The 72,089-nt window shown below is 46.4% G+C and overlaps 1 long non-coding RNA gene across 2 annotated transcripts; it reads left to right on the top strand.

Annotated features, from left to right (window-relative positions):
* The first annotated feature begins 28,988 nt into the window (after positions 1-28,988).
* On the top strand, positions 28,989-63,759 carry LOC103691947 (uncharacterized). Of its 2 annotated transcripts, XR_010065014.1 has the most exons (4): positions 28,989-44,223; positions 44,416-45,726; positions 45,831-45,948; positions 62,367-63,759. It is a non-coding gene; the product is annotated as an uncharacterized LOC103691947 (long non-coding RNA). The 2 variants fall into 2 exon arrangements; XR_010065013.1 differs by having other exon boundaries at positions 28,989-45,726.
* Positions 63,760-72,089: the final 8,330 nt, after the last annotated feature.

The raw sequence follows: 72,089 nt of genomic DNA, 5'->3' as shown, positions 1-72,089 counted from the left end.
TCATAGTCAGCCTGAGGGGTGGGCAGGGCTGAGACTTGTTCTGGTGAATGGACAGGGATGGGTACTTTGGGGGGGGGTTGCTGATTCATACTCTGCCTGAGGGGTGGGCTTTGGTTTTGGCTTTAACATTCCATCAGATACTGCAGCTGAGGCTGTGCTTGGCTCTCACTCAAGTTGCCTGGTTTCTTCTGATCCCTCACCCTCACTGCCTTGACTCTGCCAGTTACAGTTCTGCCATGGAGTTCTACCCAGAAGGGAGATGGAAGTAAGCTGCCCCCGAGTCAGCTCTGCCTGCCAGGAGTGAGCAGAACAAGTATTTCCCAACATGGGACAGGCCATGCCCGCTCCCCTGTCTTCCTTTGTTTCCTGAGAATCTGAAGAACCAGGTACCTGGGTTCCTTTCAATGGATGCAAGACAGGCAGGTCATAGACTCTGAAGCGTAAGCTGCTGTTACCCAGGGCCGAGGGTGGAGGGGACAAGTCATCTCTTGCTCAGAGACACCAGGGCAGCAGTCTAGAACAGAAACCTCCTTACTACTGAAATTTAACTTCTGTCATCAAACCTTATAAATTCTTCTATCAATTCCTCACCAAAGACATTCGATCCTGTGTAGGTGAGGATGTCAGAAACAGCTCCTTTTAGGGTGTGTGCGTGTGTGTGTGGGGGGTCATTTTCCTCTCCAAATCTCTTTGTACCAGGTGCTCATTGAGTTTGCTGCTGGATACTTCATGCTCTCCCCTCCCGAGGTTTCCTGCCCAGGCGAAGGTGTGAACTGTTGAGACAGCACAGCAACTGGGTGACAGCAGGGAAACGGCAGCTGTCACTCTGCTCTCTGATAGAGGCCATGTGAAAGAAGCTGGCATCCTGGCATCCTGTACCACTCAAGATTAACAAACAGTTCTCCCATTCTATGTGCTTTCGACTGAACTTCCCAATTAATGGGTCCTCGTGACAGAGCAAGCGTTCCTAGCAGAAACAGCCTCTAGGTGAGGCCATTTGGATGTAATCATCCGCATTTTAGCAGAGGCTGTTCTGGGCATGATACTGGAAGTCTTGGATCTAACATAGATGTGTTTCTGCTCATAGGGCACGAATGCACATGTATGCACTTGTATTTACCTATGCAGAGACAGAATTTACGTGCATCTATCTGCCATACCTATGTTGCCACGCTCACTTGTATGTACCACTCATCACACATGTACACTAGCATGTGTATCCTTGCTCGATGTGTTCACGTTTAAATACTCATGTGCATGCCTCTGTAGCATGTACGGTGTTTGTAATTATGCACACAGCTGCATGCCTCTATGTTCACATCGAAGCATGATTGATTGCACATGCACACGGGGCTCTTGTAAGATGTACAGGGCTCCTGAACGTCCTCCTGTAGTCACCCGTGTGCGTGAGTGAACATGGCCTTCATGGTCATCCACACACAGGCGCCATGTAACAAGGGAAACATGGCACCAGTAGGGTTAATGGAGGCCCCAGACTTCCATAAATATTTATAGGAAGCACTCAAGCTCTCAAAGTGGGAGCTGAAACCTCTCCTCTTGAGCCCCTGTAAATCACTGCTGGGCTGCTGCTGCTTGTTACCTGTCAGATCAGGGGCTGTGTTCTGCAAAGGCAACGTGTATATGGTTAGAGCTACAGCTATTCAGGGGCCAGGGGTGAAGGGGGAAGGCCATCTGGTCATCTCTTGCCTTGCTCAGAGTCACCAGGGGGAGGGTCTAGAACAGAAATCCATGCCTCTCTAGTGCTGAAATTTAATTTTTGTCACGGAACCTTATAATTCTTCTATAGGTTCCTCACCAAAGACATTCAACCCTGTGTAGAGGAGGGGGGTCAGAGACTGCCCTCTTGGGGTCAGTCTCTCTTTGCACAGGTTGGTCATCCCAGGGCCTTTCCAGGCATCCAGTGAACATGTCAGGGCCACTACTTACTACTGGGATCCTTCTTCAAGGGTCAAGGGTCAAGTGAAGCAGCTCAGTGATGTCGCTGCTGCCTCTGACTGTAGGGCTGCAGCTGTGAAAAGAGAGACACATCGTTGTGTGACTATGAGAGGCTCTGTCTGTGGAGGGATAGCATCTCCGGCAGGGCAAGGAGGAATGGTCCTGATTTGATGCAGAGGGAACTATTTTTCCCTCACCAGCTTTGCTTCCCAAAGGCCTGCTGGATCTCAGGGCCCCAAGCTGCTGTGTCCAATGCAAATTCTGTGCTCCGTTTGTGTCACCCGAAACTGATCATTGGCGTGCTGGACACTATTCTAAGATTAGATAGAACAATGAACAGAAAGCATCAAACGTCCCCAACTGTGAGTTTCCAACCCGATAGGAGAGTAGAGATGCCCTTCAGGTAGCACATGGAATGCCCACGGCCGACAGAAGACGCACCACGCAGGAGAGCAGCCTGACCCTTGAAGACATTCACACAACTGTGTAAGAGCGGGCCGGGAGCAGTCAAAAGGGCTTCCTGGAGTTGTTGATGCGTGAATGGATAGCTGAAGTCTGAATAGAAGTTATTCAAGTCAAAACGCGCTGGATTAGCGCCATCCCATGGATGTTTCTAAGGTAACAGAATTTTTCTGTTTTTTTTTTTTTTTCCATCTACAGGTGGAGACTGAGACTTTAGATGTGGCTCAAGTCACTGAGAATCTGAATATTTTTTGTGTAGTGCATGTGCATGTGTGCGTTCCTGTATACGGTGCTGCGTGTGAATGTGCATATGTGTGGGCGCATGTCCATATGTCCATACGGGGGGCCAGAGGTCAGCATCGGCGGCCTTCCACAGTTACTCCCCTTGAATGCAGAGTCTCTCAGTGAATTCGGAGCTCATTCATCAGGCTAGACAGGCTGGCCAGCAAACCCTGGGACTGCTTCTGTATGTCTCCTCCTTCCCCTGGCAGAGGCCGGCCTTCCGTGGCCACTAGGGACCAAACTCAGGTGCCGATACTTTTCTAACAAGTATCATGTGAGTCTTTCCCCAACCTGCCCATCTGTCTGTCTTTTATCCGTTCATGTTCTTTCTCTGTGTTACCTGGAATTCTAAAACACAACAAAACAAAACATGGCATTAAAATTTCTTAAACAATGTATTTGTGTATCATTCATTCTTCAGAGGGTATAAGGGTGGTGATGGTAGGAGAATTTTTTTTTTTTGACAAAGATCTGCCAGCCTTTTGCCTCCTGAGTGCTGGGATTAAAGGCATGGGCCACCACTGCCGTGCTATAGAAGGGTTTTTAGCCACATCTTGGGTGTCTTCTGACCCCTCCCCTCCTTCCCCAGTCTCTGGGGAAAAGATCTCCCCCAATAAACTCTTCCCCTATTTCTTCCTGAGCTGAGAAGCAAGCCTCTCCTCTGACAATTCTCCTCAGAAAAGGAAAGAGTGTGTCTAGACTTAAGACTTGCAATGGGATTTCTCCTAAAAGAGGACACAGGCTGAAGCAGCAACCCTGCTGTGTTAAGCAGCTACTGGGCTGGGAGAGCAGCTCTGTGGTCCACATACTCTGTAAACACCAGAAAAGGCTTTGGGTAGAAAGAACCTCCCACAGCCTTGCCTTCTGTTTCATAGTCAAGGAGGATGCTCTAAGAAAGCTGAACCTGGGTGAAGGGGCGGGGCTTATGTGCAGAAGAACATTTCCTCTGACCAGTAGGACTGGAAATCAGCAAGGACAGGTGGATGTGGTGGTCTGCGGGGAGTCCAAGCACTGCAGCCTTCCATCCCAGATTTCTGTAAGAGTTTGTCTTTCCCTGTTCATAGGTAGATGTAATGCTGCATGCCTACTTCATAGCTGGATGAATAGAGCTAGCGGAATCTTGTCTGAGATTGTCTCTCTAGGACCATCCTTGACTTCTATTCCATCTCCTGTCCTCCTTAGTAAAAAAAGTAGAAACACTGGGTCAAAGCTGATACAATTATTGATTATGTGATAGCTTATCCTATGGGTTATGGGCAAATGTATCTCAAAGTTCCAGATATGTTATTAAAAGGATGATGTAGGCAGCAAAGATAACTAGAAAATGATCACAGGGAACCCATACTGTGAGACTCACTGTATTTCAGTCTTCATAAGAATAAGGGGCCGTGAACTCAAAGATCTGGATCTAACAAGTATCTTCTGTATGCCCAGTACTGTCAAGTGGTTTGTAACTCTTCAGTCACTCACGTAAGGCTCCAGTAACCTTAAGAGCTGGGAAGCTACTATTCCCATGTTCTCGAAGAGGAAGTAGAATCAGAGAGGTTAAGCAATTTGCCCGAAGATGAACAGCTAGTTGCAGTGATGATGTTTGAACCTTGTCAGACTGAGTCTGGAGTCTTTATCTTCAACTACAATTCCTTTTAAGGCCAAAGGATGTGGGTGACTTTGTAACTAGCTAGAAAATGTTTCTAGGTTATAATCAATGGGGCCTGACTTTGAGAGGAGCGCCCCCTGTGCACCCTTTTCTTAAACTGCATGTACTTTGGGGACACTGTTTTAAAATATTTAATATAAATTGCTAATGTTGGCATACTTACAATTAGTCATGCTCTGACACCATCTACTGCTCCCATTACTTTTAGAGTTTTGTACACTCTAGCCTTCAAGACTTCTGCAGCCTTGGATGTCCAGTCTTCACTCCTCACCTGGTACTCTGGTCAGAATGATCCTGGGCCCTGTCTGAGTTTCTTTGGCTTCCACACTTTCTCCTTAGCTGTTTTTGTTTGTCTGTTTGTTTTCTACAAAGTTCCCTAACATTTACATCTTCTGGTTTTTAAGGTCACCATTCCAACCAAGCAAGCAGTCTAGGAGGAGGACATCGTCCCTTTCTTCTAGTCCTGGGGCATAACAGGACCTTGGAGGAACTCATCTGGTGGAAACAGGTAAGGCAGGGCAGTTTTAACCCAGCCCCTCCTCTTGCTGGCTGTGGGGAGCTGGGCAGGTCGTGATGCTACCTCTTTGAACTTCAATAGCCTCTTAGGCAAATGGGAAGTATCTTGCCTACATCTGGTTTCTGGAGGGATCTTTTGCGCCACAGCCAGCTAGAAATGCCTTGTGTGGACTCCTGTAAGTTCAGGGGTAGGATGGATTGCTAGTGCAGTGTGTGGTGGCTGCTGTGGTCATGGCTGGCACAGCTATATGAATTCTTGCATCATCCAAGCCTTCATTGCTTTCTTACAATGGGCAGAGCTGGCCCTGCTAGAGGGGCAGGAGTACAGGAAATGCTGCGAGAAGCAGGTCTAACTGGTTTTCCTCTGGCTGGGATCTTGGGTTCAAATAGCTCTAAATGTAATTGTGAGCGAAGGCCTGGAAGGCAATGTGCATACCCCAGGAGTGCTGGAGAAGCGGTTACAGACAGAGAGAACATAGAAAGAGCCACGAGTTCCAGTCCTGAGTGTGAATATGCTCACCCACATGGCTGGGCACTGTCCAGAGATATTCGGCCCAGGAACCATGGCTGAGATCTTGCCAGCATTTTCTCAAGCGGGACAGTCACTTAGCCTGGGTGCCAACTTACCTCACCTTGGGAATCACTTTTTTTTTTTTTGAGAGAACATCAGAGTCCTTAGATTTTGGGGTGGGGGTGTCTCTAACTTGATGTAGTTTGGTTTTGGTGTTTCTGTGAGTTGTTGGGTAGATGGCATCTCAGTGCATATGTGTGCATGTGTGTCAGCTCATGGGGATTGGGTGCCTGTGTGTGCATGTGTATAGGAACTCATGGAGGCTGTGCACAGGCCGTTTGCGCAGAGCCACAGGGAAGAGTGCTCTTCAGTGATGAAGGTGGCAGGCTGGGAGGCACGTTGTGTGAAATTAGAGTCCATGAATCCTTCTCTCTTCTTGGAAGCCAAGAGGGATATGGCCGGGTATGCTAGCTAGCTTTATGCCAACTTGATACAAGCTAGCGTCACTGGAGAAGAGAGAGCCTCAATTGAGAAAACACTTCCATAAGATCAGGCTATAGTCAAGCCTTTAGGACAGATTTTCTTAGTGACAGATGTGGGAGGGCCCAGACCATTGTGGGTGGGGCCACCCCTGGGCAGGTGGTCCTGGATTCTATAAGAAAGCAGGCCGAGCAAGCCATGGGGAGCAAGCCAGCAGGCAGCACTCCTCCATGGCCACTGCATCAGCTCCTGCCTTCGGGCTCCTGCCTAGTTTGAGTTCCTGTCCTGACTTCCTCAGTGGACTCTGACTCTGGATATATACGCCAAATAAATACTTTTCTCTTTAGGTTGCTTTTGGTTGTTTCATCACAGAAATGGAAAACCCTAACCAGGATAGAAATTGGTGCCAGAATAGTGAGGCGTTGCTGTTACAGACATGACCGACCATATGTTTTGGGGAGGATTGTGGAAAGGCTTTGAAACTTTGGGTGAGAGAAACCATTGAGCGTTCCAAGCTTGGTGAGCATTTCTGTGGGAGCTTGGGAGATAAGAATGCTGAGAGCAGTGCAGGTGATGGAGGCTTGGCTTCTGAAGTTCCAGAGAGAAGCTCGAGAGCCCTTTAAAGACTCCATCATGGTCAGTTGATATTTCGAGTTAAGCATCTGTGGTTCTGGTCAGCTGGGGCTGAAGGATCAGCTATGATTGACGAGATACTGGAACCACTGAAGGGAAATATTTGTTTTGCTGGGCCAATGGATGCTGGTGGCTGGAGCTGAGAAATTAGTGGGGATTAAGAAGAGACCAACACCACTGAGGTAAAAATTGTCTGGGACGTGTTTCCTCAGAGTCATCACTGGCAAGGTGTGTTCCAGAGCCATCAGGGTTACACCTTGTGCTGCCAGTGGAACTTGGTAGTGTAAGAATCACCGAGGTGATGCTGGTTTTGAAGGCATGGAGAATAGCTGAGGCTTGGCACTGTGTGGCACGGTTGGAGTCCCTGAAGAGAGACCAGGAGAGGCTATTGGTGAAAGTGTAGCCCATCAGCAGCAAGAGACCCCAGTATTTTGAAGATGCTAGTACCACTAGATGATTGCTAAGGACAATGGCAGGCGTGGAATGGAGCCAGCCTCAACTTAGGAGACAAGCCGTGTGTGCTGTAGAGGTCAGAGCTGGATAAATGACGCAAACACTTTGGAGGAGCCCAGAAGATTGTACATGAGCCCCAGGTATTGGACATGGAGTCATTTACGCTGTTGAGTTTGATTTCACTTTATTCCAATTGTTACTGTGCTCTGGTTCTTTATTCTTGAGGTAAGAAAGTATTTAACTTAATTTAGACTTTTACAGGAACCCGTAGTTGAGAGATTTGAACTTCTAAAAAAGAGATTTGGGACCTTTAAAACAGACCGTGAAGTTTAAAGAGCTTTTTTTTTTTTTTTAATATGTCTGTATTTGTTAAGACTGTGGGACTTTATTGATGTTTTTAATGTGAGATCATGGGAATGAATAATAAAGGAAAGGTTATGGCTTAATATTGATGTTTCTGAATATCAAGCTGACAAGGGGGTCAGTTGTGCTGGCTAATCGTATCAACTTGACACAAGTTAGAGTCACTGGAGAAGGCAAGCCTCAACTGATCAAATGCCCCCATCAGATCAGGCCATAGGCAAGCCCGTAGGGCATTTTCTTAATTGGAGATTGATGTAAGAGGGCCCATTGTGGGTAGGTAGAGCCTCCCCTGGGCAGGTGGTCCTGGGTTCTATAAGAAAGCAGGCTGAGCAAGCCATGAGAAACAAGGCAGTAAATCATACTCCTTCATGCCCTCTGCATCAGCTCCCGACTTCAAGTTCCTACCCAGGTTGAGTTCCTGCCTTAGTCTTCCTCGGTAGACTGTGACTCTGGATGTGTAAACCAAATACACTGCTTTCTTCCCATGTTATTTCTGGTTGTAGTGTTTCATCACAGCAATAGAAACCCTAATTAGGACAGCGAGTATATGGTTTATTCTCTAGCAGCCCAGAGTGGAGTATCTGTGAGAATCCAGTGTGAGTTAGTGAGAATGTGTGAATCTGCAAGCTCAGAGAAGGCAGCGGCTTTTCTCCTGGTTATCATCTAAGACGCAGAGAATGGGAGGAGAGGTGCTCAGGAGAGTGACGATCCTGAGTGAGCCTGGATGGTGCTCGCAGAGCAGAGAGTGGGCCGGGCAAGAGTCCTGCAGGTGCAGAAAGGAACATAAGACTAAAAGGAGGAGGCCATGCATGGTTCTCAGGGGCCTTGAACTCAGAGTAGAGTTTGGCACAACCCAGGACTGGTGGGATCTGCTGTCACACTTCTGCTGTGTGACCCAACACATCACGGGGCTGCTTGGAACAAGTTGACCAGCCGTCAATTTCCTGAGAGGTTTGGGTTTGGATTCTACAGACAAGGCAAGGTTATGGCGGAACGGAGAGCCAGGGAAACTTCACTTAGACTTCGTGAGAAGGAAGGAGACATGTGGACGATGCCGAAGAGATTTAGGGTGGCTGGATGAAGCCAGACATAATGGGGTGAATTAGATCATCCCACGAGTGACCAAGAAATCGAAAAACAAAAAACAAAAGAAATCCCCTGACTTAAAAAAAAACAAAACCAACCAACCAACCAACCAACCAACCAAACAAACAAACAAACGAACAGAAGGAGGAAATAAAAGCAAAAGTAAGGCTGAACTGGAAGTAATATGATGTCATGAAGTCTGTGTTGAGGTGAGCCAGGAATTGACTTCCAGCCCCCTGATAGCCAATGGGAAGAGGGGCAAAAAGATTAACTCTTAAGTCAAGAAACTCCACCCGTTGTCAGGAGAAACTTAAGATTTCTGGTTTGGGGACAGGAAATAACTTTTTGTGTGTGTGGGAAAGATTTCGGTTCAATTTTAAGTCAGAGAGGGCTGAGGTCGGCAGTAGAGTTTATTCTGGGAGTCAGGAGACCAGATCCGACTTCACATGTGATTTTGGGAGGTTGTTTAACCTGTCTGAGTTTTCATTCACTCTACTGTACCTTCAAGGGCCTTGATCTTGATGGTGACTTGACAGAGTCCATGGAAGGACTGGGCGCACAGTAGCCGGTCAGTAATTGCCTCGCTTTTGTCTTCCCAAAGCTGCCTGCCTTTAATTATTATTATGTTTTTCTTTCTCCTTTGCCTCCTCCTGCTCCTGAGACCAGGGCACAACTGGGCTGCTGGCAGGATGCCCGATGAACTCAGCTGGGCCGGTGCTCCCTGCTGTGCCACCTGCCCTGCCCCCAAGACTCCTCTAAGCCATATTCAGGCCACAGCCTCCTCTGCTCCTAGCCCCAGAGTGTCTGAGAACTCTGTTCCCTGGCCAGATCTGGCTTTAGCATGTCCTCCCTTAGCACTCTCTGTGCCTTCCCACCCCCAAATCCTAGGAATAGATAAATAATTCTCTTAGCAATCTGTTGTTTTAACCTCCATCTCTCGTGGCTAGAACATGTGTTCCAAGGGCACAGAGTATTGTGCCCTGTCCCTGTGATGTTGGCCAAGTGGATCAGGAATGATGAAATCATGGGATGGATGGATGAATGAATGAATGAATGAATGAATGAGTGAACGAACTGAAAGAAGGTTTGTTTGGGGCCAGGGAGATGGTTCAGTGGGTAAAGTGCTGTCTGCACTAGTATGAGGGTCTTGAGTTCTGATCTCAAGCATCAGTGTAAAAGGGCAGGACCTGCTACAGCGGGAGACAGTGAATACTGTAAGCTTGTTAGCCAACCAGTGTAGCTGAAATGGCCAGTGACCCTTTCTCTCTCTCTCTCTCTCTCTCTCTCTCTCTCTCTCTCTCTCTCTCTCACACACACACACACACACACACACACACACACACACACACACACGCATACTCACGCACACAAATGTGGAGGTGACTGAAGAGTACATTTCAGTATCAGTCTCTGTCTTCCACGGACGTATTCATTCCATGCATTTTACCCTTTGCTGGCACGCAGGAGTGTATACACACTTGAGGATACTCATACATGTGTGCATTCATACACACACACACACACACACACACACACACATGCGAAGTGGACGTTCATCTCCGCCTTATAGTTGAGGAAAGCCACAGGTTATGTTGTTGTTTTTGAGACAGTCTCTGGTAGGCCATGCCCAGAGTGGGCTCCAGGAGTGAGACAGAAGACAGGTAGCTGTGGATCTTGAACTCAACATATATATACACATATATACATATATGTATATATATATATATATATATATAAAATCTACTTGATGTAAATAAGTATATATTATTTACATCATCTTCCCTTTCCTTCAAACTCCTCCTGCACTGCCTCCCTGAATTCATGGCCTCTTTTTCTTTTATCTTTTTTTTTTAACCTTTTTTTTTTTCTGAGTCAGTCCTCAGGCTTCAGCCATAATATAACTTCCTTAGGGTGTTGGCACCTAAGGTTTTAGCTGGGGTCAGGCACCCCAGCTCTCACCATCGTTAGCCTAACTTCTCCAAGGTCTACTCAGATTCAGTCTTCCCATATTCATCCATGGGCACCAGCGTATTGTTTTTCCCACGGTGCTCTTAACTGTAAATGTCACTAGTTGTATAATTTGTTGAGAACAGTGCAAAACGCAACTGAATAGCTTCTCACTACAAAATTAATGAGATCTGGGTGTGGCAATGCAAATTTGTAATCCTAGCTCTCAGGAGGCTTAGGAGGAACATGAGTTCAAGGCCACCTTGGGCTAAATAGTCAGATTGAGGCCAACTGATGTAGATAGTAAGGCGCCGTTACAAAAATATACATTGTATTACATTTGCGAAAGGAAAAAAAGCCCTTCTGTATTAAATTGAGACATTCGAGATAGTAGCAGCAGATATTAAATCTGGCCTTGCATTTTAAACCACAAGACATTGTGTGGCACCAGGGGTGCAGTAGACCTGGAACATTAGGGTTTCCTCTGGCCTCACACTTTACCTAATACCTGGTTCTTATTTGCATGTCGTTTAAATATCAAATGAATGAATGAAGGTAGACACACCAGTAGAAGTTCTACAGCTTTCCTGAGCTCTAGTTTTCCCATCTTCAAAGTGGGAAGATTCCCAGGCAGGCAGTGAGGACCCTCTGAACCTGAGGCCACCAGATAAACCATGGGGACATGGCTTGGAACTAGTTAGGTCCAAGCGGACAGAGGCCAGAGGCCAGCTTTGTGTAGTGCAGAATGAGGCTGGCCTGATAAGGTAGGTGGACTCTGCTCTCTGGAAACTGCCAGCATGCCTCTGATGACACACGTCTTCCTGGCCAGAGCCAGGGACCAGGGACAGCCTCCACCTCCTCTCCATTCTAAGCCCCGTCGAGCACCAACATGCATCTGGCACCATGATAGGAAGGAACTATGGCTGTTTTATCGCAAAAATGTCCAAGGCCAGAGTCAGTGAGTGAAAACGGCAGGCCCAAGGTTAATCAGTCAGTCAGGGGTGTAATGCTAAAACGATTTGTTTGAGGGGTTGCTACATCCCCACCCCTTTGCTTCTTAATATCTATTGGAGTTTCTACCCCACATTTGCCTGTTTTGCCTCCAAGAAAATGACACGGATAGTGTAATTTATTAATAAGCTGTCAGCACTATGCTGGGGAGGCTCTGAGCTAAATTGCACTACCTCTTCCCACACTGTTAAAACCTGCACGAATGTCCCCATCACTTGCCAAATTAGTGTGTCCAGGCAGCTTCTGCTATAGTTGTATGTCCTCGGGGTGAACTTCTTTTGGCCATGTACTCCTGGTCTATCTCACCTAAAGGCTTCCTCCTCCTTCCTCACTCTTTCTCATGGTCCCTACCTGAGACCTCCTACTCCATCTCAAGTCCTGCCTTCTTCTTTCCCCAGCCTGGTCACAAGCTCTCGCCTTTTACTAACAAAGTTAGGGATTATTGGGGAACATTCTTTATAGCACATCGCTTAATACAATGCCCACGTTCAGACTGAAACCTGATCTTGGGGAACAGAACTCAACATCTGAATACACAGTGCACACGACCAGCCCCGAAGGCGAAGGGCCAGCATGGGTGCTGGATAACTCATAACCTCTTTCAGCCTGCTGAGAATGGCGAACCCGTGAGGTGAGGGTGTTCACAGGCCTCTATGTGTGTACACCCGAACTCTGGCTTTCGACGCCACTGAGTATCTCTGAGGCCAGAACAACCTCTGTCCATCCATCAGGCCTTCTACATCCCCGAAGCTGTAGCCGGCCACGGTTGGTATGGCATTGAAACTATGAGACCAGCACTGCCTGTTTTTCTGAGGAACCATTCTTACACAAATACTCGGCCTGTCTTTGACTCTTCTTCTTTTTCTTTTCTTTTTTTTTTTCGGAGCTGGGGACCGAACCCAGGGCCTTGCACTTGCTAGGCAAACGCTCTACCACTGAGCTAAATCCCCAACCCCTGTCTTTGACTCTTAATGTCAGAAAAATAACGGCCTTTTAGACTTACGATGCACTGAAGCCTTTATGGGTTTACTTTATGAAATTAAGGAATTGGGCATTAGAAACAGAAAAATGAAAGAAATGAGGGCCCTTTGGTATTCTCTCCCTGCAAGACCATCACAATCACAGCTCGGTTCACACATCATGTACCCTCTCCCCCATACAGCACACATACACTGAAGAACACAGTGTGTCTCCTGACAGTCCCTCCTCCGAGTGCTTTCATTTTCCCTTTAAAGACTAGAGGTCAAAGGCCAACTGCCTACTTTGAGCCCTGGGATTTAGCTTTTAGCTTTGGCTTTTTTGAGTTTAGACTGAATAGTTTGATAAGGCCTAAAGTCGTCAAACTTCTCATTTTTTTTTTTTTTGCCTTGAAACATCTGTGTTTTGAAACTTGTGGTCAGACAGGGGCACACACCACACACCACACACACACACACACACACACACACACACACACACACACACAATATTAAGATGGGTAAAACTTACATCTGGTATTATGAAATTCATTTTATGATGCTTTTCCTTACTTGTGGTTTTGGACTTCTTGTCTGTTCATTCTCTGTCCTTTGCTTTATAATGGCTGCTGGCTGTTCTGGGACTTTTTCTCTCCCTCCCCCACACACCCCCGATAGTCCAGCCCTAGGAGATGTGCCATGCAGGAGTCTTCAGTGAAGTGTTCTACTTCAATTTCTTTGAAGTCTCACGGTAGCTGGTGGTGCAACTGTGGCGTCAGTCAGTGCTGGCTGTGGCCTTCAGGGCAACCTGGAGGAGGTGCCGAGCTGGGAGAAGAGCCCAGGGCTACATCTTCCATTCTGGAAGCACTCTTAACTGCTCACAGATACATACCCCTTCTAACACTCACACGCACACGCCCGCACACACCACAACTCCAGAGTCTTTAGTATCAATAGTCTTCCCTTGCCGTACACTCTACCTGTTGTGAATGTGAACCTGACCTCCGGGTTGTGGAGTGGGCAGGCCGAGACATTCCTCAGCATGCCCAGGGCTGCCACAGGGACCTCACATGCTGGTACCTGTGGCTTTCTGATCCCTTCATGGATGAGGACAATTTGAGGCTCAGGTAAGAGTGTCTTCCCTTCAGATACTCAGAGAGCCAGGGGCAGGGTCTGGGCTAGATCTCACTGCCCTTGTAGATCTGTGTGGATGGCTTTCCAAATATGGCCGGTTGTGGGATCTAGAACCCTTCACTGGGATTCTCCGGGGTGGGAATATTGCTTGCCTGGCTGTCTCCAGCTCTTCCAGCATCTACCCCCTGCAAAATGCTTTCTGGTACAATCCAAGAGCACCAACTGCAATGTCAAACAGAGCCTTTTCCCATCATTCCTAGGGGCTAGGGAAGAATAATGGCCTCTGAAAGATGTCCGTGTCTTAATCCCTAGAGCCTAGAAATATGCTTTCTTACTGTGACTAAAAAGGACTTTGCAGCTACCGCCCAAGTTAATGACCTTGAGGTCGGGTGTGTGTCATCACAATGAATCTTCCAACTGAACAGCTTTCCCAGATGTGATCAGGGCAGGTGTGATCAGAAAATCCATATTTGGAAGCACAGCACTGCTAACTTTGGGGGTAGAAAGGGGTGGTAGAAGCCAGGGAGGTGTCCCTTCCAAGCTGGGAGAGTCGAGGAACCCCCAGCATAGGAACTCAGCTTGAGAGCCTGAGTGAGATAGCATCTTGAGGTTAGTTTAAGAGATCCCCATGGACTTCTAACACACAACTGTGACTGGGATTATAACGTAGACCTTTGACTTCTCCAGCAAGCTCCATTTGTCCCTGATCACTGTACACACATGTACATGCACATACAATTGTGTTGCTCTTCGACTGGGGGTGAGCACTGACAAGGCAAGGTACGGTCAGGAGGACGTTAGCTTCATTCATGTTAGTCGACTAACTCTGATATTAACAATAGCAGCACCCTTGGGCACTCTTGGGTGTCCTTGGACACTCTGCTAAGTGTGCCACAGTTAGCCTGTCATAACAATGCTAGGAGACAGGTTAGTCCTTCTATACCCATGTTCCAATACCCATTTTATGGTGAGGAAACTAGGACTTATAGAGGTTAAATAACTTGCCCGGGGTCTTTCCACTAAGAAGCAGAACTAGGATTGGACCTAAGCTATCTGGATCACAACGAATCGTTTCAGATACTTTAAGATATGTGTGTTTTGTGTGAGTGTGTGTACACACATATCACCCAGTTCTAACTTAACCAGCCTTCCTCCTTCAGATCCTCCCCTCCTTCTCTCCCACTTCCTACCGCCTATTATACTGCCTAAGGGGTATAGAAGGACCCTTGGGTGGAAGTCCCTAGAGTAAGGGTCTTATCAAAGCTTTTGATAGTGATTCATCAAGAAATAAAATTGCATATATAAATATATAGTATATATATTATATAATTTTTCATCTTTTATGAAACTTCACCTACTTCAGCCAGATGATTAGTTGGACATGATATGCTATTAACTGCACATGGTGAGTCAACGTGTCAGGCTTGGTACAGGTTTCAGGCTTGTCAGCTCACACAGGAGTGGAGACATCTTGGCTTGGTGTGTACATAGACTGCAGCAGGGTCCTGCAGGTGGTCCTGCTCTTGGGGGTATCCCGCTGGGTTGGGCAGGCCACTGACAGCAGAGCATTCCCTGTTTTCTGGGAGCTGGTGTTTCATACCCATGCCCCTGCTTGCCTCAGGGGGGAGGTTAGGCCAGGCCCCGGGAACCAGTTGGTCTGGTTTGGAAGCTTATTACCAGGCTCTCAGGGAAGGATGGAGACCCAGGGGAGGAGGAGGAGGGAGGAGTGGGGAGGAGGGTCAATGGGGATAGGGATGAAGAGGGGGTGTTGGAGGGAAAGAGGAGGACATGGAATAGCAGGGGTCCGTGTGCCTCAGACTCGCCCATCTCCTTCCCCTCTTCCTAGCCTCCCTCTGTGGTTCTCAGGGGGAAGGACTTAATCTGAATGGAGGGCTTGAAGGAGAAAGGGAAGGTTTTTGCAAGGAGCTCCCCTTAATGTCTGGCTATGTCTGCTTCCAGAGACTCTTTTCCTGGTTTGAGTGAGAGATGTTGGGGTTCCTAGCAAAGTGCCTTGGGAAAGAGGTGATAAGACAAGAGATGTGCCATGCTCCATGGGCATCCTGGGAAGTGATGGGGTCTCTCCACAGCTGAGCTACCTAGACAGCCTGGTAGAGCAGAGACACCTTTCTTCCTCTGCACAGATAATTCGAGATTAATAGCGAGACACAAGTCATTTTCTACTGTTATTCCCTACTATCCAACCCAGGCCCCAGGCCCCAGACCTCAGGAGCCTTCTGACCCACATGATATTTTCCTCCCCTCTCCCGCCTTTCTTCTTTCCCTCAGCTATGTGGAAGTCAGTCCTATGCTTATAGCCCAGAGTCTCTTAAACCACATCCAAATGGTAGCTGAGCCATTTAAAGGCTGGGCAGGTGGGACCAACCAGCCAAGAATCCCACCCACACCTCATCTCAGCCAACTGCCTATAGAGCGGACCTGATGGTCCCAGCTGCTCCGTTGAAAAGAGTGGATGCTCAGGAGTGAGCAGATGACTTGTCCAAAGGTCAAAGGTCACATGTCAGACCTAGGGGCAGTGACAGGGATGTACTAAGACCCAGGTCGGTCTGATTCAAAACTCCATAACCATCTGCTAGAGCACTTCTCCCTGGGAAGGTATTCCAGGGGAGACTAGGGAAGGTGAAAGTGTGGTACTTCACAGTGGGGACCCAAGGGTGTACTTGGGTGAATGCATGCTCCAGATGGGCCTCCTAACAGTCTGATCGAGACACCTTGGGATGTCAGCCAACAGGCAAAAGAGAGGCTGAAAGAGTTCCTCTGCAAAACGGCGGGGTCCGAGACAAAAAGTGACCTCCCGCTTCAAGCATGAGTCTCTGAGTATGGCTGGGTTCGAATCTTGACATAGTCACTTGCCTCTGCATGACTGGGAGAAAGTCTCTTGACCACATGCGGCTGCTCTGTGAACCATAAAAACACCCCTGTTTATGGAGCTGTTAGGAGCGCTGAGAAAGTGCAGTGTTTTTGCCCAGAGCTGGGCACATAGTAAGGGTTGACAGTGTCCATGTTTTCTTTCATAGGCTGACATCAGGGCTAGCACAGAGTAGTCAGAAAGCTCCAGGAAAAGGAAACTCTTAGGTCAGGGTTTAGCAGTTCTGGGAGGTTGGGACGGGCAGCCTTCCCCCTCCCCCCAGTGCCCATTGTCCTTGCCCTAAGCTTTGGACTGATGGGAGGAGAGGTGAGGAGGAAAGAGAGGTTCCAAAGGTCACCGGGGCCTGACTCTCCCAGGAAGCAAGGGAAGCTGCTGGGCCAACGCTTCCAGGGGAGGACAAATGGCTGCTACCGCCTTTGTCTACCACTAGGGCCCAGTAAATCAGTCCTGGGTAGGCTGCATTTTTCTAATGTACCTTGTAGGCATGGAGTTGGTCTCCATTGAGCTTTCCTTCCTCCTACTCATGGAGCTGCCCACCTGAAAAGTTCAAAGGGTCTCAGGGTATCATGGCCTCAGAGGTGACCTGGTGGGATGCTGGCAGGTGCTGTGGTATCCTCTTCACTCACAGGGCCAAGTGTGGCTTTGGTTAGTTGTGAAGGAACTAATTGCCCAAGACACACTGCGGCTGACACCCCAGGCAGGCACGGGCCACGGGAAATGGAGCCCTGGATACTGGTAGAGGCCCGTGAAGATGACTTAATGCCTTTGAAATCAGAAGGAAGAAACTGGAAGAAACAAGAAGCTGTTGTGTCAATAGGCACCGGGTAGAAGTTTAACCTTTTTATGGAGAAAGGGCCTCATGAATACCAGAGTTCCTCAGGCCCACGAAAGCCATCCAGTCCTTGTACTCCGTTCCCTTAAGAGATGAGATCTCAAGAGACAAAGGACCTGGGTGCTGGGTTCACATGGAATTGGGTTTGGGCCTGGTTCTCTAAGTTCCCTGTACTCGAGTTTGCAAAATGGGTGAATGAAGCCATTCACAAGTGAACCCCTGAACACACGAAAAGCATCCGATGTACAAACGTGATCAAGGAACTCAACGAAACAAACATGCCGGCATGGTGTTTAAAATTCATTGACTTCACTGGGCACTTGCTTTGGGCCAGCCTTTATGTGAGGTATCTTATCACTTGCTGTCTGCCTATTCTCAGGTCTTCTTCACAAATCTTGGTCCCTAACTCATATCCTCACCACCCTTCTCCCTGTTTACAGAGACACGAGAATCTCTTCCTTAGACTTCACATCCTTAACAGCCACTGGATCCTTAGACTCTGCTTTCTGACTGACCCAGCTGCTGACCCTAGACCCAGTAGAGCCCAGCTGTCATGGCCCCACTGTTGGTTTCCTGAAAACAAGATACCTATCTTCAATTTCCCTGCAGCCTCATCCCCAGTGGGTCCCACCTGAACCCAAGACCTACAATCCTTCCTTACCTGTGGAGCCTCATTCAAACTCAACCTAGAGCTGGCTACTTTTATATTCCCCAGCAATCTGTAGGAACTTGGGCCAGGCAATTTCCCGCGTGAAATGTTGACAAGTGCTCCTAATAAAATAAAAGCCTGTTTTCTATCTTTCTCCCTGCCAAAGGCATCAGGGATGATTGATTGACTTAGAGAAATTAAAAACATGTCACATATTTTATAAGCAACATAAGCACCTGTGCAGGGGCCTGAGTACCTGACATAAAAATGTTGGCTTTAAATGTGAGAATAAATGTTTTCAATACTTAAATCAGTATCATATATGAAAAAAAATGATTACGGAGCAAAAGCCATTCCTTTTCTCTTAATTGACACTCGGTGCATGCCTCTTTAGCTCTCGATCTTTTAGGGTTGTAGCTGTGGCTTAAGAATGGGTGCAGATAGAAGAATTAAGACATCACCATGAACCAGCCAAAGATAGTTAGGGGGTTACAGTGATCATGCGTTGAGATATCGCCAAATCTTGGCACTACTCAAGAACCTTCTCGATCTTGCTCACTTCTCTACCCCTATCTCGTCCAATGAGCTACATATTCTTCGCTTTAAGAACACACCTCCTTATTCCCTCTGGTTGGAATACAGTTCCCTCTGGGTCACCATGAATGTGGGCTCTAGGAGGGTAGAAATCCATCACTGGTGGATCCTCAGTTCCTAGCCTTGTGTCTCACATTCAGCAGATGCTTGTTAAACATTTGGAAAATGAGTGATCAGCCCGGCAAACTCCTGCTTAAGCTTCAAAACTCCCATCAAAGATTGTCTGCCCTTTATTCTATCTCTGCGATTAGTAGGGCCTGAGACTGTAGTCTTTGCTTTCTTGCTGCTCTGTGTTCATTTGGTCCACCTTAAAGAATTATTATGTGCATATATGTGCTTGTGTGCATGTGTGAGCATGTGTTGTCCATGTGTATAGAGCACCCATGGAGGCCAGACGAGGGTTCTGGATTCCCTGGATCTGGAGTTATAGACAATTGTGAGCTTCTATATGGGTGCTGGGAATTGAACTTGGGTCCTCTATCTCCAGTCCCCTCTTACATATCTGCCAAACAAGGGATATTCTAGACTCTAGAGTCATCAGATCTGGGATACAATATTTTTTTGAGCATTCATTCATTCATTCATTCATTCATTCATTCATTCACATATTCAACAGAGTGTTACTGGATGGATATCAGCTCCTAGATTCCTCAAAGGCATGCCCACTGCCTTCCAGAACCTCGGATTCTTTTGCTCTGATTAAGTCAGGAGGTACCGTGAGGCACCTGGTGCTTGCTGGGTGCTTGGCAGACTTTGCCTGGTCCTCAGCCCCTTCTGTGACCTATGAGCTCTGTCTGGGGTTGGAAAGGTTTCTGGTCTCTTCCCTTGGACACAGGGGTGATGGCAGTCAGTGTCAGCCGCTACTGATGGTGGTAGAGGGGCTCTTTGTGACTGTTTGCTTTTGTATAGGTTGCACACACACACACACACACACACACACACACACACACACACACACAGCATGGACATAAATGTGGTGTGGTCAGATATGACTGGCCTGACTGCACAGCATTCTAATACCCACAGTCAGCCTTCCCTTTTGTGCAGGCCAGCTATAGGGCAATCAGGCGTTCCACAAATCCCCAGAATTCCCAGATCTAGAAGAACACAGTGTAGGCCCAGGGCAGAGTGCTCACTCAGTGTCTGACCCAGGGTGGCTGAGGCCCAGACATGACATACTTTACCCAGTTTTGTGTGGAAATTGAAGAGATGAGATGGGGTCAAAACTCCAGGACAAAAATGGCGTAGTAAGGCCCAGGTCTTAAACTCAATAAGAGACCGGGCAAGGAGGTCTCTGAAGAGCAGGTGGAAGGCTAGGTTGGAACTCAAGCTGCCTGTTTGAGATTATTAATAATTTCATAAAACTTCGGAGTGCCAAGCCTCAGGAAACAGCGAACGTGCTTCGTGTTAAAGCTTGAGACTTCACAAAAGGACATGGTTTAAAATTAAGCAGAACAATTGAAATTAATTTTTTTTTTAAAGATCAAATACAAGCCTATTGTGACCTCAGGTTTCCACTTAATATTTTGGGGCCATCCAAGTAATGTGTAAACAACTGGGAAACATTACTGTTTTGTGGGAAGGGAAAGGTCCCATTATAGTAATGACTGGGCAAGGGGTGGTAGCCCAGAAATGAAGAAGGGAACATCAGAGTGGGGAAGGTACCGGGGACTCCAGGAAGGAGAGGGAAACCAAAAAGCTCCTGAGACGGAGGGAAGAAAAGTCCACAGGTCACAGCCTGGGACTTAATGCTGGAGGAAGTCACATGCTGGAACGATCGACTGCTCTGCTACTTCCCGGTATGTCCTTCGTCCCCACCCCTGCCCTGAGGATTTTCTCTAGTCACACTGGCCACACGATGTGCCCTGGAAAACTCCTCAGGTCTCCTGACTGGACCTCTCCCAGGCTCTTCTCTTTGCCGGAAGTCCTGCCTCTGCCATCATCTGTGTCAGATGTGTACTGGATACACATGGGCTCAGAGGGTCTTAGGTCTACCTTGCTCATGTACTGGGTATAATTTGCTGCCCCTGAGGTGTGAGTTTCCACTTTCCGCTTAAAGTGTTTGGTCTGATGTCTTTCTGCTCTGCAAAACCGAGTGTGGAGGGCGAAAAGCCTGTCTGTGCTTTGGCTGTCCCTGTCACCCTGTCCCTGCACTAGGACAGGCACAGGTATAGCGATACAATAACTATTGCTATGGATGAATGGCTGCCAGGGGCTGATGGCTTCACCAACTCTGCAGCCAACGACCTGGACCAAATGAGACCTTTCCAATGGTCCACGAGAGCTTCTGACTTTGGAATCAATGTGCAGTTCCATGGTCAAGTCCAGAGCATTGGGAAATAAGAGCTTGTGTCGTAAGACGGTGTCCTGGTGACGTGGGTGCCCCTGCACAACAAACCTCCCACAGCTTGCTGTTGTCAGACAGCATCCCTTACACTCTGTTCACAGGCTCTGAGGGCAGGGACCAGTGAAGGACACCAGGGGACAGCTCCTTTCTGCTTTGTAATATTGGAGGACCTCAGCTGGGGTCACTGTGGCGCTGGGAGTGGGGATCATCTTTAAGATGTTTATTTGCTGCTGTGTCTGGGGTCCAGACTGGGTTGGCTCAAGGCTGAGCTTGCTGGGTTATCATCTGAAGCCCCACACATGGCCTCAAGTGGTCTCAGGGTAGTAGGGAATTAGGGTTTCTTAGCGGCAGTTTACGCCTCCAAGTGCTCAGTGCTGTAAAGTGGAGGTTGTTTGGCGATGGGGAGTCACTTCTGTATTCTGGTGATCCAAGGTAGCCAGCTCTAGGGGAAGGACAATAGACCCCAAATTTCATGGAAACCCTGTCAGAACTGCCATGGGTGATTTATGCGTGGTAGTTCTGAGGCATCAAGCTGGCCCACGATCATGTAACGAACGGATGAAAAAACCCATTGCCCATTCAGCTTTTCACATTGGTAAAGAACATTCCAACTAGCTATGCAAAAGAGGGAAGAGGCTTGGCGTCTCGCAGGCTTGGGTTCAAGTCCTAGTTTTATGACTACATCCACAGGCTCTTGGGTAAGTCCCTTGACCCACTTGAATCTCACACATTGACAGCCTGATATTGTAGCAAGTTTAGTGAGCTACTGGAGAAAGCTTGCAGCCTGGTGAGAGCCTAGTGGTGCCTTCCTGTTGTATCCACCTAGGCTCCTTCGTGTAGGGAGAGTGAGAATGAGCGCCTCTCAAACTGTCTTACTGGATTTAGGCCAGACATGACCAGAAGGGATCCAATATATGTCCTTGGGTCAGTTGAGGACCTGGAGACACAGAGAGAACCCTGTAGTCAGTCCTTGTTGCATATGTATCCAGTGGGCAAGGGAGTTGGAGGGAGGCGTCTGGGTGCAGAGTAGGATTCTGGAGCAGTGTGTGATAGGTCACAGATCTAATGTCAGTCTTGGGTCTGCCTTTTATCTGTTCTTAGTTATTTATAGAAATTCAGTTAAAATGTAACAGCTTACTGACTTGAGAAGAACTTAAGAAGGATGATCATGTGAACAAGGTGGAAACAAGCTTTTAGCTGCCTCCTGATGTGACCTAATGCTTCAGAACTGTACAATTTCCATGTAGACTCTCATTTGGTCGCACCAATGGCTTTCCGAGGCAGGTCTTTGCTCTGACTCCACTTTACAGACAGACACTGAAACTCAGATAAGCAAAGGGAGTTGGCTAGCACCTGCTGTGTTAGCTGTCAGGCTACTGATGGAGCCCCTGTTTGCATTGAAGCAAAATGTCCCAAGGGAGGTAGGGAGTCACATCCTGTTTCACATGACCGGAACATCTTACTTAGCTTGACTTCTCATTCAGTTCAGACATTAGACTTCTTTCAGGAGAGGGAAGGACAAAAGACCTTGAAGACACAGGATCTTAAAGCCATAGCCTATGGAAGGGCACTGCCCTAGCATAGTAGGGAAAAAGTTGATTATGCCGTCAAGAGCATCTTGTGCTTTCTGAGTGGCGCTCTATGGTGGTATTAGCCGGTTAGAACCGTCTGAGACCCATCGGGTCCCTTTAACTGTGGTGCACCTCCTCCCACTAGCGGAGTTGAGACCACGGTGGGTCGGAAGTACTGTTGTAGGCAGGGTTACAGAAGCTGGCCCCTTTAGCATGAAGTCTGGCATCAAAGTGTCACACCAGGTACCTCTCAAGCTTTAGGGGTATGGCTTTCTCGGCTGGTCACTCAAAATTATTTTCTTGGTTCAACTGCTTTTTTTTTTTTTTTGCATGCTAAGGAGGTAAGGGTTATTGTACTGGTGACCGCATTTCTTTTATTCATGTTTTCATTTGAAATTTGCAATCAACATGTGGATCTTATGGGATTATCACAGTTAATGAACAGTAGCACGGAGAACTTGAGCAACTGGCCCAAGGCCAGGCCATAGTGGATGGAGCTGAGATTTGAATCCAGACCTCTGGCTGGGATTCTGTTTTCATTATCTATGGCTCTTCTGGGAAAAGACGGCCCCTGAAATGTCTGGCTAACGTTGGTGACAGTAAAGGTGTCCCCGCTCTCTGCCTCTTCTATCTTTTTCCAGCTGGAAATGAAAGGGTAGGATTCCCGAACGGCTGCTGGGTCGGGGGAACTGCCTCAAACAGGACATCAATTTGGTTAGCCGCATGCTCCTCTGTGCCAAGAGCTAGGTGAAGCCCTGGGAGTATAACTATAAACAAGGAAGGACAGGTGCAGGGAGAAACCATGGTAGTGCCCTGTGCTGGGCTCTGATAGAAATAGGGAATGTGGGTGACCTCTTTGTCTTCCCTGGATCTCATATAGTCTCTCACTTCCAACTGCCTACGTCTACAGTGTCAATGCTGATGACAGACTAAAGATTGATAGTCACCAGGAATGGCCCCCAGCTAGAGAGTGACAGCCTCGGGGATTTATACCCAGGGGACTCAGGTGCATGCTCTGCCTCAAATTGCAGCAGAGCAGACTTTTGGCTGCCCATAGTGGGAACTTTGCTGGTACACTGAACTTGGCCCTTCTCTGTACAATCTGCCAGGGGGATTGAGGAGGGACTCTGAGATGGAAGGCAAACTGGTGTGTGTGTGTGTGTGTGTGTGTGTGTGTGTGTGTGTGTGTGTGTGTGTGTCTGTCTGTCTGTCTGTCTGCCTGTCTGTCTGTCTGTCTGCTTGTCTTAAGGTTTCTACTGCTGTGATAAAACACCAAGATCAAAAACAACTTGGGGAGGAAGGGGCTTATTTTAGTTTGTAGTTCCACATCACAGTCTATCACTGAAGGAGTCAGGGCAAGACCTCAACCAGGGCAGGGACCTGAAGCTGATGCTGAGGATATGGGGGCAGTGCTGCCTACTGGCTTGATCCTCCAGGAGCACTCAGTTTGCTTTCTTACATATCCCCAGACCACCTGCCCAGGGTAGCACTGCCCACAATGGGCTGGTCCTCCCATATGAAACATCAATCAAGAAAGTGCTCTATAGATTTTCCGTCAATCCTATAGAGGCATTCTCTTAATCCAGATGTCTCCTTCCCAAATGACCCTACCTTGTGTCAAGTCAACATGAAACTAACCATAGAAAGTCTGCGAGTCAAAGACGGGGGTAAAACGGATCCTCAAGAGAACCTAAAGGAAGTCCTTAGAGTGGGTGGGAGTCAGCAAGTGGAACGGGAGAGGAGACTGCAAAGGGGGGGGGGTGGATGTTCAGGAGAGGTTAGTCGGGAGATACATGCGGACTCAGTGCATTCAAGTGGGGTAGGGTGGGGTGAGATTGCCAAGCTGAGGCTGACCATAGGAGCTACAGAGGATGATTTGGGCTCCATTTTTGCACATTGCGCAGACACGGAAGAATTGAGGATAGGGCAGTTTGTGAAAGATCTAGAAGCCAAGACGGTATTTGCTGGATTCAGCAGGGCACGCTCAAGAAGCGCCTTCTGGGGAGGAAGGAAGAAGATTACACTGGGCTGATTACCTTTCAAGGAACTTCTTGCAACTGGTCTCCCATCTTGGGAACCCATAAAGTTGGGCACTGTGGGTAATTATAGGCTTAAAGAGGCCCAGGGCCGGGAGTCTGAAGACGTGTGGGGGGTGTGTGTTGTGAACTGGAGCCAGCCAGCGTGTTGGCTTGTCTGCAAGTGAGGCAATGCGACATCTAGACACCCAAGGCCCCCAAAAGTGGCTCAGAGCAGGTCCGTTTACAGGCATCCAGGGATAGAGCACAGCATGGCCACGAGCCAATCAACAACACTCTGGTTCCACTTTTCTTTCTCAAGGTTTGTTTCTGTGGTTGGTGAGGTAGGTTCTTGGCATGCTTTATTTTAGAATTCTTGGTCTCAGTGGGTTCTACACTCGGTGGGTGAAGCAACCTCTGAGGCTGCTATGCTCTTCCAGGACAGAAGAGCCTCCCAGGCATTTTTTAACAGGCTGCCTGGGGTCCCGGTCCTGCTATGTCCTCTACCATCCTCACATCAACCCCTTTGAGAAAGGTAATCCATGTGGCTTGAAAACTCCGTGAATGGCAGAGACTAGAGCTGGAGAGATCTAGATTGAATTCTCCCCTTCCCTCTATCTGTATCTCTCCTGGAAAAGTTCCTTTTGCACAGGAAACTCAGTTTTCCCATCTCTGCAATGGGCCGACAACACCCACTTTGCAGGTTGGTTGGGAGCACCAGACTTAATGGATAGGTGTTAATACGTAATAGCCATGAAGTCAGTATTTTTGACTAAGCCATTCTTCCTTACCCTTGTTTTAAAGACGTACAAAGAACACACAAAGCCTTCCCAGGGCTACTTCCCACACTCCATTTATGGGATAGATGATCTTAAAGAAGACGGAAACAAGACCCAGACAGACGGAGGGTCTTGTGAAAGCCGCTCTGGCTAATTAAGCTCTGTTTGTAGTTCTTTGGCGAAGCACAATCATTTGTTAGCTCTAATTAAAAGAAACTATAAAACCAACATAGAACCCAACTGAATGTTTGGAAAATAGGGGGTTGGGGATCAACCCCGCCTCATGAGGCTGGCAGCCTAGCCTTGCAGTGAGGACCCAGTTCATACATGCTGGCCTCCACCATAAACTCCACAGCACCCTGCTCCCCATCCCAGACGAACCATTACCGTGCTAATGGTTTCCTGTGACATCATCAAACTGATGCTGAGTTTTACTTTCAATTTTCCCCAGTTTAAGATCCTGACTTTATGAAATTCATAGGCAAATGGATGGAACTGGAAAATATCATCCTGAGTGAGGTAACCCAATCACAGAAAAACACACATGGTATGCACTCACTGATAAGTGGATGTTAGCCCAAATGCTTGAATTGTCCTAGATGCACAGAATGCATGAAACTCAAGAAGGATGACCAAAATGTGGATGCTTCACTCCTTCTTTAAAAGGGGAATAAGAATACCCTTGGGAGGGAATAGGGAGGCAAAGTTTAGAACAGTGACTGAAGGAACGCCCATTCAGAGCCTGCCCCACATGTGGCCCATACATATACAGCCACCAAACTAGATAAGATGGATGAAGCAAAGAAGTGCAGGCTGACAGGAACCGGATGTAGATCTCTCCTGAGAGACACACCCAGAATACAGCAAATACAGAGGCGAATGCCAGCAGCAAAGCATTGGACTGAGAACGGGACCCCCATTGAAGGAATCAGAGAAAGGACTGAAAGAGCTGAAGGGGCTCGAGACCCCATATGAACAACAATGGCAACCAACCAGAGCTTCCAGGGACTAAGCCACTACCCAAAGACTATACATGGACTGACCCTGGACTCTGACCTCATAGGTAGCAGTGAATATCCTAGTAAGAGCACCAGTGGAAGGGGAAGCCCTGGGTCCTGCCAAGGCTGGACCCCCAGTGAACGGGATTCTTCGGGGGAGGGCGGCAATGGGGTGAAGATGGGGAGGGGAACACCCATATAGAAGGGAAGGGGGAGGGGCTAGGGGGATGTTGGCCTGGAAACCAGGAAAGAGAATAACCTTTGAAATGTAAATAAGAAATACCCAAGTTAATAAAGATGGAAAAAAAAAGATTCTGATGGACACCTCTTTATGAACAGAGACTATGTCGTCGTCGTCTTCTTCTTCTTCTTCTTCTTCTTCTTCTTCTTCTTCTTCTTCTTCTTCTTCTTCTTCTTCTTCTTCTTCTTCTTCTTCTTCTTCTTCTTCTTCTTCTTCTTCTTCTTCTTCTTCTTCTTCTTCTTCTTCTTCTTCTTCTTCTTCTTCTTCTTCTTCTTCTTCTTCTTCTTCTTCTTCTTCTTCTTCTTCCTCTTCTTCTTCTTCTTCCTCTTCTTCTTCTTCTTCTTCTTCTTCTTCTTCTTCTTCTTCTTCTTCTTCTTCTTCTTCTTCTTCTTCTTCTTCTTCTTCTTCTTCTTCTTCTTCTTCTTCCTCTTCTTCGTCTCATTTGCTTCAGATAGATTCACAGAAGCAGACTTGGTGGGTCTCGGGGAAGGAACACTTTTGCGGTCTGTGTTGCCTATTTTCCAATCTGCTTTCCACAAAGGCTCTCGTTTCCTTTGCTTCTAGTGAAGCTTATCTGTCTAGGAATTTCCACACAGCCTCGCCAGCACTGAGCATTACCGTTTGATGTTTAGCTCGCTACATAGGTTGCTGTTGCTCTCTGATTTTATTCCAGCGCAGTTTCCTTTGTTTGTTAATTTAAATATATACCTATAGATGTGCATATGTATCTGTTTCCCATGCTCCCCCGTGAGATTTGAATAGTATTGGGTGTGGTTTTTTTTTGGTAGTGTCTAAGGCAAGTCTTTTGTTACAATGTGCAAAAAGTGCCATTGCTATGAATCTGCAAAGGGCAAGAGCTCTCACTGTCTGCCCTGCCAGGCTCTAAGGCAGGGCTGCCTCCAAGTAAACAAATGATTTTCAGCACACAATGGGAGCACAGGCTGACCCTGGTGAATGAAGTTGCTAATGCGACTTCCTGGGGTGGATGTCCGCCAAGGGCTTCCCCAGACCTAACAGTAGGTCCTGGTGACAGCTGTAAATAGGGCTGAGGCAGGGACTGGGGCAGGGTGTCTGCTTTGGGGTATGGGTGGGGACTGATGCCTACACCTGCCACACTGACTGCGAATACCTCAGGGAAGGGGGCTTGGCAAGGTTCAGGCAAGAACTCGACGGATCTGAGGTGGGGATGCGTGGTGAGTAGCTCTTCAATCCTAACAGAGGCCCAGAACACCTCTGGTGGATCTGACACAGTGTTCACGTGTTGGGAACAGGCGGACCCAGGTTCCCAACTTGGCTCTGGCTGCTGAGATTTGTGGAAGTTGTCCTTGTGGGCTAAAGGTTAGCCAGGAGGCTGGGCATGTTCTGTCCTCTTTTGCTTTGACCTCACTGGCCTCTCCAGGCTGGGATCCTTATGCCTTTGGTCTGCCCTAGGTGCTTCCCTGGTTATGCTCGGAAGGCCTCTTAGATGGCCTTTCCACCTCTTACCTCTCAGACTGACCTTGAGGTGAGCTGCTTCTAGGCTGCTCTGATTTCTGTCCCCACAGTTCCTGGCCGGCTTGTATCTGTTTTCTGGGAAATCTGCTTGTGGCCTCTCTTCTTGTGACATGGAAGGGAACTCTCCTCAGAGACTAAGCCCCTTGCTCAGACTCAACAAGGTGAAGCCACAGCACTTCTCGTGCTTGAAGCACTATGCTAACCCCCTCTCCCCCTCCTCCTGGAAGCCTTCCTTGATCTCTCCGGCTGGCAAAGGATAGCCCCTCCTTTGCCTTCCTCCGTGCCACCATTCTTACTGTTCTTACAGCACTTGGTTGGTGCTTGGCCTGTTCTTAGGGTAACTCCCTTCCCAGATACCCAACTCTATGGCCACATCTGCATCTCCCTTACCGCACCCTCTCGTGGGATAATCTTATCTATCCCTCGCACTGGCCTCGGCACTTGGAGGACTCTCAAGGAACATTTGCTGAGCGAGTGAGTGATGAAATACTGCCTCTGACTTCCACAGAGGGCTCCCGATACGGGTTCTCTTGCTTGGCACAACTTTCCTGTCAAGGCCTAATAGGCAGAATGTCATCATACACATTTGAATAATGCCACTGGCTGCTGCTCATGGTAAGCCTTGGGGTACCAGCCCTGGTAGACTGTGCTTTATGGGCGGTGCTGCGTGCTATCTTTCCAGCAACACAAGGAAACGGGTACCCCCATCACCCTCCTCACACCAGGACAAGGTTGAGGTTTGCTGAGGACAAATGACTTGCCAAGGTTAAATCGTGAGGAAGGAACAGAGCTGGAATCTGACCCCAGTTCTGTGTACTGCCAAAGTTCCTCCTGCCTGGCCACACTGCCCCTCCTCAGGGTATCACATCTCCTGTTTTGCCCTTTGGACCTTGAGTTCTAAGGAGAAGGAACGGTGTCTTATGTGTCCTGGCATCCCCAGGGCCGAACACAGGGCTGGGTGCAGGTAGGCGTCTATAAATGCTGATGAAAGAGGCGGCTGGACAGACAGACTGCTGGTGTCTGCCCCAGCTCTGTTGCAAGTGGGGAGTTTCGGCAGTCCTGCAGCACACTGGCGGCATGGCGGTGGGGTGGGGGGTGGGGGGCAGGGGTGGGGTTTAACTTGGGGCTGATCTTGTACCCAAGTTGTTCTGGTCATAAAACACAAGGTGTGTCATTGTGGGGACACAGTGAGCAATGTACCTGCCTGTCTGTGTATCAGATATGTCTTGCCAAACACAGGCAAAGCGAAATGTCCTGGGAAGGCAAACAGCCTCCTCCCTCCTGTACCAGAGAGCAGGATCACTGTGCTCTACCTACACTCCAGTGTCCCTGCTGATGGCCATGAGTGATAACATGTATCATGGGTGTCCCTGTGAGTGAAGAGCATCTGTCCCTGGATGTGTAGGTGCTGTAGGGTCCCTAGCGTGTAGCTGGGCCATGTTATTGTCTGTCCAGGGAACAGGCTCTTAGGAGGAGTGAGATTTCCCAGCTCAGGGTTCTGCCGTGTTTGTGCCCCTAACATCAAGGACTGGGATCTGGGGTTGGTCCTTCTGCTCCAAGCTCACTGTGTGAGGCCATCTGATTGCCCTGGAGTGTAGCTATCAATCTATCACCAAGGCTCAAATGCAAACGGTGGAGGCACTTACTTTCACACATATACCATCCAGTTTCCCAGCATGCCATTTGGTTTTGCTTACAACGCCACTTCCAGTGAGTTCAGAGTTTCATTCACAGCCAGGAGCAGTGTTCACTGGAATTGGCCTTTGCTCTGTCTATGGCCTTCTACATGGAGCAGTTCATTCAGGCTCTTGCTATCCCAAACGGTTAGTGGTGTGGAATTAGTGTTAGCAACATCTGGCTTGATACCGACTTCTGCTCGTCACTATGCCCGGGGCAGGCCACTTCACCTGGCTGAACTTCTGCTTCTTCCCTACAGGGTGTTCTGGTGCCTCACAGGTCAGAGGTCAGTGAAGAGGCATGCGTGTGGTGGTACTCAGGGCCAGTACAATGCTGGCCTCCCTCAGGGGAGGGTGAAGGTGCCACTAGATCTGCCACTTGTTCTGTCCCCTGATACTTTGATATCCTAGCTGTCCTGCATCATTTTGACCTTCATCATTATCTTCCTCAGCCTCTGGTCCAGGAGCCCTTTCCATAGCATCAGCTCACTTTTTCCTTGGTCCTCCTTGTTAGATACTCAGGAACTGATTTGCTGTATGCTTTCTGTGTCACTTGCTTAACACTTCACCAATCTGGGGCACAGCACCCCTGTGGACATTTACTTCTCTTTCTGGGCCTTCACTGGGCCTATGGTTTCTTTTTTCCTGTATCTTCCCTTCCCTGCAAAAGTGTGTGTGTGTGTGTGTGTGTGTGTGTGTGTGTGTGTGTGTGTGTGTGTGTGTGTGGTATATATGTGTGGTATGTTTGGGGTATGTGGGTATAGAATGGTGATGTATGTGATCTGTACATGGTGTGTTGTATATCTGTATGGCATTTATGATATATGTATATATTATATGTAATATATGTGTCTATGATGTGGCATGTTTTGTGTACACAATGAGTCTGGTATGTCTGGAACATGTAGTATATGTGGTATGTATGTTATATGTGGTATATATGGTGAATGCATCTATACTGGAAGTGTGTGGTATGTGGTATATATGCTGTATGTATGTCTGTGTGTAGTGATATGTATTATGTATGTGGTGTGTACATGGTATGCATAATATGTATATTAAATGTATGCAGCATGTATTGGTATTTGTGTTATATGTAGTGTATGTGGTATGTGCTTATAGTGGTGGTTTTTATGGTATATGGTGAGAATATGATATGCATCTGATGTATATGGTATATATATAGCATATATGGCATGGATATTTGGCATGTGGCATATATAAGGCGTATGTGACATGTATGTTATATGTATATGGTTTATAGTATTAATGTAGTATGTGTCTCATGGTGTATGGTATGTGTAATATATGGTATGTGTGTTGTATGCAGTGCATGTTATATATAGTATGTATGTGGTATCTGGTATGTGCAGTATCTGTGGTATATGTTTAATACGTATGGTGTATTTGTGGTGTGTGTGTGCTGATTCTACAGAGGAAAGTATGAATGAATGTGGGTGACGCCACATAGCAGTGGGAGTGCTAGGTGACATCTCACCGTGTGTGTGTGTGTGTGTGTGTGTGTGTGTGTGTGCGCGTGTGCAAACTAGGCTCTTGGGCTGTGTGTGAACTGAGGATAAGGAGTGTAAGGAAATGGAGTGTGAAGTGTCTCTGCTCATGCCATATGTAAATATCTGTGTGTGTGTGTGTGTGAGCGGGTGCGTGTGTTGTCTCTGTCATGAGACTGTGTGGTACAGTATGAAAAAGTCATGTGAGCACATGTGCAGGAAGGCCAGCATCCAGGTGCTATGTACAAGTATGTGCATGACACTATATGAATGTGCAAAGGGGATCTTGGTGTCTATGTGGTGGATGTGCAGGTAGTACTCCCCAGAACCCATGGCAGTTATATGGCATGCAGGAGCCTCTACTGGTGGCATTCAGCCCATGTGTGTGCCAGCCTGTGAATGTGTCATGATAGAGTGTGATTGTAAAGGGCTGTGTGTGTGTGTGTGTGTGTGTGTGTGTGTGTGTGTGTGTGTGTGTGTAACAGACACAGGTGAACTGCTTAGGGTTAATGGCCAGGGACCAGCTAGCCAGTCTTTATTTTATGCTGCTGGGGCCTCACTTAGCTCTGTGCAGAACCTGTCAGGGCAGGAGCGAGTGAGTCTCCTTTTGTGCAGAGCTCTGACCAAGTCCCTGCCCATTCTCTGTCCCACATGGTTGTAGTGGAGAATTCCCACAGCCTCTGAGCGAGAGTTACACTCAGGGCCTGGGAGAGGTGGTCAGAGGACGAGCGCTGGACTGGAGCAGGCAGAGAAGGAAAGCACCCTGAGTCTAGGCTGCTTGGTTGCTCTGAATAGGAACTGGGCTCTCTACTGTTCTGAGCCGGGCTCTCCTCAGTTCTCTCCGCTTCTTCCCTAATGAGGTTCGGAGACATGAAGCCGATGACAGTGGCCTTTCTTCTCCGTCATATTCTGAGATCTGTGGAGATCTTTGTCACCAGTGTCCTGACGAACGTTCTTTCTCAAGAAAAAAAAAATTTGTTGAATGAATTAACGACAGATAAGAACATCTATAGTTGCTTGGGGGGGGAAGGCAAAAATATTTGAAATGTTTTTATTCTACAACACATGAGATAAAGCATGTGGCTACACTAGGGGAGAGTGTGTGTATATGAATGTGTGCACCCATGAGTGTGAAATATACAAGGGTAGAGGCAGACAGCCCCTCCCCTCTAGCTATGGCTATCCCTGGAGCTGAGGTTTCTAGGCTGATCATAACTTTCATGGTTTGGTCTTCCGGGCTGTTAGAGAGATGGGGTACAGTGTTGGTCTAGGGTTTCTGTTTTCCTGGGAGGGGCACCTCTCCTTTTGGGGAATTTGTAGCAGCAGCTAAGCAGACAATTGCTTGTCAGCTTGATTGAAGGCTTTTCAAAATGTCTTCCACGGAACACCCTCCCATCCCCCCAGTGAGCAGATTATCTGAGGTGGAAATGTTTCTCCCTCTGCTTTTTTCCCCCCTTCCTCAAAGTAGTAATTACTGCCCAAGTAGCCCTCCTTGGCGTTTCCTGTCGTTTGGAGGCTGAAGCCAGCGGCTGTTTCCTCTGCTGGGTGACGGACAAGCAGGCCAATTAGGGGAGCACCCCGCCCCCAGCTTGGCCCTGAGCCCCAAGGGCTCCTGGTGGCCTCCGTGGGAGCTGAAGGGCCAGGGAGGCTTTGCTTCTCCAGTGGGGACTGGATGGCTGACCATTAGTACCCTTGGCTCTCTTCCAAGTCCTGAGGCTTCACTGACCCTGATCTCCACACCCCTTTCGCTTCCGAGGGAGCTTGATCTGTCCTCAGCTGTAGCCACAGTGCTGGGCATCTTCAAGTTAGCTGACGGACAAACAGCTGGAAGACAAAGAAGGATCACCAAATGCTAATTGATTAAGTGACAGGCCTGAGTGTGTCCGCAGCACAGGGCTTTTCACTTTGCATGTTTCCAAAATATTCTTTAGAACACGGGTTACGGAAATTGGCAGGGCCACTCTACGGATCCCACCCACCCATGCTCAGATGCGTAACCTCCAGTAGCCTTGTGGTTTTAAAGCTTTCCGTCCTTCCCCTTCTCCTTCCTCTGCCTCCCTCCCCTACCTCTTTTACTATCTCTACCTCTAGCTTCCTAAGCATCCTCCTAGTCACAGAAGCCAAACCCGAGAGGGGTAGAGCCTAAAGTGAAGGAGAGGCTGAGATAGCTTGACCTTACTCACTGCGTGCCTCAGCTCACTCATCCATGAAGTGAGGTTAATAACGACAGAATCTTCCTAAGGATGGGACGAGGGAATTCACACGAAGAGCTTAGCACCAAGCTCAGACTCTCTTGTCTGTACTGAACACAGGTTTAAGAAGCAGAAGATACAGCAGACTTCTTCTAGGGATGCGTGCTGAGGAGAGAGGAGGGAACGAGTGAGTGACCAAGGCAGGAATTGTGTGTTTGGGAGTCTCTGGGGATCCAGGGTGGCTGGAATCGATTCAGTGGTGAATCGTGGAAGGGTGGCGGTGGGCTGGAACTGGGACCACAGTACTGTGATTAAGAGCATTGTCCCTGGATCTGAGATAGTCCAGCTCCAATTCCAGCCACTTACCAACCATATGTGATTCCCGTCATTTCCCCACATGTGACAAGGTCCTCACAGTCCCTGCTTTGGGAGACAGAATACCTGAGTTAGTAAACAAGAGAACTGCTCTGTGGGAAAGTGGGGGTACACTTACAGCTCTTGTCCCATGCGAACATGTTTTGCAGGAGCTTGCATGCGCGTGGGTGGCTCACGGGCCGGCCTGCGGCCAGCAGTAGTTCACATGGTGTATTTGTATCTATCTGTAGGTGTGTGGCGGAGCCAGGCCACAGGGAATCTATTGAGGCTTTGGGGGAAAGGTTGATCTAGTCCGAGAAGTCCTTTATGGAGACAGGATGCAACCATTACCTCAAATAGTGGGGACTAGGATTTATAATCAATAATGTGTAGGAAAGCTGCATCTCCATTCTCCCCCTCGTATAACTTCAGTAGAAAACCTATTTCTAGCAGGTTGGTGAGCTTGGTAATGTCTGTCATTGTCCTGTTTGTGCCTCTACCAGGAAGGCAGATGGCTAAGCAAGAGTTAATGTGGCCAGGCCGGCAGTGGGTGGTGTCTGCTAACAGCGGCAGGCAGGTCAAGCCTCCTAGAAGTGTTGGAAGCAGAGGGAAGCAGGGTAGGGAAGTTGTCAGTGGCCTTCAGATAAGAGGACATTCGACCTTGGCTGAGACCAAGGTCCTCCTCTGGAGGCCCCCAGCGTGCCAGCACAGCCCCAGGGGAGGGTATGGAAGTCTCCTTGCCTGCAGTGGCTCTGCTCAGCCAGGGCTGGACATTGGGCCTCTTGTTATCTGCTCATGCCACATGCAGGCAAGGCATGCTGGGCACATAAGACTTGGCTGGCCTGCAGGAAGCTGGAAGAGCTTCTGTCCCTCTGGGGTCAGAGGTGACTGGAATTTGGCAGTCAGGGACATGGGAACTTCCTGTGACCCTCCCAGAGCTGAGACTGGCAGCAGGAACCAGACGGAGCTCGTGGTCAAGAAATGACAGAAAGATGATTTGCGTGGCCACTTCCTTGTAAGAGCCACGTGGTGAGACTGGATTTTGTGGTGTATGTGCTTAAAATACGCATGCACTCATGTATGTGTTTGTGTGGCTATGTGTTCTTATGTGTACATGTGTTTGTGTGGCTATGTTGAGTGTGAGAAGGCACGAGTTCAGGGTTTGTATTTGAATTGCTAGATGGATGTGTGTGGGCTCGAGTTTCTCTATCTGCTTTGGTAAAGATGCTCTTGGCACATATATGAAGCACAGGTGTATGTGTGTACAGCCATGTATACTTGTGCTTATAAGCATGCATTTGGGTGAGTTTTATGTGAGCCTGTGTTTTGGATACTTGTATTAAATGTGTAAGGAGGAGTATGGAACACATGTGTATGAATTCATAGCACGATTTCAGTGTGTGTTATGCATGTGTGTACATACATGCGTGTATTGCGTGTGTGTGTGTATGTGTGTGTGTGTTTTGCATGTCCCAAAAATCTATCTTAGAATCCAGCAAGATGAAGCCACTGAGGGAGAGGATTAAGAGCCACAACACTGGAAACACCTGGCCCTTCGTATGGCCTTGGAGTCTTCAGAGAGGGTTTTGTGTTTCTTCCTTGCTCTCAAACGTGCCACCTGGCACTCACATACACAATCACTACACATCCTGTTAGCTGTGACTCCCAGCTCAGCACAGGTCTGTAATCAAAAGTGGGCACCTGCAAGCAGTGGCAGGTGAGAGGTTTGGCTTCCCTGGTGCTTGGAGGGGTCCCAGGCCTCATGGCAAGCTGAGGCCCACTGCAGCCCACACATCCAGTCAGTCCTGGCATAGTGAGGGAGGGGTGGCTGCTGACACAGGATCCAGTGCAGAGGCCTCTGGTGGGGAAGACTGGCTCTGCCTTGAATGTGAGTTGGAAATCCAGAGGCTTTCAGAGCAGGCGTGAGCTGCAGACACAGACCTCTCAGCAGAAGGACTTGGAGCAGACTCTCCACTTTCTTGTAGTTTTAAGAAAGAGTCTGGACTGAAGATGTGGCTCAGCCAAGAGCTCACACAAGCAAGGCTCTGAATTTATTCTTGTGCTGAAAAAAAGAGTTTGTTATTTCTCTCTATTTTGGCATTCGTGTGTTATTTGTTCAATATGTTTCTAATAATAGACGAGGAGTGTGGCCTACTGCATGCCTGTATAAAGTTTTATTGGTACACAGTCTTAAACACACCCATGTGTTTATGCATTTTCTGTGGCTTCTTTCGTGCTACAATGGTAGAGCCGAGTGGTTGTGACACAGACTCTGTGGCTCTTAAGGCCCCAAATATTTACCCTTGGTGCTCTGTAGGGAAACTTCGTTGACCTGGAACTATAAGGTGATTTCACCAGAGTGAGGAAGATAAGCATCATGGAAAAATAAATGCTGAGCAATTAGTGAATGAATGAAGGACTTAGTTAATTATGGAGCATGTTTCTCTTGGAATCTGGGCAGAGGGGCTGGTGTATGCTAAGCCATGGGGCCAAGAATTAGTACAGGACACACACACACACACACACACACACACACACACACACACACACACAATTGGCAGTTTAGCAGAGTCAGTGTTTATTGACAGAAGTCTTCTCTGTAGAGGTAAAATTGAACCTTCAGACTCATCAGGTATCTAATAATTAAAGATGGGGAATTGTACTTCAGGTGAAGGGACCAGCATAGTTAGAGTTTGGGAGGCCTGAGGGAAGGAAGTGGGCTGGGTACTGGGCACAGCCAACCACACTGAGCCTTGGTATGCACTTGTTGGGGACAGTGGGCAGATGAGAAGGTGGAAATGTTTTGTGGGGCATAGAAGGAGGGTTATCAAGGAGTTGGGACTTTGTCCTGTGAGTGCTGGAGAGGTGCAGGGACTGTTAGTGAGGATCCAGAGAGACTCAGGAAGATGAGGAATGCAAAATCCTGGGAAGGCCACTGACTGGAGTCCCATCTTCCAGGGCAAGGCCAAAGAGACTGGGATGTGAGCAAACTCTGCTCTGCAGATACGGATGAGCCAGTTACCTGGAGGGAACACAGGACAGGCAGTTAAATATGAACTTTGGATAAAACAAAACAAAACAAAACAAAACATGTTTAATAATCAATATAGTCCAAATTTGCATGGCAGATACAAGATGATCTGCTGTTTTTCCTGAAATCTAGATCTTTCTGCCTGCCTAGTGTTTTCATTGAATAAATCTATCAACCCATTTGTGTAAGGATTCTTCTGGCTGAGCCTGGCTCTTGGGTGGTGACTTCACGACCCCAAATGTGTGCCCGTGAAGCAAGGAAGACAAGGAGAGTGGCTGGACACCAGCAGAGTAAGGACCATGGGACCCGATCTTTTGGTTTATAGGAAAAGAAATGAGGGTTTAGAGAACAGAAGGGCTTGGCTCCAGGCCACCAGCCAGGCTTGGTCCTGGAACTCTGCACCTTGCTGTGTTACCTTGACAGGAAGTTCTGGCTCTTGAGGGGGGATAGGGTGGACCTGGGACAGCTAAGTTGCTGTCCACAGGAGAGCCTCCAGAGCTCGTGAACGGCTTCTGGAATGTTCTGTACCAGCCGGGCCCCAGCAGGGGATTCAGTGTGTATTCACCAGTGCTCCCTCCCCCCTTCTGTGCCTCAGTTCACCCAGCCATAAAGTGGGACTAATTACACCCACCTCCCAGCTGAGTTGTGAGGGATTAATTAACGTTTGTAAAGGCTTTGTGATCCTTGGATGAAAGGCGTTCCTTACATAGAAAGGGTCATTATTTTTATTATTATTATACAAGTGCCAAGTATTATTACCTTAATTAGCTTTTCTAGATATCAGAAGCAATTAAGACAGATCACTTGCTGAATGCCACTCTAAAAACCTAAGTCATAGAAACTGGTACAATTGTTTGTCAGCTCCTTTTTCTGGCTGGGTGCTGGGATGGGCCACAAGAAAGGGCTGAGGTTTGTTGGAGAAATTTGATTTTGGTTCTAGTCAAGACTCACTTGATGTTAAAAATTTGGAGGTATTTAAAGTTTGTTGATAACAAAGCCTTTTTTTTTTTTAAAAAAAAAGTGGAAATGTCCTTTTAAGTAGGGGTGTGTGTGTGTGTGTGTGTGTGTGTGTGTGTGTGTGTGTTGGAAGATGTAGGGAGTTAGCATTTCTTGGGCTAGGATAGAAGTATGCCCTGTGTTCCTTCTATTCAGAGAAGATAAGGCTTTTGCGTTCATGCACACTTGATGGGGTTTACCATGGGCAAGGCCCTACACTCACGGGCATTACTGTCTCCACAATTCCATGCCGAACTTTTTGACTCTTATTTTAAAATGAGAATGCTGTGGCCTGGTGAGGTGAGGTGACAGCTAGGAAGGACAAGAAGAGAATGCAAATACACACCAGATTTGATGCCACTCCTTTGCGTTAACCTGGTCCTTATGTAGTCAACAGATTTTTTTTGTTCCTTCAGAGACTGAATGGTAGCACACAGGGCTAACAGGTTCATGCAGTGCTTGGGGCTGCCCAATCTGCTCAGTATTTGAACCCAATGTGGCATTGTTTTGCCTCTAGAGGGTCTTTAGAGTTGGCTTGGAACCTTAGGGAACAAATAGAGGAGGGAACTGTGTTGTGGATGTACCTATTAAGGCAGGCAGGGCAGGCCAGGGCAGAATCAGCGGGGTGAGGCTTCCTCCGTGCTGTCCAGTTAGCTGGGTGGGTACAGAGCTGGCTGTAATTAACTTTACCAGCGTCCTTAGCAGAGGTGAGAGGACCTTTCCCCCACTTTCCTTTCTACTCTGTCCAGCTTCCTTTGTGGCTACACAGACCCTCCCAAAGCTGTGACTAGGCCAGGGAACACTGGATTGATTTCCATTTCTGGTGTGCTCTGAATTGAGCTCATATCTGAGATCTACACACAACCCCTTTTCTGTGTATGAACCTCCCTTGGGGGCAGGTTGAGGACAGTGTTGAAGTCAATGGGTGCATTTAGAGGTAGCTGGGGTGGAGGGTACAGGTTATTAACAGTATAAGGAGAGGTTCTTTAATGGATGAATAGATGGGGTAGTGGATGTGGGTGGGTGTTCATAGATTAGACATAGGTGGATAGCTGCATGCATGCACAGATTGGGGGAGCAGAGTCCACTGAGTGGAAGGGTTGCTATGTGGGTTTTCCTGGTTGATGAGAGTGGTAGAGAAACACAGAGACGTTGGAAATTTTGGTGAATGGGTGGCAAGTTTGGAGAAGGATAGAGAGGCTGGCAAACAAGGAGTCGGAGGAAAGGAAGAGATTAATAAATGTCTGAAGAGGTCGGTGGAGACATCTGGGAGATACCTGGAGCGTGGTCAGTGGGTAGAGAGGATGTCAGGTGGAGAAGAGGTTGTGAAATACGGGCACCAGTTAATGGATGAGGAGATTGGCTGTAGGTTCTGAGGAAGCTGAAGGACTTGGTTGTGAGGGTGGGAAAAAAAATCTGGCCCATGAGAGAGTTGGGTGAATAGAACTGGAGTTGGCAGCAAGGGATAGGGGCTGGTAGACAGACAAGGCATGGGTGAAATCATGGACATTTGATGGATAGATGCTTTGATGGATGAGTAGAGGTAGCAAATAAAGGCTGACGGGCAGGTCAGTGGGGGAGGCAGCTTATAGGATGGAGTATTGGCAGGTGTAGAAAGCAGTTGGCGAGGGTTGAGTTGAGGAGATGCAGGGAGGTAGGAGGAAGGTGGCTAGTGGGAGGGTAGAACGCTTGACTGAATGACAGAAGCCTGACCGACAGCTAGGACAGGTAATAAGACATGCCCAATGGCTTGCTGTGACCAGCCTCTCCTCCTCACATCTCCCCCCAGCCCCCACCAGAGTCAGACTGTCCCCAGGTTCAGAAAGCCCCAGCCCCAGTCCGGCAGGCTTTCTATAATTATCCGAGAACAGTAGCTCAAGGGGTGGGGCAGGCAGTGCCTGAAGAAAGGAGCTGACTCAGAGGCAGACGTCCTTCTGTAAGTGGTGTGTCAAATGTGGCCAGTGGCCAGCAAGCCAGGACCAGCACCCAAGGCTCCTCCTTTCCCACCGGCTGTCTTGATACCCACTTTGGATGCCTCCATAGAATGTGGACTCTTCTCTTCCTTTTTTGTTTCCATTCAATTCTTGTTTTCTTTCTTTTGTGCCTTGCTCGTTTTCTCTCTGTCTTGTATCTCTGGGTGACTTTTCTTTTGCTGTCTCCGTTTCTCTCTCTTCCTCCTCTCTGCTGCTTTCTTCAGTCCGATCAGTTTTCTTTTCTTACTCTTTCTCTCTGTTCTTTGCCTCTGTCTGCCCCTGGCAGCAGGAGCCTGTCCTCTAGAAGACACACTTCGTCACTGTGGATCTTCACATGAAAGCAGCCTGGTTATGGTGGGGTTTTTCTCTTAGGCTTTGATTAAGGCCCTAAAGTTCCAAGAAAACTTTGCCCTTCCTTTATTGACTTAAAAATGAAAAGCCATAGAGACCCTTTAGCTCAGTGGTTCTCCACCTTTCTAATGCTGTGACCCTTTAATACAGTTCCTGGTGTTGCGGTGACCCCAACCATAAAGTTATTTTGTTGCTACTTCATAACTATAATTTTGTTACTTTTATGAATCTTAATGTGAATGTCTTTGATATGTAAGGTACCTGAAACATGACCCCCAAAAGGGTCACAACCCACAAGTTGAGAACCACTGCACTAGCAAGATCTGGAGGGACAAAATTAAAGAGAGCACCACTCTCTCTCCCTCTCTCTCTGAAGATGATAGGCACTAGGAGAATGGCCTTTTTCTGAAGCAGTTGAAGAACTGAGGGAGGATGTCAGAGACAGGAACCTGGCTCAGTCACAGGTGTTAACCTGGTTTTGAGTGAACTGTGTTACATGACTTGAGTTTTCTTTTTAATACGCCACAATAGGCAAGAGTGCTTTTGAGTTTGAGGGCCCAGAAGCAAACTCCAGTCCCAGCACCATCCATCCACTAGCTGTGGTACAAATGACTCAGCCCCTCTGATCCTTACTCTGCCTTCTATAATTACTTAAGTAAGGTACTGGACCAAAGTCCTTGTGGCCATGAAGAGCAGACCCAGAGCAGATACAAAACACTCAAAATAATGCCAAAGTTTTTATTGGGAGGGTCTGGTTCTACGCAATGTGGGAGCCAATCATATGGTCGATAGGTGTCTTTTGCTTCCATGTTTAGGCCTGAAGCCAACAGAGCAAGTATTTGGGAGGGAAAGAAAGCCAGGAGCTAGACAGTGACGAGAGTGGGAATCTAGGGTAGAGCATGCAGGTGATAGAGTCCACACTGGTCTCTCATTCTGCCTAGTCTCCCTCTTTGAAGATGCCTGTGGCCTGCTGGAGAAGCTGATGCCTGATTCTAAGCCATTCTATCAGAGTGATCCAGAGTTGAGGAAGTTCGAAGCCTGGAGAAAGCAGAAGAGCTTAGAGGCCTGGGGCTGCCTCAGTACAACCAGGGGACCTTGTAGACCAGCAGGGAGCTTATCATCACAGCACACTGGTCTGTGTGGGTGTGTGTGCGCGTGGGTGCCTGTGTGTGTGTGTTTATGTGTGTGTGTGTGTGTGCACATGTGTATCAGGTGTGCACACATGTGTGCACCTGTGCATGCTTTGCCATCTGTGTCTACCCCAGAGTATGAAAGAAGTCCAGCTGTGTCCTGACACTAACGTGTCCCTTGGTGTCTAAGCTGATTCAGAATATACAGTCTTTGCTGAGTACAAAAGTCGCCACAAACCCCCAGTGGCCACGCTCTTAGGGCCTTTAATATTTTTTCATCATATTTTTATGAAGGACATTACAAATATATGCATCTTGTTTCTAACATATTTTAGAATACTTCATCTGCTTTAGTTAACAAGCATCATATATACTTATCTCATCCAACATGGTGTGGTTTTTTTTTTTTTTCTTTTGTTTTTCGAGACAGGGTGTTTCTATGTAGCCTTGGCTATCCTGGAACTTGCTTTGTAGACCAGGCTGGCCTCGGATTCACAAAGACCTACCTGCCTCTGCTTCCCGAGCTCTGGGATGAAAGGTGTGTGCCACCGTGTCCAATATGCTATTTGGATGGGTGTGTGTATCCTGGGATGGGTAAATTGGGGTCATTAACATACACATTACCTCACATACCTTCTTTTGTAGCAAGAACCCTTAAAATCTAATCTCATACCAATATTCAAGAGTGAAATATGTTGTTATTAACTATAGCCATATGTGAGCTTTTTTGCACTTAACTTTTTTCCTTTTAATGGCCCAATGTGAATTCTGGACTGAAGTTAGCCTGTCTTTTTCTTATGTGCTTTAGAGCTTTAGGCTAAACGTCGTATTGCTAAATAAACACTCCACGGTGTCCTTTACGTTCGCCAGGTGACTCCAATGCACAAGTGGGCATGGAAGCCACTTGTCCATGTTGACAGTGACTAGGCACAACAGGGTATACACAGGGCTCACGTGAAATAGGTCCTTAAATCCCAGGGCCGGAGAAGATCAAGGTAGTATGTCTAATAAGGGATGGCCCCTCCATCTGGTCCAAGTACTATAGTTCTGCTGTATCACGTGGCCCCTGAGAGGAAGGGCAAGGAAGGGGCATGGTGGCCAACTTCTTTTGCCTGCATGTGTGTATGGGGTGTGGGATACATTTGCATGTATGTATGTATGTATGTATGTATGTATGTATGTATGTATGCATGCATTCATGTGGAGGGTAAGGGACAGTCTTGGTGTCATTATTCATGTGCCATTGACTTTGTTCTTTTGGGACAGGAGCACTAGGCTGGCTAGCGAACCCCAGGAAAGTGCTTTAGCTCATTCCTTCCAGTGCTGGGATTGTAAGCATGTGCCTAGCTTTTTGGTATTGGTTCTAGAACTGAATTCAGAGCCTCATGTTGGCAAGGCAAGTACTTGACTGACTAAGCCATCTCTCCAGCCCTGATGTAGATGAACTATTTTTTTGACCTATTCATGAGAAAGAGTGCAAGATAGAGCTGGGTTTAAGCATCCCCCTCACAGACTCCGCACCCCTTCTTTCGTTCATCTACAGCATGCTCTGGAGACAGCACGTTTTACCTCTAGGAGCATGACTGTGGTGAGGCTGGCCTAGCCCGCTTCCAGTGGCTAGTTTGGGTTGTGGATGGAAAACGGGAGTCGAGGGAGCAGGGAGAGGAATTGTCTTGTGTAACAGTTGGCTCGGCGTTAAAAATCTGCGCTTCCTTTGTGTGTCTAGGAAGAGCTTCCCGTGGGGGTAGGAACTTCCCATTTAAGGACTGTTCTTCCTTCTGTGTGCGGTGTTCATGAGTGGAAGTGATTCATCACTTCCTGGTCAAGGAGTTTAAGTAGGAAATAGAGCAGTGATTCTCAACCTGTGGGTCTCAACCTTGTGGAGGGTGTCACAGATCAGATATCCTGCATGTCAGATATTTATATTATGATTCACAGTATTAGAAAAATTACAGTTATGGAGAAGCAATGAAATAATTTTATGGTTGGGGGTCACAGCACGAGAAACTGCAGCATTGGGAAGGTTGAGAAGCACTGAAGTAGAGCTTCCTGACTTCCGGCCGATCTGCTGAGGAGACGCAGACAGTCGGTGCAGCCCTGGATCCTCACGCTGTACCAGTTGGGGCCCAGGGGTTGAGTGCAGCAGTCTTCCACCCTCACCAGCCAGCAGGTGTTGGGTTAAATAATCACTTTAGAGGAAATAAAATCGCAGAGCCAGAAGCCATCAGAATTTGTGTATTACAGTGTCTGGCAAGATTCAAATCATGGCCCTTGCAACAAGACCAGCAGTGTCCCCTTGGAAGTTGTTAGAAGTGCAGATTCTCAGGGACCACTGTCTAGAAGACAGTTTGAAAACTCGGACTAAGCCTGGTCACTGGGCTTTGACAAACTCCCAGGGGATCCCAAGTTCTAACTCAGGCTAGAAATCCCTGTCCCAGCCTACTCACAGCTTCATGCATAGCTCCTGAGTGGAACTTAGCTTCCCGGCCTCACATCTGGCTTCTTACCCTCCCCCAAGACCACCTCTGCCTCCTAGGCACTTTCTGCAGAAGACGATGGTAATACCTGCTCTAGTATTGTTTTAATTAAAACATTTAATTTAGGGACTGAAAAGATAGCTCAGTGCTTAGAAGCACTGTCTGCTCTTCCAGGGGCCTGGGGTTCAATTCCAAGAACCTAGATGGCAGCTCACAACTGTGTGTACTCCATTCTAGGATATCCAACACTCTCTTTTGGCTTCCTTTGGGTACCAAGCACACACATATGTTGCACAGACATATAGACAGACAAAGAACCCATAAACAAACAAACAAACAAACAAACAAACAAATAAATAGCTTTTAATTCAATTTGATTTTGTGTGTATGAATGTTTTACTTGTATGCATAGCTGTACACCACGTGTGCTCCTATTACCCACAGGGGCCAAAAGAGGGCATCGAATTTCCTGGAATTGGAGTTCTAGATGGTTTGTGAGTTACCATGTGAGTGCTGGGAACTGAACCTGGGTCCTGTGGAAGAAGAGCTGGCACTCTTAACTGCTGAGCCATCTTTCATGTAATTCTTGACCTGAAGGCAGCCTGAGATGGTTCACTGACTCTATCCCCACTTTTTCTTTCCCTTGTCGGCTACAGAGAAGCATCGACAGTTAGCTGACTGGTAAGTTCCTCAAGAAGCTAAAACATATGGCTGGACCAACTGCCATGGGGTGGGGTTTATTGTCAGCCCTGTTTTGTAAATGCGGAAATAGAGACTCAAAGGGCATGTAGGATGGGGAAGAGGTCTAGGATTTGAACCTGCCATCTTCATATTGTTTCTGAGCTCTTCAAACTTCCAACCCCATGTCTCCAGGTGACTGGTCTTCTTTAGACAGAACTTTGAACTGCAGCCTCATTACCTCAGTGATGGAATCACACCAGGCTTCCAGGGACACAGACTTCTGTTTGGTTTATGTCTGTGACTATGAATTCAAGACATCATACAGAGAGTGAGAGAACGAGCTAAGTAATAGTACCGTTTGGTTCACTGAAACAGGTCAGTGAGATGTTGTACATCTAGAACCAGCTTGGATCTCTACAGAGGGAGGAGACATTTTCTGCAAAGGAGCTGGCACCCTGCTGTAATTTCTGCAATTGTTTGCAGTGGGGAAACAAATGGCCCTGGTGCTTGTGGGCTGTGTGAATTAGAACAGAGGTTCTCAAACTTGAACATGTGTTAAGATCTCTGTTAAGGCTTGTTAGAACACAGGTCCCTGCGACCCACCCCTAGAGTCTTCTGATTTGGTTAGTCTGGAATTGGGCCAACAATTGCTTACATGCCTCTGATATGGCTGCTCTCGGAACCACTCTAAAAAGCACTGGATTAAGGTAATACCAATATGGACCCAGATAAACCCCCATCTGTCAGCAGCCTAGGTCTGTGAAAGTATCCTCATTGATTAATGGGGGAATGGCTAAACACATGGCAATATGCTATATGACACAATGAGTAGGAAGAATCAGATGTGAGTGAATTAATTCAAGTATCAACAGAGAAAGGTAATTTGTCAAATAATTTTTGTAGCATGATCCCATTTTGGTAAAAACAAATCCAAAATCAATAATACATTTCTTCAAGCCCTGAATCCTAAACCAACTGAACAAAGAGGGGAGAACATACCTGGAATAAAGGTGTCATTGGAAGTTGAGGGAGAACAGCTTGCTAACGGTACTCCTGTTTGTCTTTTCTTTTCTTTTCTTTTCTTTTCTTTTCTTTTCTTTTCTTTTCTTTTCTTTTCTTTTCTTTTCTTTTCTTTTCTTTTCTTTTTTTCGGAGCTGGGGACCGAACCCAGGGCCTTGCGCTTGCTAGGCAAGCGCTCTACCACCGAGCTAAATCCCCAACCCCACTCCTGTTTGTCTTAAGAGGATGATTGTAATTTTAAAATTCAAGAAACAATGAAAACTACTTCAGAATCCCTTAAAGGAACATTTGGGATCCTGCTTTGTTTCTCCCCTACAGGAGATGGGTAATATCCCTTTTTTCTATCTACAGGTAAAATAATGTTTTTTTTTTCCCCTAGGGTCCTGGGCAAGGCCAGATGAGCAAACCACACAGGAGGTTCCAGCCAGTGATGCACTGGGAGTCCAGTCACGTCATGCTACTTCATGATGCTCCTGACTATAGGTATGTATTACACTAGCATAACCTTGCCTTCGTGGGTCTGGGACAGGTGGATCCCAGTGGTTCCTTCTTGAAACTGGGTGGTCAAGGAAGTGTTTCTCTTTCAGGGGACAGAAGTAAGGAAGAGCCAAAGAAACCGGGTCAGGACTCACATCTCACGGTCACATGTAGCGAGAGGCACTGGTCCTAGCATGGACACTGAGACATGGCGCCTTCAGGTTGGAGGTGAGCGTAGACAACTTCAGACCACCGGCAAGGCTGACTTTAGACTCCACCTAACTGTGCTTTTGGACTGTCTCAGTGGCTGCTCTGTGTGAGGGCCTTGGGCGACGTGTTGGGGTCTCTGCCAACTCTGCATAGTGCTGAGAGTCAGGAAGCCCAGGTTGCATTTTTACAACCATGCTTGACATCTGGTCCATTATGGGAACTGAGAAAGGAAAACCCGTTTGAGAGCCAGTGTCACTTACCCAGTATGGAGATCCTGGAGGTTAGGTCTTTGTGGGAGAGACAATGCAGGGAAAGAAAGTTTCTGTTGGTGGGTGGTATTCCCTAAGGAAAGAATCTAGTCCACAGTGTTGGGATAGAAAACCCTTTCCTAAGAAACTAATTCAAGAACAATTTGATTTAACATCTCAGCACAGGGGATTGAGAGCACTGAATTGAACATTTAAATCTTATTTCAATTAAGTATGACCATAGGCAGGCATCCTGCTTAGTTGAAAGATTGAATGATTTTTCTCTTTATAACCATTCTCTGAAGTAGATGTTGCTAGGATCCGTGTTGCCAGTGGGGAAACAGAGGTTCAGAATATTCCGTGGCTAGCAAGTGTTGCACAGGCTCTGTGCTGGTACTTTATCTGCTGGTACTCTCAGCCTTCTTCTTTAACTGCTTCAAACTCGTCCATGTTACATATATATATATATATATATATATATATATATATATATATATATATATTCTATGTATAGATATAGAATAGATACATATTCAACTTCCAGCAAAGGAATAGGAATTTTTCTAGGAACATTTTTTTTTCTTTTCCTTTTTTCGGAGCTGGGGACTGAACCCAGGGCCTCGAGTTTGCTAGGCAAGCGCTCTACCACTGAGCTAAATCCCCAACCCTTCTAGGAACTTTAAAGAGTGGGAATTTAATACAGAAAATGAGTTAGGTAAGTTGGATCTTAGCAAGAGGAGGCAGCTGCTCCCATCTTTCATCCATTACTTCCTCCCTTCCCAGGAGTCCAGGCTTTTCCCAGAAAGCTAAACCACCATGATTTATAACTAGTGTGGGAAGACATTACTCCAGACACAGAATCACTGCTAGAGATGCCATAGGGGACCAGAAGAGGGAAGAGGCATGGGAGTTCTTTCTCTCTAATGTTTCTTGTTGATTGACACTACTCTTCCTCTTGTCTTCTTTTCTCTTTCTTTCCTTCCTCCTTCTCGCCCTCCATCCCTCCAGTTCCTCCTGCCCTCTGTCCCTCCTTCCTTCCTTCCCCCTCCCTTCCTTTACCCTTCCCTCTTTCCCTCCCTTTTATTTCCTCCCTCCCTCCCTTCCTTTTGAAAGTGTATCAGTTGGATTAAAATGAGAAAGACACCCCATTAGCTCCCATATCTGAACTCTTTTTTTTTTTTTGGTTCTTTTTTTTTCAGAGCTGGGGACCGAACCCAGGGCCTTGCGCTTCCTAGGTAAGCGCTCTACCACTGAGCTAAATCCCCAGCCCCATATCTGAACTCTTGATTCTCAGTTGGCGGGGCTGTTTGGGGACGACACAGAGGCTCCAAAAGGTATAGTCTTGCTGGAGCCTCTGGAGTGAGGCTTTGGGATTTCATAGCTTTACTTTCTCTGGTTCTTCCTTGTGTCTATAGCTGAACATGTGATCTCACAGCTTCCTGCTCCAGCCATTGGCTACCATACCACCTCCTCCATTACGGACTCTCACTCGCTGGAACCATAGGCTAAAATAAACTCTCCCGTTAAGTTGCCTTTGGCCACGATGCTTTATCACAGCAGTAGGAAGCAACGAGTACAGAGACAGCTATGCTGGATTAGAACTCACTCTACAGACTAGGCTGACCTTGAACTTATAGCAATCCTGCTGCCTCTCAATGGGTTGGAATACAATTTTTTTTTAAATGTACATTGGTGTTTTGCCTGCACATATGTCTGTTTGAGGGTATTGGATCTCCCAGAACTGGTGTTACAGGCAGCTGTGAGCTGCTATATGGGTACTGGGAATTGATCCCAGACTCTCTGGAAGAGCAGCCAGCCAGTGCTCTTAACCACTGAGCCATTCCTCCATACTCCTCCTGCTCAAGTTTTGATGGTGATCTCCTTCCCTTTGCCCTGCTCTTCTCTTCTCTTCTCTTCTCTTCTCTTCTCTTCTCTTCTATTCTCTTCTCTTCTCTTCTCCTCTCCTCTCCTCTCCTCTCCTCTCCTCTCCTCTCCTCTCTTCTATTCTCTTCTCTTCTCTTCTCCTCTCTCTCTCTGTCTCTCTCTCTCTCTCTCTCTCTCTCTCTCTCTCTCTCTCTCTCTCTTCTCTATACATCTACATGTCTACAGGAAAGACCTATAACAAAATGGTAGTGAAAACTTTGATAAAGATTCTCAGAGTGTGCCTAAAGTGGTAACTATAGCCTTAAATGTTCACAGTGAACTGAAGATGATAGACAAGGAAAGCCAATCAGGAAGGTCAGTAGGTCAGGAAAGGAGTTGTCAGCTAAGGGAAACGTAGCAGCAAACATGAGTGTGTTAAGAACAACCAGCCAACTGATAACACAGAGTCCAAAAGTGTGAAGAAAGCAGAGGAGGTCCGGAGGGCCGACACCACAGGCAGTGGAAAGGTAGCTGAGTCTTTTAACCCAACCTCCTTGGAACTGTTTCGAAAAGTATAATTTTATGAAGATCGTAACTTACCAAAACTGACTGGAGAAAAAAAACCCTCCAGGTTTATAAGCATTTTTGTGCCATTTCAGATCAAATTTAGAATTATGAATAAGGAACCAGAGGCCCAGAGACAAGAAAGCAAATGGCCTGGAGTCTGCAGCTGGGAAGGGGTAGAGGCAGTCAGGTATTTCTGAGTATGAGGATTCTTCCTCCCATGTGGGGCAGGAGCTGTTGGGCCTCTGCTGGGAAATTCCCCAGAGACGCCTGCTATTGGGTTGCTCAATTAGCAGCACGTTCAGTGCACCTCTAGGAGAGGCATTTGGCACCTGAATTTCCCTTGAACATTTCACCATCACCATCTCCAATTACCGCACATTCGAGCAGCCTCAAGCTGCTGGGAGGTTGTCCAACACCGCCCAGCAGAGAGAGGCAGGCTGCACAGCTGAACCTTGCCGGGGCTCTTTGACTCAGCAGACTGTCAGCACAGTGTTTGCCTGTGTCTGTGCGCGCGGCCCAGGCCTCTGACACAAGCCTCCCAGAGGCCCTCATCATAGAGAGATGCCATGAGGGTGATTGGTGTTGTGGCTTGGATAAGTTTTTCTCTCAAAGCCTGTGTGTTAAATGGCTTGATTCCTAAGGTAGCATTATTGAAAGAGGCACAGCCTTTAGGAGATGGCCTTGTCACAGGTTTAAAACAGAGTCAAGCGATCATGGCCCAGAACTAGAAACGCCCTAAACTGGAAATCAAAATGAACCTTTTCTCTTTATAAACTTATTATGCTAGGTATTTTGTTATAGCAACAGAAAGTTGACCAACATAATTGGTGACGCTAGTGGCTAACCTTAACCCAAACAACCTCACGAAGGGGCATCTATCTGGTTTATATCCTTGTGACCTTCCTTTGGGGCTGTTATCTCTCTTTCCTTCCCGTCTGGGGTTACGATGGGGTTGCCAAAGACAGAACGCTGTCATACATGGCGAGGGGGCAGAAGCCAGGTCAAGCCCTTGCTTCATTACTGAACAAAGGAACAAAACTCCCTCTTTTTGGGTTGGCCAAATAGGAAGGAAGTAAGCCTGGGGTTTGGGGAGGCGTCCTCATCTCCCTCTGCATCATGACAGCTAAGGAAGGGGGCATGACACATGGAGGCAGACGGAGCTCAGAGAAAAAAAAATGGAGACACCTGAAAATCCCGCTTGAACTTCTGAGTCCAGCCGTGCCTGAGGCATCCTCTCCTTTTTCCTTCAGGGAGGACAAGCCTCTATCATCCCTTTGTTCTTAGCTTTGTTTTAAGTTGGGCTTTTGTTTCTTGGCTTCCCTTCCTCCCTGTCCCCCAACACCTTATGTCTCTCTCCAAGTCCTCCTCTTCGACACATCCTGCCTGCTGTTTTACAGTGAATACATAGCTTGGCTCTGGGTGTTTTAAGGACTGACATAATAAGGAAACATGAAAGAGACCCTGCCAAGGCGAGGATTCAATAAAAGCCATCTACTCGGAGGAAGAGACTGGGCAACACTAATAACCACATCTAACTTTGTATCAGGAGCCATTCTGTGTGCTTGAAGCACATGAGGTCATCCTGTTCTCACAACCTTTCCACCAACAGCCTCTATTGTGGCTCCCATTTTACAGATGGGGAGACTGAGGTCATGTAGCTTAAATAAACTGCCTAGGGTCACAGAGTTAGGAAGTCGTGAAACCAAGTTATGGGCTTAAGGATTTTACTTCTCGGTCCCTGTTCTGAACCAGTCGACTGGCTCAAATCCATCAGTGACTTCAATTAACACAGAAGTGTTCCTGGGCAAAATGCGATTTTGGTCTGGTTCTTGAGTTACCTTCGGTATTCTTTATATGGCTTTTTTTGACCTAGAGAGACTGAAATTTAAGAAATACTGTGAGTTAATAGAAGAAATTGAAAAAAAAAAGTCCCAGAAGCCATTTCCAGAAGTCCAGAAGTCTGCTCCCACGGCAGAGCGGTGCTGCTCTCTGTGAGCGAGAAGCCTGTCTGTCACAGCTCCCTCTTTTTTTGGAAGTGCAAAGCTGGATCCCCACCCTAAGTCCTGAGTACTTTCTTGAGGATCCCTCACACCTCTTTCTCCAGGTGGCTTCACCGTGTAGCGTCGGAGCTGTCAGGCTGTAGTCATGGCAGGCTCCAAGACACGGAAGCTCTTGTCCTTTCTTCCTGCACCCTTATCCCCACCCAGACCCTCCGCTGTCCCAGAGACTTTGGAGATCCGGATGCAAACTAACTTACCTCAGGAGACACCTGGTTTAGGTTCTAGTCATGTGGTTTGCTGTTGCTTCTGTAGGTAGTCTGACAATTGCTAGTCATCTCGGTGTGGAAATTGCTTCCAGGAACATTGGTAGCACCTACTGTGCCGACTGTCTCGTGTGACAAGGGCTATTGTGACACAAAGGCTCCGTGCCAGAGGCCATGTCATGACATGAATGCATCTTGTGGTGCCTAAATGATGGTGGAGAAACCGCATTTGAAATGGACAGAGAAACCCCTGCCCCATCTCTTGCATTTTGAATCCAGAAGGCAGGTACCTTAGTCCAAAGAATGATAAACTGTAGCCCTTTCATGTCCCACAAAGCAGGGACAAATTTTTAGCATTCAGAAATAAGTGATGGCATTTGACTGCTAGTTTTTTTCCTCTGGACACTGAAAGGAAATCAAGGTTGTGCTGAATGGCCTATGCTGTTTCGTGTCTACTTAACATTTAGGGGTTGGGGATTTAGCTTGGGGTTGGGGATTTAGCTCAGTGGTAGAGCGCTTGCCTAGGAAGCGCAAGGCCCTGGGTTCGGTCCCCAGCTCCAGAAAAAAAAATTTAATCATCAGCGTTTCCCTAGGTTTCAAGGTATCTCGGTAGAATGGTACTCTTTTTTTTTTTTTTTTTGGTTCTTTTTTTTTCGGAACTGGGGACCGAACCCAGGGCCTTGCGCTTCCTAGGCAAGCGCTCTACCACTGAGCTAAATCCCCAGCCCCAGAATGGTACTCTTGAAGGATACAGGTCTCTGTTTCTTTCAGTTACACCAATGTGTCCTTAGCCAATGTACTCTTGAGTCAATCGAGCTGTTTCTAGAATGTTCACTATTACAGACACTGTCATACCAAATAACTTGGTACCCATATTTATTTATGACTTTGCTTAGCATAAATTATGAGGTGTGGAATGAGTTGGCTGAAGGATAAGTAAAATTCGGGGACTGACTGGTGAGATGGCTCAGTGGGTAAAAGTCCTCAACTCTAAGCCTCCTGACCCGAGTTCAATCCCCAGGACTCATGTGGTGGGAAGAGAACTGACTCCACAGGATGTCCTCTGACTGCCACATACATGATGTGACACACAGAAGCACACACACACACACACACACACACACACACACACATGCATGCACACCCACATACACTCACGTGTGCACACATGCAAAATAGAGGACTGTAATAAAAAATAATACAAAAAAAATTCAGGAGCTGGAGATGCCCACCATGAATGGTCCAAATTAAGTTTTTTTTCTTTTTCTTTCTATCAATAACTTGATATTATTCTTTGTCAATCTGCTAGGGGAAGATGAAGTCAGATGTGGTGGGGCACCTCTGTAATTCTGTACCTGGGAGGCTGATGCAGAAGGGTCAAGCATTTGAGGCCATGTACAAGAGTCTGTCAACATTCCAGCATGGAAGGGGGTAGCTCATAAGCCCCTACTCCTAGACAAAGATTCATTGACACAACTGTCAATACTGCTGGGATGAGTGCTCTGTGTGTGTGTGTGTGTGTGTGTGTGTGTGTGTGTGTGTGTGTGTGTTTCAACTTTAAGAGTGTGGCCACCAGTAGGTGACCCATGCTCCAGAGGATAGCCTGTGAGTATATTCGTGGGTAGTACAATTTGGAGTCCATGGATTATAAAAAAAATTGAAAAGAAGACCTAAAGTTGAAGGTGCTAGAGGATGAGGGATGGATCTGGGGAAGGGAGTTATGGGGAAGAATGGATGGTGAATATGATCAAAATATTGTATGCATGTACAAAGTTCTTAAAAATAATATAAGTTATATACAGCATACATTATATGAAGCAGGGTTCATCCTGCTAGCTGGATAGTTTGAAGGGTTCCCATGTCTTCCTGGGTTCTGATTCTTCACGCCAACCCTGAGGACCATAGCCTTTTCCTATCACGTTGCAACTTGTGTGCTAACTTCCTGGGGCTCAGGCTGAATTCAGGCTACTTGTTGAATTCACGTGCTCTGTCTCCCTCACCTCTGAGGGACTCAAAGAATATTTGTGGAAAGACTGAACAATCCCTGTGTTAAAACAGCGAAACTTCGGGCTGAGAGAGGGAATAAATGACTTGAACATTTGGATCTTTCATTTGGCTCTCTGTCTTTACTCTGAACCTGTGAGCACTGGATTCAGAATATTCCCAGGCCTGGTGGGAGAGCCTTCTGCTCCTCCTCAGCCTGGCCACACACTTCTTAACTCACTTGCAAGTCCAGAGGCAAAGACATGAAGCTACACGCCTCCATCCGCCCAGCCTTAACAAAAGCTTGTGTCTAATGTCTCTTGGGTGACTGTCACTGCCAAATGTATTTGTTGCATAGGACCAAGCTGGTGTCGCCTCAGTCTTTTCCCATTGATTATTCCTGGAAAATGTTGATGTGGGCTTCTGTGGCTCTGCAGAGCTACCCTGAGCACTGGCTCTTTCCTGATACACACACCCTCCCCTCACTGGGTTTCTTGTCCTGACTTGCTGTTCCTCACCATTGTTCTGGGAGCAGAGACCTCACCAAGAAGCTATCCACTAGCAAAGAAGCTGCACCAGCAGCCTCCTGAGAGGATACCTAATGCACGCTCCGGGGCTGAGTAGCTGGGAGGAGCGCTTACAAATCAAACAGGCTTGGTTTTACTCCCGCATCGCCAGGTGCTGCTAGTATCATTGCGGAGGTTGCCCTCACCCCTGAGCCTCGTCTGTGGCTCTGACGGCAACAATGTCACTTAGTCGGATTTTACAGTAGAGTCCTGATTTAGTTCACAGCTCCATGGCCCTTCGATACCTCACCGCGATTAGCATACTGCCTGGCACACAAAGTTCTCAGCCAATGACGGGAAATGAATCAAGGATGCCAGTCCAGGCTGGATCCCAAGAGTCTGTTCCATCGCTGTTTAAGTTCTTAAGTTGTAAATGACAGAAACCTGCTTGTACGAGCTTAAGCTGTCAGGTCTGGAAGACGGATTGCAAGTGCTCAGGGCTGTTTCACAGGCTACAGCGGGACTCCAAGAAGGGGCTGGAGAGCAGTATGAGAATTCTGGGACCTCGGTAGCACTTTCTGTTTTCTCTCCTTTATTTCTGCTCCAATGTGTTCACCTCTCTACCCTTCCTCTTCTTCCAGATCATCCTTCTCAGCTCCTCTGGCCAATGTAGGGTGATTTCCATGTTTCTTAAGCTCCGTTGCCATTCTAATGGCCACATTAAAGGGAACTGGAATAGTCCTCTTTCCCAAAAGAGACGTGATTGGCCTGGTTTGAGGTAGGAGTTGACTTCTGATCCAGCCAGCTGAGACTGAACAGATAGTCATACAGTCAAATTATGGCTGACCGTTGGAATTTGGGCTGCCAGGAAGTGAGTGGGTATCAGCCATTGTCAAGAAGTGGTTATAGACCCAAGGACAAGGCTCTTCCTTGTATCATGTCATATAACAGATGATACTCATAAGGAAAGGATTTTATTATATGTCAGTAGAGAGAAAATACTAGAATCGGTTTCAGGCACAAGGAGCAAAGCTCTTTAGAAGAAGTTAATAAAAAGGTGTCCATGTCTAGGGCGATTGTTTGTGATATGCTGCGTTTATTCAGAAGACACAGTGAGGTGGGAGAACTAGACGAACTCAGCTTAGTGACTAGGAAAGGACTACTTTGTGTTTGATAAGGTAAACAGATAGGCCAATAGATCTGGCGAAGAAGAAGAAATGGTCCAGGCTGTACATAGGAGAAAAACCAAAGGGAGCATGGAAATATGTGATTCAGAATTTAAGAACTGAGACCTTGTAGAAGGCGTTTCAAGTTTTGCATTATTTGGCGAGCCACCAGCAAACACGAATCTTGGGCACTGCTTACGTCTGACATGTTTTCAGCCATTGGTGCAATCGGCTGACATCTACTTCTGACTGAACCAGGGTTACTGTAGTAAACTTGCTTCTGTGGACCTTATGTTACCCTTTCCTTGTGGTGTGATTTTGTAAGAGACAACAAAGGAAATGTTCTTAGAGCCCCACTAAGCCTCAGTTTTCCTACAAGAAAGTATCATTTTAGGGAAAGAACAAGGAGTTGAAAAAAGGTAGAATCATTTTCTTGGTGGTTTCAGAGATCAGACATGGGTTCTAATCAGCCTTGACTCATGTTTGCCTTGATTCCACTCCCCAGTATTGTTGGTGTCTGCCAGGCAATTGCTCTCTCTTAGAAGGAGCAAGAAGAGAGTTGGGAGGATCAGCAGTATTTGAACCCCTCTACTTGTTGGGACCAGTCAATTCAGTCACTACTCTGAGGTTGAAAATAGACTAAACCAAGTGGGTGTTTCCATTTCTTGGTGGTCTACATTGTGCATTCCAACAGATGATGACTCCCTAGGTTTTATAGTTATGATTGCAAATGTATATCTTCTGGACAAATTGCTATTTGTTTCTTTGTTCTGTATATTGGCATTACCAGAGCAAACATGACTCCCAGTTAGCAGCCGACAGCCATCTCTCTTTTGGGAGTTCAGTGCAAGCAGTCAATTTGCTTATCCCTGGGTATCCCTTTTCACTGGGTATTCTCACTCAAAAATGCTATAAAGATTTACCTGTTTTTATGTGTCTAAGTGTTTGCTTACATGTATGGTGATGCATCACATGCATCTGTGGAGGCCAGATGAATATGTCAGATCTCCTGGAACTGGAGTTACAGATGGTTGTGAACCACCACGTGGGTACTGGGACCCTACACTTTCTCTGCAAGAACAGCATGTACTCTTAACCACAGAACCACCTCTCCAGACAGTTCACCTTTAAAAACCATGTTTATTTAAATAGTCAAGCTTTAAAAATGCATAAACTTTATTACCAAAAGCTTGCAAATAAACAAACAAATAATAAATAAATCCTACCATAGACCAAAATTAAGCAGACCAAACGTCTATACTATTCGATGACATCTATACTATTCTATATAGTTAGAATGGGTATTTGGAATGGAAGTTCTAAAGCTTCGTATTAAATTTTACCTTCAGTATCAGGGACATTTTATATGTGTGTTTACCCACCATCCAGGTTAAAAAAAATCCATGGCAAATTAGAACTAGAAAAGCAATGAATAGGGGTTGGGGATTTAGCTCAGTGGTAGAGCGTTTGCCTAGGAAGCGCAAGGCCCTGGGTTCGGTCCCCAGCTCCAAAAAAAAAGAACCAAAAAAAAAAAAAAAGAAAAGCAATGAATTTTATATCCCCCTTTCATAAATACTGTGCTCGCACACGCCATAACATCTGAGTGGATGTCACTAAAGTTGGTTCTCTTCTACCATGTGTGCCCTGAGGATTAGAGTTGGGTCATCAGACTTGGCAGTGAGTACCTTTATCTGCTGAGCCGCCATGTTGGCCCTCGTGGAATGTCTTTAAAACTGTGCACTGGGGACTCAAGTTAACCTAGAGTAGCAAAGCTTATGTTTTTGTAGGTATGAGTGGTATTTAGTGAATAAATGAATGAACCAGTTGATGAAATAGGATTGCCAACGCATGCTTAGTTGCCAAGACTCCTCAAAGTTGTGTCTTAGAGCACTGGTGCTGGTTGGTTGTTTTTTCCACTTGACACAAACAAAGGTCATGTGGGAAGAGGAACCTAACTGAGAAAATGCCTCTATCAGATTGGCTTATAGACAGCTTAGTGGGAGTAATTTTTAAATCATTGATTGATGTGGGAGGGCCCAGGACAATGGGGGCAATGCCATTGCTGGGCAGGTTGTTTTGGGAGGTATGAGACACAGTGATTGAGCATGATCTTGGAGAACAAGTTTGTAAGCAGTGGTACTCCATGGCCGCTGCTGCCGTTCCAGATACCAGCTCTCTGCCTTTAGTTCTTTCCCTGATCCCCCCTTCTTGGTGGACTGTGACCTGGGAAACATAAGTCAAGTAAACCCTTTCCTCTCAGGTTGCTTCTGGTCATGTTTTTTTTTTTTTTTTTTTTTTTTCACAGTACTAGAAGCCATCACCCGTTTAAATGGTCTCATCAGTAAGTGCACAGATACATGCACGTTATTTGTAGCTTATAAGGGTCATTTTCCATCTTTGATAAAAATCCCATATGCAGCATTTAATTGCTGCTGGTTAGGGCTGTCAAGCCAGAAGCGAGCAGCATCAGGTGGCTGGATATTTTCTGGATCTTAGACTTTGCGATAACAAAGATATGATAACCAGGATTTAAGGAAGACTTTGGAGTTCTGACTCCACTACTGCTGAATATCTCTCACCCGTGAACAGGATCCCTCATTTCTGGGTAGACTTTGTATTGGAGACACATTGGCCATTTATTTCCAAAAACAGTCACAGAGTGAAGAAGAGATAGTTTATGGAATGGGAAGGATATATTTGCCAACTACACAGTATTAGGCTATTAATACCTAGAATTCGAAAGAACTTCAGAAATCAAACACCAAAAACTTAAGGTGATCCAGTCAATAAGTGGGCTAGTGGACTGAATAGACAGATCTCAAAGGAAGCAATCCAAATGACCAATACATATTCAAAAAATGCTCAACATCTTCAGCCATCAAAAAATTCAAATAAGAACTGCTTCGGGACTCCATGTCACACTTCATAATGGCAATCTTCAAGAAAGCTAATGACGACCCATGCAAATAAGGATGTGAGGCCGGGTGGGAGGAACTTTTACACAGATGATGAGAATGTCACTGGTACAGTCACTATGAAGGTTAGTATGGAAAGTCTTCCAAAACCAAAAATGGAACCACCATGGTCCAGATGTTTCATCCCTGGCTGTGCACCCGGAGGACTTTAAGTCAGCAAAACAGAGATATTTGGTCATCTTTATTCCTGCTGCATCATTCCTGTAGACGTGGACCCACCCTAGACACCCGCAGATGAATATCGAATGTGTGATGTGTATATACAGTGGGATTTTCGTATAGTCAGGAGTAAAATGGAAACACAGCATTTACACAGTGGTGGCCGGAGTTGAAAATGATCGTGGAGTGAAAAGGGCAGATGCAGAAAGACAAATGCATGTTTTCCCCCTCAGATATAGAAGCGATTCTTAAAATTATGTACGTCTGCATTTGTACATGTGTGTGTGCAGATTACGAGAGGGGAAGGGCGAATCTTAAATTCAGGAGGGAAAGAAAAGGTGGTAAAATCTATTTTTATAAAGAGGCAGAAGGTAGGTCTGTTGAGATGAGGGCGTAGAACTCGCTGAGGGGGCGCAAGGCACAGGGCAATTAGAAGAGGAGTGAGAAAGGATAGGGTGCGACAATACAGAAGAAAATGCCGTGCTAAAAAGCCCGCTGTTCTGTACCAAATCCAAAACATCAATAAGAACAGAATAATTGGTCCAGAAGAGTCTACGTGGGGAAATTGTTGAAGAAGAATATCTGTGGCAAGAAAGGAAAAGTGGACCCTTGTTAATATGCTTGTGGTAATTCTGAATTCCAGTTGAGTGGACTTAGAATCACTCAGGTGAGACACCTCTAGGCTTTCCTGTGTGGGTGTTTTCCACAGAGGTTTAGCTAAGGAGGGACGACCCACCCAGGAAGCAGATGCCACCATCCCATGGGCTGTGGACTCACAGACTGAATAAAAGCGAAATGAGAATGGAGCTAGTCAAGTACCAGTGTTGACTTCTGTCTGCTTCCTGAGTGGAGACATAGTGTGAACAGCTGCCTCAGGCTGTTCCTTCGCACTCCCTGCCATGACAGATTGCATCATCCCAAACCACGGGCCCACACGGGCCCTTCTTTCCTTAAGCTGCCTTTGTGAGATATTGTGCTTCGACAATGAAAAAAGAAGTTGAATGTGTACTCTGTGCTGGTCACTTCCATGGTGTCGTCAGGAAAACCTCAAGGTGGACAGACAGACTGGTGTACCACAAAGTGTTAGTGGTATAACCCATAAAGCACTCATTCTGAAAGCCTAGCAACATTTTAGAGATCTAGAACTTTATATTATAAAATACTACAGAGTAAAATCCATTCTGATCACACATATATATTTAAATGTATGAACACATACACATATATTTAAAAGGTCAAACAAGTCTGTAAAAAGATTTTGAAAACATCAATCTGTTAATCTACACATTCAACAGTCTGGAATTTATATTTTTCAAAGTGATTATAAATTTCAAATTTTATTAGTCAGAACAAGCACTGTCGTCCCGCCAAACTGAAGAATATTGTTACAATGTATTTTACATGTGTAATAGTTAAGACAAGATGACATTATGCAATGATTAATATATTGTGCTGTGGAATGGAAGATTCTTGTATTTTATGGTAGAACAACCATGAAAGTAAAAGGTAAAACAAACCTTAACTATTTAGAAGGGGATATGTTTTACCCAATGGGTATTAGAATGAAATAAAATTAAAATTCTACCTCACATCATCTCCCAAATTAAATTATAAATATATTAAATAGTTAATTTTTAAACATACAAGCACTTCTTGCCTTAGGCAGTTATGATATGTAGAACTTTTACTTAACACAGCATGGTGAAAAGCTAAGATTGTATTAAAACTCCAGAATAATGTATAATAAGTATTTAACTGATTTTCAGATGAAGAGAGACATTTTAAGAGCAGTAGGGGGAAAAAACCCTAAAGGATAAGAATAATATATCTGGTACTGAAAAGGGGGAATTTTTATGTCTAAAAAAATGTTACCAGCAACAGCAAAACAGAAATGTCAGAACTGGAAAAATTATAATGACAGAAGGTTTGCTATCCTGAATAGACACCAGATTTTTTTTTAAACATTTATTTATTTAATGTATATGAGTACACTGTTGCTCTCTTCAGACACACCAGAAGAGGGCACTGATCCCATTACAGATGGCTGTGAGCCACCATGTGGTTGCTGGGAATTGAACTCAGGACCTCTGGAAGAGCAGTCAGTGCCCTTAACCACTGAGCCGTCTCTCCAGCCCCTATACACCAGATCTTTTAAGTCAACGATAGAGAAAGCAAAGAGAAATGGCTTAGGGGCTCACAAACACAACCTGTTGAAACAGAAGGGCAATACGTTCATAAATGCCATACCTCATTATTAAAATCATTCCGTCAATTTCAAAAGGTATGATTTTTGTCTCACATTTACAAAGATTAAAAAGTGGCAACCAGGGGAGAGATGGCTCAGCGGTTAGGAGCACTGAGGTCCTGGGTTCAATTCCTGGCAACCACATGGTGGCTCACAACTGTCTGTAATGGGATAGGATGCTTTCTTCTGGTGTGTACTCATACATAAATAAATTTAAAAATGTAAAAGAAAAAAGCACCAACCAAATCTTTTCTGGCGTAGTTTTGTTAAGTTTGAGTTCTTTGGGATTGGGGAGGTGGCTAGGCATCTTGCTGCCTGAAAATAAGGTGCTGAGTTTGGAACTCCAACATCTGCGCAGAAGCCAGATGTGCTGGTGCAAGCCTGACATACCAGTGCTGGGGACATGGAGACGGACAGATATGGGGCTCCTTAGCCATCCAGTGTGGATGGAAGAGTGAGGTCTAGGTTCTGTGAGAGACCCTTCTCGAAAGATTTGGAAAGCGATCGAGGAGGTCTCTTTTATTGGAGAAAGGCTGATTTTTGGTTGTCTGATGATTTTTTTTCTTTTTTTTTTTGGAGCTGGGGACTGAACGCAGGGCCTTGAGCTTGCTAGGCATGCGCTCTACCACTGAGTTAAATCCCCAACCCCTGTCTGATGATTTTTATTTGATTGATCCTCAATAGAGGATGACCCCTGATGTTGACCTCTGGGTTCCATATTCAGGGAATGCACACAAGCACGCAGGCACGCAGGCACGCAGGCACGCAGGCACGCAGGCACGCAGGCACGCAGGCAGGCAGGCAGGCAGGCAGGCAGGCACGCAGGCACGCACGCACGCACGCACGCACGCACGCACGCACGCACGCACGCACGCACGCATGCACTCATACACACCAGTGGAATGAGTCTATTTCTTTTGTCGATATGCCTAGAATTGGCTGGGTCTTACAGTAGTTCTGCATTTAGGAGCTTTTAGGCCATTTTCCATGATGATTTTTCACCTCTGCCTGCATGGTTCGAGCGTTCCGGCTTCCCTGAAGCTCAGCACAGACCTTTCACTGCTTCCTGCTTGTTGATAACTAGGCTATCCTGGAGGTGTCAAGAGGCAGCTCCATGTGGTTTTGATTTGCATTTCTTTGATGACTAATGATGTTACAGATATCTTCATGTGTTTATTGGCCACTTGTCTATCTTCCTTGGAGAAAGGCTTATTCCGATCCTCGTTGATTTTTTTAATTGTGTTATAGTCTGTTTACTGTCAGGCGGTAAGACACAATTTCAAGTTCTAGTATAAGTCTCTTTTCAGATGCATCGTCTGCAAATGCTTTCTCCTGTTTTCTGATTGTCTTTGCACTTCCTTGATAGTATCTTTCCACGTATACCCATTTCTAATTTTTATCTTATTTGAGCTAAATTTATCTTCACTTTTCTTTTGTCATTGGATTTTTAAATGTGAATTCTAAGATGCTATAAGCAGGTATCAGGCAATGAAGACTTACCTATAAGTTTTCATTTTTGTAGTTTTAATCCTTATATTTAAGTACTAGACATTTTAAATTAAGAGTCTCCCTATATTCTTTCCCACATGGCTATGCAGTTATGGTAGCATTTTTTTCAAAAGATGATTCCGAATCCATTAAACCACTCATTGGTTGGCCACAGGTACATGGGGTTAGTTCTCCAGTCTACATCCTGTTGCCACAACGTCTGTTTTCCCAGCACACACTGTCTTGATTACTATTATTTGGTAGCTGGTATTGACATGGAGAAGTACAAGTCTAACTTTTCTCAAGGTCTGATTTCTTTATCGGCCCATTGAGATTACATGTGAGTTTTACAAACCGTTGAGACATTGTTGCGTTTGTAAATTGTCTCCCATGCACAAACAAAATCCATTTCCCTCAGCTTACGCCTTCTTTCCTTTTTTTTTTTTAAAGTTTTTCAGAGTAAGTTTTGTACTTCTGTTTGACTTACCCCTAAATATTTTACAATTGCCTAATGCTTTAGACTTCCATAGAAGTGTACAGTAGTAGACTTTTGTATATTGATCTTTTATCTTGCCACCTTGTTAAGTAACTACTTTTAAGTTATAATTTATTTTTTCATAGGCTTTTGGGTGTTTTCTGTGTCGAAGATCATTGCCATCTAACGGCAGAGATAGTTCTGCTCCTTTCTGAGATGAAGGCATCCAGTGTAATGAGATGCAGTGGTGGGGGAGGCTTCCTTGTGATCCAGGTCTCAGGGAACAGGCCCTGGTCCTCCCTGGTGAGCATTATATTAGCTTTGGGATGTTATATGGAGGCACATTCTTCTAGCCTTACTTTTTGTTTTTTGTTTTTTGTTTTTTGTTTTTAAATCATGCAGGTACGTTGAATTCTGTAAAATGCTTTTTTTCTCTATCTATTGCGGTGACTATCATGGCTTTCTTTATGTCTTTTATTCTCTTCTGTTTGTTTTTAGGTCATGGATTATTACATTAGCCGACACCAGAAGTGATTAGTATGATTTTTGTATGTGTCAAGATACATTTGGAGATGAACTTGAACTCACCGTGTGGCTGCAGTGTGGCTCTTTCCGGACAAAGAATCCCCATCTTGGTCTCTAACTGCTCTTCCCTGGTTCCCTTTCCAGGGCCCACACAGTTCTTTACATCAGTCAAGTCCAAACTCACACCTCCAGTCAGGTAGACGTGTTTCAGGTTAATTAGGGGCCTCAGTCAATTTAGTTCATGGGCTGTAATTACAAGCACCTAAGACCTGCAATTTCTGTTTTAATTAAAATAAACAGTGTGGAGGGGCTGACATCACATCAGGGCAACTGGTGTGCAAGGCTGGGTAATTACACTAAAACAGAGCTTCTTGCTGTGGTGTAGTCTATTGGGATCCATGGTGGAGCACTGGGCATGGCTGTCCTGGTGAATGCTAATTACCTCACTGCCAGTCACAGCTCTAACCAGACAGGTTGGTTAGTGGTGGTGATGACTTTAGAACATGCTCCTTTCAAGTTAGAGCTGAGCTGTGACCCGTGGGGCATGGGTGTATTTACATACAAGATGTCCATTTAAATGTATTTAACTGTGACAAGCTTCCATGCACCAACTCGATGATAGGAAACAATTCTTATTTTTAACTGCTGGTTTTAGGGTTCCTTTTGGGGAGGGTGTTACCCCTCCTTAGGAAAATAATAGTTCATTTGGAAAAGGTAATGCACCTCTTGACTGGTCATCCTTAGGAATAACAGAATGTGGGGATGGGGTGGAGCTGAGGAAAGGAAGCAGAGAAGGGAGGGGAAAGAAGCAGAGAGCAGAGTGGGAGGGCCAAGTGTGAGGAAAGGGCACCCATTCACACGTGACAAGCTGGCCAGGGTGGCCAGAGGAAGTGTTAAAACAACACACTTAATGCATAGTTTAAAACTGTTTTTGCTTTGCTTTGCTGTCAACAGCCCCCCACACCCTGGCATTGCACACCGTCAGTTATTAACAATCACCCACGTTCCCTGATCAGTTTTTCTTGTATGTGGGTTGCTGATCCAGGCAGGGTTTAATTCTACATTTGAGTTAGGTAAGTAGGATATCACACAGAAATAAAACACTGAGCATTGTGAAAAGGGATCTAGATGTGGTCTCAGATATATGTTTCCAGGGACTTTTAGACATCTGGAGTCCGGAGGAGGCTCACCATGGGTCAGGAGAGACAGTCCGTATTTGTCTAGGAAAATAAATCTTGCTTTAGCACTCAGCTGCTTGGAACCTTCCACCAGTTTCCCATTGTTTCTAGAGTAAAGAATATGCTCATTTAAATATTGGGATTGGCTGAAATAAAACTCCAGAGCTCTCTGGTCCTAATCCTGCAAATCTGTACATATTACTTGTCTTTCTCTTTTGGGGAATAAATACTCTTCGTAGTTGTGGTTAAAAAAATTTTTTTTTCTATTTTTCGGAGCTGGGGACCGAACCCAGGGCCTTGTGCTTGCTAGGCAAGCGCTCTACCACTGACCTAAATCCCCAACCCATGGTTAAGAATTTTAAGACGGGGGGGGGGGGGGGGGGGGGGCTGGGGATTTAGCTCAGTGGTAGAGCGCTTACCTAAGAAGCGCAAGGCCCTGGGTTTGGTCCCCAGCTCCGGAAAAAAAGAACCAAAAAAAAAAAAAGAATTTTAAGACGGCAGACTATTCTGGATTCCCTGGTGACCCAGTATTAAATACCATCACACATCTTTGTGGAGGGATATGCTACCACACGGAGAGGAAGCAGGCAGAAAGGAAGAAGCCATGTGGCCTGCAGGCAGAGGTTAAAGAGGTTAAACAGGGTAGGAGGACAGCACCACCTTCTTCCAAGACCAAGGAGACAAAGAATGGGGCTCCTTCTAGGGCTTGGAGAGGAGTGTGGCTTATTTAACACCATGCTGTTGGCCTAGTGAAGCTGGCTGTGGAAATTTGTCTCTGGACTCAAGAGAATGTAAGCTTCTGGAGTTTGAGAAACAAACTTGGACAACTTCACTAGATTCTTCAGGACTTGCCACTGTTCAATGGGTCTTCATCTCCCATCCACACTACCCAGCATGCTTCTGGTCTCTTCTAGTCTATAGAAATGCAGCCAGCTACTGCCTAGACAAGGAAACTGAACACACGGTAGCCATGGCTTCTCGAACTGGGCTAAGCTGGTCTCTCAGGAAGTGTTCTCCTTGGCAGTATTTCAGGCTGGGGTACTGCCCTCAGGCAGAGGTGCCCTGGCTAAGGCAGGGCAAAGCAGGTTTGGTCACAGGTCTTACCTGTGACCTTGCCAGCTACTTTCTTGGACACAATGAAGTAAATAGGCTTTTCTGTAGAATGTAACTTACCTCCACTGTACATGTGCTGTGCAAGCTTGCGCGTTGAACCTTTCTTAAACCACGGTTCCCTAGTCTATAAAGTGGGGCCCCTGAAAGTGACTTTCAAAGGCCATCTATATTTTCGACATGTACTTTTGTAGTTCTCCTTCTGTGTTGGAAGCCAAGCCACTGCCTTTGTACCTAATGCATTTACTTAGGGAATCGAGAAGAGTCAAATGGACCCCTGAGCTAAACCTTCCCCTTGCATTCCCACACTGTTGGAGCCTTCCTTTTCTTGGGAGCTGCATTTGGCTCATTCACACATTTACGTTCCTAAGAGGAATGTCCGAGGAGGGTGGTTTTGGGCCTGTAGTAGGCCATTGGGCAGGACTCAAGCTTGGATACAATCCTGAGATCCCGTGCATGCAATGATGGATGGATCCACAGCTGGGAGGTGGCCTCATTTTTGCAGAAAGTAGGGTTTCTCAGTATGATAGTAGATGGGTGAGCTCTGGATGCCTACCTGGGACCACAGTGCCTACATGGGCTTCCCAAGGGAGAAAATAGTCACTAGGTTTATTAGGCCCGTTGCCTTGCAAATGTATGCTCACACATGTACAAGCATGCCTTGGGATTCTCATGTTTATACGCACAGAGACATGCTCTTATTTAACATTGCTTTTGTTCCTGTGTCCACATTTGTTTGTTCCTCTCTGTAATTGAGTGGTTAGAAAAAAAAATAACCAAGAAATGGAGGCTCAGAGATGTGAAATTCCCTCCTCAAAGCCACACAGCTTTCAGGTGGCACACTTAAGCCTCAAGTCCAAGATTGGTATATCTTCACCAAATTAGGCTTTCTACATAGGCACACACATGGATATACACATACATATCCACGAACACACATATGCACACACATGTACATATACATGTACATACCACACACACACACACACACACACACACACACACACGCGCGCGCACACTACTAATTAGTGTAAATAAGGCCCATGATGACTACTAATTAGTGTAAATAAGGCCCATGAGATTCCAATTTCATTATGATCAGAGAGATGCCAGTTAAAACCTATTCCTGCCACATTTTAATCATGTGACGTGGAGTGGCCATTTCCCTTAATAAAGGGAAGCAATAGGTTTCCAGTTTTCTCATCTGTTCCACGGAGAAAATAGAGCCTTACTTCATGGGTTTGTAGTGAGCATTAAATGAGCTAATCGAGTTAAGGCTTGGTGTACATTGTTGTCATGTGGTAGGTACTCGATATGCCTTGTTCTTTTTCTAAAGAATGCGTTAGCGTTGCTGGAAGCACCCATGATGTCTTAAGTTGGGAGGTTGCAGAGAAGCTGCTTCGAATGTGATTTAAGAGGAAAGGCAATAATCTGCTCATGTTCTGGAAGAGCGACTAAGCCCAGGACAGAGGCTACCTTGGCTCTATAGTGCCCTCCAACTCCACTCTTTGGTGATATTTTCTACTCTACCACTCCAACCCATTTGTCTGTGTGCAGCTCACTTTCTTCCATGAGTGGCTGGGCAGGCCAGGCCTCTTGGCACCCTATAGGGCATCCTTCCAGCTCCAGGGACAAAAAGGTCAGTCCTTGATCCTCTCATCCCAGAGAACGGCACAAGCTGCTACAAGCTCACTGAAGACAGGAGGCAGCAGCACCCCAGACGCTTCTGTAGTTTGTCTGGCTGAACATCTCTCCTGCTTGGGTTGGGCTATCTGTTCTCTGGGGCCGCCTCTACCTGAGGACCTAGGATTTGCCAGGTTGAAAATCTTGTTCCCCCAAGCCCACCCCATGGTCTAACCCCTCCCACTGCAGATTCAAGTCCCAGTGGCAAGTCCCTTTTACATGCCTGGCCAGAGAGAGATTTCTCATAACCCCACCTCATTGTGTCATTATATAGATTAAATGAGAGAATGCATTAAACATTCCCATTTTGGTACATGATGGGTGCCTCGTAAATGTGACCCTAATTATTGCTGTTGTTATTACTGTCATCATCATCATCGTTGTCATCATTATTGACTCCCCAAGGCAGGCTGGGATTACAACCAGTCACTGGCTGTGTTACATCAGGCAAGTACATCTCTACGCCTCAGTTTCCTGTTCTGGCCACCACTGGTTACTCTTTATGAGGTCTCCTCCCTCCAGCTTCAAAGTCTCCAAAAAGCTTCCCAAACGTGTGTTGAAAAACTGTCAAGGCTGCCTCCACTGTGGGAAATAGACAAGTGGGACTTGGCGTCTTCATCAAATGAACTGAGCAGATATAAGAATTTGGTCTTGGTGCAATTAAAGTTAACAAAAAGGATTGCCATGCTTGGTGCCATGCCCACAGTACCACAGATAGTCAAACTCAGGACTCTGGGATATGCAGAGTGAGGGGCTGAAAGGAGAGAGCTTTGGGCTAAACACTGTGGGAGCAAAATGAACTCTTGGTCCTCTTGTGTCTTGGTCCACAAAACTCAGCCCTTCACAGTGGGTCTTTGCTTACCCTCTGTCGTTTTTATTAGTCCTTCTTCACCAAGTCAATTCATGTATTTATTCTTAATTTTTGAACAGGATCTCTCTATATAGCTGAAGCTTGCCTTCGTCTCTGGGTTTTTTGGATGCCATCTCCAGAGTGAGGGGATTTTAGATGTGTGCTATCATGCCTGGCCCTTTCACATCATCTTATTACTATATTTTTTATATTATCTATATATCCATTATCTATTATCTCTATCTATCTATCTATCTATCTATCTATCTATCTATCTATCCATCCATCCATCCACCCACCCACCCACCCACCCATCCATCCACCCACCCACCCATCCATCCACCCATCCATCCATCCATCCATCCATCCATCCTTCCATCCATCCATTATCTATCATCTGTCTTTTGGTGTATATGTGTGTTGTGGCACTGGCTTGCTGTGGTATGTGAATGGAGGTCATATAGTAACATGTGATATCTGGTTCTCTCCTACCCCATACGAATCATGGGACAGAGCTCAGATCATTAGGCTTGGAGGCACCATTATACACTGAGCATTTTCTCCTGCCCTTGGTTTTTCTTTTAAAGGCTGTCAGTTTCTAAAATTCCAGTCTTTGACATCTATGATGTTCCCAAAGGAGTGCCTTCTATTTGCAAAAGCATATTTCTCTCTCTTTAAAAATCGTGAGATTATAATTTAATCACAACATTTCTCCCTTTCCCATCCAATGCTCCCTTCTAACGCTCCTAACTCTCCTTTAAACTTATGTCTTTTATGTTTTTTACTAACACACACACACACACACACACACACACACACACACACACACACAGAGCACATATCTATTCCTAAATATAACCTGGTCATTCTGTATAATACTTCCTGTAGGCATGCTTTTATGGCTATTATCCGGTACTGGACAACCCATTGGTGCACACTTCCTTGGGAAAGGCCAACCACTCTCATGTTCAGCCTGCTTTGGTTGTCCACAGTTCTTTGTGCAGGATCGAGACCTTGTGGGCTTCTCACCATTCCTTTTGGCACATTCCCTGGTGTCAGCCTTGTCCAGCTCACTGTACAGCTTTTAAACTGCTCCACCTAGCTCACAGTGCTGGGCCGTCGACTGGAACCTTGCCTTTTCTCTTAGGCATTGGATATAAGTCTCTAACTACCGAAGCTTAGAATGTGCCAGAGGAAATTCCAGCTCTACACTCTCTACCCTGACTCATCATTTTCTGTCTTCCATGACTCAGCCACAGCATTACCATCTACCGAGGTGTATCATCCTATGCTCCTTCCTCCCATATTACATTGCCACCTTCCTTCCTGCCCTCCCTCCCTTCCTTTGCCCATCCATTCCTCCCTTCATCTGTCTGTCCCCCCTCCTTCTCGAGTATTTTCAGCATTTACTGAGTGCCTGCCACATGTTAGTTATTGCATTAATTTTCAGACCACTGGACGGTTACATTTTCTCATCGCAACCCCCAAATGTCTAAGAATTGCACTACCCAGTTTCTCAGTTGCAAATGATCCAGTATTTACCTAGAGAAAAAAGGCACTTAGCAAAAATATATTGCATATGCCCCAGAATTAATGGATGAGATGGAGAAACCGGCCTGAGGCCAAGCTTCTAAGAATGTCCCGAACCACCTGTCCTTCTGATTGCTTGGGGAAGCTGACCCTGAATATTGATGCCAGAAACCAGCTCTATTGCAAAGCTTCACCGAGACCCGTTCCACCATGGCAGCTCAGAGTTGGCAATTTGACTCAGAACACATGCTCTCTCGTAGCTGGAGGCCTTGGAAGCTTCCTACCCACCAACGCCAAGTGCGATCCTAGAGAGTTAGTTTTTCACATTAGGCCCTTCCCAGCTGGTCTGACTGAGTCTGGAAAGGAGGACACAGCACATTGGTGAGGGGGCCTGGAGAACGTTTGAGCTCTGACCTCTACAGAACTCAGTCTGCCATACTTTGCCCAGATTTCAAAATGCCGCTCCAAAGTGATGAACAGGGAAAACAATTGACTCATAGTTTGGATCCTAACATACGTCTTTCATCATCACCTCCTCACCTCACCCTGTTCTGTGCCTAGGCCAATCCTCATTCTGGCTGCTGGAGCATCTCCTCTAAAGCACATGCTGACATTACCTGCTCAGTATCCGTCTCTGGCACCCACCTAACACACCTTTAGCGATCCTCTACAGAGTTTTACTTTCTTGTTCATATACCCTACTTTAGTCCCTTCCCAACTTTCAAGAAGAAGTAAGAAAGGATTCCCATTGGATGGTAATTTCCCAACGACCTGTTGAGAAGGATGTGATATCGCTTTCCACGGACCTAACATAGAGTCTGAGCAGAGCCTAGGTAGGATCTATTGCCTGGAAGCACACACTAGGAATATCTTAGCTTGGGACAATGAATTGATGGGTCTATAAGTATTTCTTTCAATGGACTAGAAAGCTCACCAGTAAGACTTGCATCTCTGGGCCCAAATACTTTGCCTGTGTGACTCCTTTGAATGGCAATTTGTCAGAAAGGCCTCCCACGTCTGAGACTTGGTGTTCGTTTCCAATTGCGTCTCTCTCTGCCTTTCTTCCACTTCTTTATTGTTTTTTAAAGATTTATTTTAACTTTTAAACCACGTGTTTATGTTTATGTGTCTCTGGATGGATATATGCATGTGAGTCACATATGCATAAGCGTATGTGAGACCAGAAGGTGTCAGAGCTTCTGGAGCACCAGGTACTCCACATGGCTATTGGAGACCAACTTGAGTCTTCTGCAAGGACAGCCGGCCTTCTTAGTGGCTGAGGCATCTCTCCAACCCCTCTGTTCTTAGTTTCCAGACCCAGTCCTTGGCCCCACCCTCCACTCTGCCTCACTCCCTTAGGCTGATGTAGTTGGCCTTGACAAAACCAGGAGGACAGCCAGCCAGGAAGAACAAACAGGTGAGGACAGGGATTAGGGTAGAGCTCCTCGCCCAGTGAGCATGGGCCACCCTTCCTCTGCAGAACACGGTAAATAATCGTCTCAGGACCAAAGTCATGATTACAGGGTGTGAGCTCACGCTCTGGAATTGCAGAGTCAGAGGAGGAACATTTCCCAAGAAAACCTCTCCTATGGATCAAAAGCAGAGAATTAGAGGCAGCCCTGTGCAAACCTTCCGCCATGACAGGAGTTATTGTTCTCTGATCGACAGGGATAGGGACAGCCCCTAATAAAGCCAGGCTCTCCCGACTTCTCCCCAACCAGCTCTACCCAATCTTTGAGCCTGGAGGTAAAGTTCAGAAACCTTAGCTCCATCCTGGATGAAGGGGGCTTTGTATGGTACCTGGGAGTATGTGTGGTCTGCACGTTCATATAGTCAACGCTCTGGTCTGTACGCACGCTTTCCCCCACAATGTGTGCACTTCTTTCCCCAACTAATGCTCCGCCTCGATGTCCCTGTCTATCTCTTTGATGGCCTGGGAAGGTGTTGAGATTTTCCCTATCTAGCAGGGAATCCGGGCACTTCCGGAAGCCACGGCTGTGCTCTTTCAAGTTGGAGGCATCTGCGCATGCCAGATCCTTCCAAGTGCGACTTAAGTACCGCCTTTGCCGATAGCAGCCTGAGAAACCTTATCAACAGTAGCTGCTTATTACGTGAGACTTGCCGGAGTGCACGGAGGGCTTCCTCTGTGCCCCGGAGGCAGATGTGCACCAGCGGAGGTTATCGGAGTTTGATCTGGAATTGTTTATTAGTGGTGGGGCTTTGGCCGCCTTATCCCACTTCCGCCCTTGAGCTTTTTTTTTTTTCTCTTTTTTTTTTTCTCTCCTCTCTGAAATCCAAATGTTAGTGGACATCTATCAGTGGGCTGCTGAGAGGATCAGACGAGATGATCCAGACAAAAGGCTCAGCATAGTTCCCAGAACAGTGGTAGCAGTAAAACTAATAGCTTTTATTACTTGTTTTTTAAAGTATCCACTTTATTAACAATTAAAGTTTAAGTGTTAGAGCTAACCGTATTCACGTTTGCGGACCAATGTAATGGCTATACCCCCATTAACCGATTAACTACCACTATCAACATCAAAAATTTACCTCCAGAAGCTTCCGGTGGGGCTTCATATCCCACACCATTTCCATCTCTTACTTTTGGCCTCAGGGAGCCACTGGTCTGCTAACTTTCACTCTAGACAACCTATTCTCTTTGTGGCATGAATGAATATTTTGTTTCTTTTCCCTGTGGAGTATGGATCGCACCACAGCTTGTGTCTATTGACCAGTTGGTAACACTTCAGTTGTTTTCAGCTTTAAGAGCGCTACGAGATTACTGTAAGCATTCACACATATCTGTGGAAGGGCGTCTTTCATTTTTCTCAGATAAATATCGAGAAGTGAGATTTTTTTTGTGTCCAATTTCTCTCTATATGTCTACATTACTATTTATATTTTTATATGTAAGTTCCATGGATTTTCCTTAAGTTTATAGGAAACCACCAAACTACTTCCCAGAGCGGTTACAGCATTTTACACTCTACCGGCAACTCATGAGTGAGTGCTTAAATCTTCTCCTGTCTCTGCAACACCTGGCTTATAATTTTACCATCCGAGCTGGCAAGCCATGTCATTTTATTTTGTTTCTAACTTGAATTCCCGATGAAGAATAAGCTATCATGTGCTTGTGGACTGTCAGTGTATCTTCTTTTGAGAATGCTTTTCATTAAATCAAAACAAAACAAAACAAAACAAAACTGTTTCTTTAACATTGAGTTATTGGAGTTCTTTTTTTTATGTCGTGGGTACAAGCCCCTATTTAGACCTAGGTGTAATGAATGTTTTTCTAGGATGTATTTTGTTTTTAAAAAAGAATATTTCATTTACTATTTGTATATT

The sequence above is a fragment of the Rattus norvegicus genome, chromosome 3 (genome assembly GCF_036323735.1).
Source record: "Rattus norvegicus strain BN/NHsdMcwi chromosome 3, GRCr8, whole genome shotgun sequence".
Taxonomy (NCBI): Eukaryota; Metazoa; Chordata; class Mammalia; order Rodentia; family Muridae; genus Rattus; species Rattus norvegicus.
The sequence above is the reverse complement of the archived record's forward strand: the minus strand, read 5'-3'. Positions and strand labels throughout refer to the sequence as shown.